Source organism: Euphorbia lathyris, chromosome 1, assembly GCF_963576675.1.
Source record: "Euphorbia lathyris chromosome 1, ddEupLath1.1, whole genome shotgun sequence".
Taxonomy (NCBI): domain Eukaryota; kingdom Viridiplantae; phylum Streptophyta; class Magnoliopsida; order Malpighiales; family Euphorbiaceae; genus Euphorbia; species Euphorbia lathyris.
This window is the reverse complement of record NC_088910.1, coordinates 89,854,192-89,926,280: the sequence shown is the minus strand read 5'-3', so window position 1 is coordinate 89,926,280 and position 72,089 is coordinate 89,854,192. Positions and strand designations below refer to the sequence as shown.

The following is a 72,089-nucleotide window of genomic DNA, read 5'->3' as shown; positions in this document are numbered from 1 at the left end:
TCAAGGTTATTGTTGGACACGTTTAAGTACACCAAGCTACCAATTTGAGTAAGGTTGGAAGGAATCTCCCCACTCAAGTTGTTAGTGGAGAGATCAAGAGATGTTAGGTTGGATAAATTGGACAAGGAATCTGGAATGCTGCCTGAAAGATGATTATGATCAAGCAACAATGACATTAAGGACTCACATTTAGAGATTTCCTCAGGGATTTCTCCTGATAAATTATTCCTACTAAGATCAAGCACTTTCAAATGTGAAAGGCGAGACAAATCAGCTGGAATTTGACCACTCAATGAATTTGAATATAACTCAAGAATTTCAAGATCAGAGCAATTAGCAATCTCTGGTGGAATAAGCCCAGATATATGATTATCTGATAGTGAAAGAACAAGTAATGAACGAAGAAAGCCATAAGTTAATGGAATCTGACCAGATAAAGAATTGGAACTTAGGTTCAAGTAGCGCAAACCCATCAAACTACTAAACCCTTCATGAACATTCCCGGACAACTTATTTTCCTGCAAAGCAATAACTTGAAGATTAGGCAAACCAGAAAGCTCAGACGGCAACTGGCCGGATAGATTCTGTTTACTCAAGTCGAGAGTTGTAAGCCTCAATAGATTTCCCAAACTAGCAGGAATCTTCCCAGAGAAGCCATTTCTGCTTAAATTCAGTGACATAATCTGACTCAAATTCCCAATATTTGCAGGAATTTCACCAGAAAATCTGTTTCCACTGAGGTCCAATGTAGTCAAATTGCTCAACCTGATAAGCTCCTCAGGTAAGCTTCCGTTCAAAACATTATCATGTAAACTCAATGTGTCAAGTTCAGTGAGATTTCGAAAACTCGCCGGAACTGAACCGGAGAATTGATTTCCGCCTAGGTACAGCTCTTTTAAACCTCTCATATCACTCAAGAATGCAGGAATTTCACCAGAAATATGATTCCCTTCAACATTAAGAACACGCAATGACCTACATTGCTTTATCTCCACAGGAACTACTCCACTGAAAGAATTTTCAGCCATTCCTAGCTGCTCTAAGCTCGACATATTTCCAATCTCTGGCGGAATCACACCAGTTAACAAGTTCCCAGAAACATCCAGTATTGTCAATGTAACCACTTTCGTTAGCCACAAAGGAAACACACCATGTATCCGATTATGCTGAACATCAAGAACCTGCAACACACTATAACAATCCCCTGACTCAGGGCTTTTAACCTCCGTGAATGCATTGAATCCAAGCTGCACGATCCGCAGGGACGGCGGATAAACCGATACATTGCAGAAAATGGACAAGGGAACCGAACCAGAAAGGTTATTCTGCGAAAGAGAAATGACCTGTAGCTTAGGCAGAGCTCCTATGGCAGCGGGGACCACACCACCAAGCGCATTGCCATTAGCGCTCAAATGCACAAGAGAAGAGCAATTTGCAACGGCGGACGGCAGAGTCCCTTCTAAAACATTGTAATCCAGCCAGAGGTACTGGAGATACTGAAGCTGACCAAAACTGGCCGGAATTGAACCAGAGAACTGATTATATGAAAGATTGATGAGTTGAAGCTGAGAGAGATTAGCAATAGAAGGCGGGATTGAACCAGAGAATGTGTTGGACGAAAGATCCACATACACAAGGTTTACAGGGAGATTATCAGGGATTTCACCAGAGAGATGATTTTGAGCAACATTTAAGACTTGCAAACGGGTTAAGTTAGCGATTTCCGCCGGAAGATTACCGGAGAATGAGTTATACTGCAAGAAAACAGCCCGAAGCAGGGTACATTTTGTGAGGGAAGAAGGAATAGTTCCATTAAAGGAGTTAGACCTGAGACTCAACTTCCGTAGCATGTGTAAATTAGCTAACTGGTCACTGAGTCTACCAGCGAGTTGAAGACGAGGAAGACGAACCTCACTGACTCGGTTGCTTATACAACCAACACCATGCCAGTCGCATGGAGCCGCCGGAGTAGAAGAATCCCAACCGATCAAACCTCCAAGCGGATCATGAAGAGTAAGTTTAAAAGACATTAAAGCTTGAATCTCAGCGAGATTTTCAGGGCTGCGCTGTGCACATGCACAGAGAAACAGAAAGAAAATGAAGCAAAAATGGGTAACGGCGGCCATGGAAAAAATGATAGAGAAGAGAAATGGAAATTCCTGAAAGTAAAGAATCAAAGAATGAAGTAATGATCAAGCGAAGCATAAAATACATGAAAGAGGAAGAAATACGAAGAAGAAGAAGAGAGCAAGTCCATGTGTAAAGAAGCAGAACCGGAGAGAGAGAGAGAGAGTGGGTAGTGAAAAAACTGCAGAGAAACAGAAACAGAGAGACCCACACGCATTCAGAAGACGAACAACAACAAAATACAAACACATAATAAATTAAATTGCAGAGATTCTTTCAAAAATTAAATTATTTAACTATCTTGAGGGTAGTTTGGGGATTACGCTAAAGCCTTTGAACAACAACTTTTTCAAAACGGCAAATGGTGGACCTTTTTAACCTCATATGATGTAATGTGGGTTGAATCATTGAGCCCTGTGTGCTATCTTTGCTCCGTTGTCGTTTTGCTTTTTTTTTTTTTCTTTTTAGTTTTATTTATTTGTGACTATAATAATGTTATAGTACCTTAAAAAAACAACAAATAATATTGTCTTCATAGATATCATTATTTATTTCATTTTAATTGAAGTTTAAAGTTTAGCTCATACTAGTATATTAGAAAAGATTAATTCAAACAAATAAAATGAATGTGGAAATAAGTAAAAACAATAAAACTTGAATAATAGAAATTAAGTGAAAGTATATGAAAGTGAAAAATCTTAAGCATCTCTATGTTATCACCATTTTAGGTAGGATTTTAGAGTATATGTTTGTCTATATTTTTAAGCTTTAATGTATGTTTTTTCCTGATTATGCGTGACCATTTTTATTTTAAGGCCTGTTTGTTTACCTACTGTTTGTTGTTGGTGTTTACTGTTACGGTTTGCTGTTTGCTGTTACGGTTTGCTGTTGCTGTTTGTTGTTGCTGTTGCGGTTTGTTGTTTCCTGTTTGCTGTTGGAAAAAGCTGTTTTTCCAAAAAGCATAGATTCTCTACTTTTGTAAAAGGCTGCTTTTCGGGTCTAAAAGGCAAACAGCAGATCACTAACCAAACACATAATGGTGCTTTTCATATGTAAAAGGCAAACAGGAGATCACTAACCAAACACCTAAAACTTTCTCTTTTGAAGTGAAAAGGTAAAAATGAACATGAAAAGTAGCAACCAACCACCCCCTTATTTTGGTCTTAATTAGAGTTTTGAGTGATTTCAGGTAGTTTTAGGCTTTAAACAAAGAAAAAGGTTGAAAATCAATAGATAGCCCGTCGAGCTACTATTTTTGAGTCAACGGAAGAAAATAGAAAGTCAAGATACAGAACTCGAACTCAAATGGTTGCTCGGCGAGCTGGACACAGCAACTCGATAAGCTACGACAGAAAGCAGTGGTTAACTTCAATCAAAACTCTTGAAAGGGTTCGGTTTTATCCAACTTCTCCAACTTTAATCCGGTCAGAGAAAGGCTAGAAGACATATTAAAGATAAAGGGACGACCTATGGCTTGGAGGAGTTGATTAATCCCTATAAATAAAGTTTTTTCATTGTAATTGGATCATTAGTTAGATTAATTAATGCCCAGTCGTAACTTAGTTTTACTTTCCGTTTTCACATACTTTAGTTTATATTTCGTTTTTCCTTAGTTTAGTTTACAGTTTTCATTCCATTATTAGTTTCATAGTTTTCATTCCATTATTAGTTTCATTAAGCAAGCTTTGACATTAGTTTGTTAATTTCCTTTTTGTTTTCAAGTTAAGTTTAACTAATTAAAAGTTTATCTTCATCTCCACTCTTTTCCATCCTGGCTTTGAATTGATAATCCAAACTTGTTAAACATGAGTTCATCTTCTGTCCATCTCATCATACCTTTGTGTCTTATCTTATAACATGAGTTAAAACATTATAGGATAAGATGACAGTGAACTCTGCTTAATGAGTACGGATCTTTAATAGGCATTTATGTCGTGTTGTATGACTTAGCTAGAGAATTAACTAAAGTATTGTTTAGCTCTATCTAAGAAATCTAACTAAGTAATTAGGTAGAGAAGTTGAATTATAAAACCTAACCAAGTAAACGAGTCAAATTAGCTTAGGGACTTTAATCCAAATCAACTCTCTCAACTCGATAAGACAAAATTTGTTTGCTAGTAATTGCAAAGGTTAATTGATATGTATTTAGTAGAGTTTTGGTTTGGTCATCCTACTTCTCTAAGTTTTAGCTTTGATTTCATAATTTTGACAGACATACTTATGCTTGTTCTTCATAAGTTTCTCAATTCTAATTCTTTTTTTTGGTGCATGCCTAAAGAAAGCATTTTTCTTTTCTTGGTACAATAATTAATAATTGTATAAATAGTAATATATGAATGCTTTGGAAGAAGATAATAAGAGTGAATGATTAAGAAACTTTTGTTTTTATCTTTTTGGATGACTCTTTTAAATACGAGTTAATATTTGGATAAGACATTTTATCAACATCCAACAAAGGATCAACCACTGTGTATATCCCATTGAGATTTTTTGAGAACCAATATCATTTGTCAATTAATGGTTAATCTTTTTGGTTTCAATATCATTTGTAACATATGTTGTGGTTTTATTATAAAATGAATTGTAATGTGATGATACGTTTATTTTACAGAGGATGGGGATTCCTTTTTGAAGTTAGGTGTTCATCATAGAGGGAAGTTTGAAATTAATAAAGATACTAAAAAAGAAAGCGGAGTATCTCAATGGGATATACACAGTGCTTGATCCTCTTATATATGTTGATAAAATGTCTTATCCAAATATTAAATCGTACTTAAAGGGGTCATCCAAAAAGATAAAAATAAAAGGTTCTTGATCATTCAATTTTGTTGTCTTCTTTCAAAGCATTCATATATTACTATTTATACAATTATTAATTATTGTATCAGGAAAAAGAAAATGTTTTTTTTAGGCATGCAACAAAAAAAAAAGAATTAGAATTGGAAAACTTATGAAGAACAAGCATAAGTATGCCTGTCAAACTTATGACATCAAAGCTAAAACTTAGAGAAGTAGGATGACCAAACCAAAACTCTACTAAATACATATCAACTAACCTTTGCAATTACTAGCAAACAAACTTTGTCGTATCTAGTTGAAATAGTTGATTTGGATGAAAGGGAGGATGGTAGAGCGAACGAGTTTGAAAGAATTATATTATGGTATAGGCAAAGGAGATGATCAGACAAAGAGAAGAATGTTGAATTCTCATCTTTGCGATTTTGATGCTTAGAAATCGGTTAGGGTTTCAATTGGGTTGAAGGAGAAGGTCGAATATGGTACAAGTAAAGGAGATTATCGATTTCCAGATTCTAATTCTTAAAAATCGATTTGGAGAAGAAAGGTTTCAAAGTTGGAAGATTAGACTTAAAGAACTAGAAGATCGATTTTCGTACTGAGGGAAGAGCATCGATTCTAATTGTTGAAAATTGATTTGGGGAAGACGCAAATGGAAATCACATTTTGCAAAAAAAAAAAAAAACAAAAAAAAAAACTCAATAGTCCCTTTTTAATATTTCTCTTTCCTAGTCAACCAACATATATTCAGAAATTGTGCACGTAGAAAAAAATTGTCCATGTCAGCATGTCGACTCTCCTTTAACGGAGAGTGTCGTCCACTCTCGACAAATGTGTTAAAAAAAGTCTGGATCCATAACGAAATCAATGATCAAGAGCTTAATTTGGAAAAATAAATGATTAGGGGCCTAATCTTAAAACTGGTAAAGTTCAGGGCTTAATTATGCTTTTTGCCAACAAAAATATTTAGGTAATTAATTTATTAGTCTCATATTTTGACAAAACATACTGTTTAATCCCTGTATTTAAAAAAATACACGGTATGGTCCCTAACCTTTTTCTCAATGAACTGTTTAGTCCCTAACGTTTTTCTCGATGAACTGTTTAGTCTCTACCGTTAGACTCTCATGAAGATTCTGTTAATCAATTTGGATTTGAGTCAAAATCTATGTAAAAGAAAAATGTAATGTCTTAACTACCCTTTACCACAAAATCAAATATATAAGATTATCTATAGTCAATCTGACAGTGAAGTTTACACCAATAATAAAATTAATAGAAACATCTTTCGTCATCACTGAAGCAGTTGGCAGTAAACATGAGTTGAGAATATGGAGGAAATTAAACTCACCATTAAGAGTAAGAGGATTTCTACCTTCAATTCGAACAGGAAGAGTAAGTCAGAGAGACTTGAGTCGATTTCTACTTTCAATTCAAGCAGGAAGAGCGAGCATGAGTATTCGATTATGGATTACGGATTCAATCTTTTCTCCATTTATTTTGTGAACGCGAGTTGTGAGAGAAAGACATAGATGTGTGAATTGCTTTTGACTGATAAATAGTAAAGGGTAATTTAGTAATTTCAACGGTAAAAAATCTAACAAACAGACAAAAGAACTAAATAGTTTATAGAGAAAAAGGTTAGGGACCTTACCGTGATTAATTACCCAAAATATTTATAGCAGAGGGCAGCATAAGGTTTATAAAAATAACAAAAATAAAAAAGTAGAACTAAGAACTAATTTGAAATTTGAGAAAAATATAACTCGTTTTATAATTTCTCTCGTTTTTTCAATATTCTGTAAATTAGACTTTTATTTTCCTAACTTTAAAATCTCTTCAAAGCAAAATAAAAAAATTAATTATATATAGACAATCAAATTTTGAAAACTGTTAAACCGATTTGTCATATCTTAATGTAACGGTTTATTAAAACTGTTTTTCACTTGTTATTATTATTATTAAAATTTTATTCATTGAACCTCTGCTTGACAGGTTTGAGGTTCGATTCTCCACTCCGTCAAAATTTAGCCCTCATTGGTAGGTGATCTGTAAATTCCACTGTAAACCCTCATCGAGATCTGTGGTTTGTCCTGACCTTGGGAGTGAGTAGACCTACCCTTACCTAAACTTTAGCTCACCAAAAAAACACAATATTTATATTTAGAGAGAAGCAAAAGAATAAGGCATAAATACAAAAAGACTCGATAGAACTCGGTTCGAGTTTGGGATCGGTTTGTGATAACTTGCTGGATCCGCTTTGATATTCTTTGCCGGAGTTACCTGCAAAACAAAACCGGAGACAGGATCTCCGGGAAAACTCTCCGACGATCAAGTTAGTTTTTGTAAGAATGAGTCTATGGTTTAGCAATAGCTTTGTGGGAAAAAATGTGAACGTACCTCCCCCCTTATTCTTAAGGCCTTTTATAGGTGTTTTTTGGGTAACCGCCGAGGGCGGTTACTCCTTAGTGGGCCACGTTCTGAGGGCGGTTACCCCTTTTTAGGCCATGTCCCTTTCGTGGCGAACGTGGTTTTGAGTGGGAGCCTTGACGCTCCGTTTAGAAATTCGGGGCGGTTTACTCGCTGCGCCCGCTTCCTTCATTCGGGTCCCGTCCAATCTTAGCCCATGGGGCTTTAATATGGGCTGGGCTTGCGAAATGAATATAACCCGTTTTGGGCTTCGCGGGTTATCAGTTTGAGATATTCATGAATCAAGCTGAGCTTTTTTAGATTCGATTTGAAAGTTCGTGAATGGACTGGATTAATATTTTAATTGCTATATAGATAATAGATATATTAATATTTAATTTATAATGAAATAAATAATGATAAAAAATTTATCTTAAATTGACCCTAAAAAAATATAAAGACATTCAATTTATATATGGTAAAAGAAGGTACTTAAATTACATTGGACCTAAATTAATATATTTTTTTTAGTTAAAGCCCATCAACTTTTTAGATTTTTACCAATCAAATCATGTAGACCGTAACGTTTTATTTAATTTAGGAGTAAAAAAGATTTAGGAATAAAAAAGAAAGAAAGAACTTTAGGGTTTTATTTAATTTAGGAGTAAAAAAGATTTAGGAATAAAAAAGAAAGAAAGAACTTTAGGTTAATTTAATCTAACACAATTTCTCTTTTCATTTAACTGACTCACTCTTCTCGTTCTCTCTAAAGCCTCCAACTGTCCCGAAGTTTTTCTCTCTCTATCGGCGATCTAAGGTGGAAGAATATGGTTGTCGGTCATCTGCACCTCTCACACTTTCTACCACCTCTAAGTTCTCCCTCATTCTCTGTCATTACAGGTTTTTTTTTACTTGATTTTAATCTTAACCGTTCTTCCTCTCTCGACCCACTCACTCTTCTTGTTCTCTCTCAAACTTGGAGTGGCTAATAAAGTTTGGAGGGGTTAATAGACAATTTATTTTGGACCAATTTAATTATGCTAGTCAAATTTAAGTATTTTTTTTTTACTACAAGGATTATATCCTCAAAAAAGAAAAAAAAAAGTCAACGATTTTCTTGGATTCAACTTTTGTTTTTTTTTTTTTCTTTTGTGACTTGAGGCTTTAATTGCAAAGTGAAGTATAGAATATTTAATAGAATTCTACGAAATGCATAGTGGGGGAAAAAATAAATAGTATTTTCGTGAACCTCGTTACTTCAGACACTTTTTGTGAAGTGAACAATATTATTCATTGCATGATGAGGTATGTAGTGTAGTCATATTATACAATCAATCATGTTACACATGATTTACTGAGTTTTCTATGTGCGAAAATCCAATTTTCAAGATTTATTATTTCAATCCAATTTTAGAAACCCAAACTTCAATTCAATATTAGAGATTCATAAATTCACGGATTACATCGGAATGTTCCTAACTCTAAAATTGGTTTGCTTGTGAATTCCTGATGATTCGAAGAAGAATGGATATGGATATTGTATGACTTTTCACCGAATAACGTAGAAGTACTTGTTGATAAACCATTTTAGCTTTCAGAACTCAATTTTTTTTTTCAAATCGAAGAAGAAGTTTTAAGAAAAAAAATGATGAAACATAAACTAAGAATTATAAAGAAACTACGTTAAATGGAGGTTATCGAAGACTCTAAAGATGTTGATATAAGTTGATTTTATCAATAAAGGGTCATTAGGAGTAATTATTCTTGTACCAAGTGAACACTACTTATAGAGAAAATTGGTGGTTGAGACTCCTCATCTAACCATGGAACACGTGTTGCTTATCCCATGGAGAAGAATCTTCTCGATTTTAGGGATTTTTTTTAATAACTCACATTTCTCCTAACCTTAAAAGGATATTTATGGTTTTATAAGGAGAACTTTTGATAACATGCTAAATGTTATAATTTGATTTGTCTTGATTGTCTGCGTCCAATCTTTTTAATTGGGCCGAATAAGTGAGACTTTATAAGTTTATTTTTGACCTATTAAGAATACCTCAATCATTTTTTTTTTTTGGGTAGAAAAGGAAAAGAAAAACGAATAACAACAAACTACCCAGGAATTAGCCTAGGGAAGCTAACCCCAATCCTATCTTCTAAGAGAAGATGAGAGATGAAACTAGGGGAAACAGGAAGGGTAGTAGCGCCTAACGTCCCTTCATGGCCCGCCGCCGCCAAGCGATCAGCAACACGATTCTGCTCTCTAAAAATGTGTCTGAACTCTACGAACTCAAAGGAGGAGCAAAGCCTTATAATAGCTTTGATGAGGTTGCGACTGTTAAGACCCATAGAATGATTCTCAGAAATCATTTTGATTGCTTCCAAATTATCAGACTCCACAGAGAGCCTCTTAACACCCAGCCTTTTAGCAAGATTGATTCCAGTAAGAATAGCCCAGAGCTCCGCAGAAAAGGAAGAACCCAACCCTAAATTCTGGGAGAACCCAGAAAGTCAGACGCCCCCTACATCTCTAAGCACACCTCCAGCCGCAATCTTACCGTTACTGAGGCAGGAACCATCAGTATTCAGCTTCACAACCCCCTCTCTTGGCCTGCTCCATCCCACGAGATGGACATCACAACACTGAGAGGCTCTGGCAAGGGACTCTCCTTTGAAACTATCGATAATAGAGAAAAGTTTTTTCGAGAAGAAATCAGCTAAGTTTGTCATAAAAACAGTTTTATCTCCAAAAATCTCCTCGTTTCTCCATTTCCAAACTTGGTGACAGATAATAGCAAAGAAAATGTCACCATGCTCCATGTATGGAAGCAACTTTCCTCTAACACCATTAGAGAACCAGTCGACCTCAGAATGTGCCATGAAGGAAGAGAAAATATGGTGTGGGAGAATTTTCCTCCAAACCTCTTTACTATTAGAGCAATCTCTAAGAGCATGGCACAAAGTCTCAACATGGCCTCTGCATCTACTGCAAGCTCCAGAATCAGCCAAGTGCCTTCTGTGCCTATCCGAATTAGTAAGAAGCCTGTCCTTAACGCCCAGCCACAGGAAACTCCTAATACGGAAAGGAACTTTAAGGGTCCAAATCGACTTCCACACATCCGAGGGAGGATCAGATCTAAAGAGAGAGAAAGCTTCAAAGGCCGATTTGCAAGAATAAACTCCATTGTTAGTCAGCGCCCAACAGTGCCTATCCAAGTCTTCCTCTTGATTACTCACTTTCACTCCCCGCATTCTAAGGAGAGTCTCAAGGCTAAAGAAAGTATCAAACTTTGACCAGATCCAGTCCCCTTCCGAGTCAACCACATCGGCAATCCTCCAGTTGCGTATATCACTAGGCGGGGGGGAAGAACACACCTCAATTAACGGTTCATCCCCAATCCAGTTATCAAACCAGAAACTAATGGACTTACCATTCCCTACCTCCAGGCCAACTCCCAAGCAGAACTCATCAAACACAGCACTAAGTCCTTTCCAGAGGAAGGAACAATTAGCAACTCTCTCTTTCGGGCCCCCGAAGATTTTGTCTTTCCGATACTTACCACAAAGGAGGCGAACCCAAAGAGAGGAGGGGTTTTGCCACATACGCCAAAGGAGTTTCATTAATAAAACTTTATTATTGTCCTTTGCTTTCCTAATACCCAGACCCCCAGAATCTTTAGGCTGGCAAACCTCACTCCAAGGCACAAGATGGATCTTCCTGCCCTCCGCAGCTTCCCCCCACAGGAACCTACGGTTAATCTTGTCAAGATCATTAAGCACAGGATCCGGAAGCTTACAAGCCTGCATGATGTGATTGGGAGCAGCACAATTAACAGATTGAATTAACGTGAGGCGGCCAGCGAGAGACAGAGTCTTGGCTTTCCAAGTGGCACACTTCGAATTAGCTTTATCCAAAGTCTCTTTGAAGGAGCCTTTAGACACACGCTCACTATGGAGGGGAACGCCCAGATACTTCCCAAGAGAATCAGTAAGAGGAATACCTGAGAGATCACTTAATCTCTTACAGACTCTCTGATTCATATTCTTAGAGCACATCATCCTAGATTTCTGGATATTAAGCTTCTGCCCAGAGGCCGAACAAAAACAATCCAGAATATCCATAATGACTCTCAACTGCTCCTCATTACCCTCAAGAAAGATAAGGACATCATCTGCAAAGAATAAGTGAGTCACCTGGGGGCAGAAGCTGTTGATCGCCACAGGGTGGAAACTCCCATTATCAATCGCATCCTGAATCAGGTGAGAGAGCCTCTCCATAGCAATAACAAAAAGGAAAGGGCTCATAGGATCCCCCTGACGGATTCCTCTGCCCGGGGAAAATTCCTCCGACATATCCCCATTGACCATAACTTGAAACACAGGAGAAGAAATACATACCTTAATTAAACTTCTCCAGCTGTCCGGGATTCTAGCTCTCTCAAGGCTCTCCATCAAGAAATCCCAATTAATTCGATCATAGGCCTTCTCTAAATCCAGCTTCAGAGCCACAATGCCTTTCCTCCCCTTCCTAATCTTCATCGTGTGGACCATCTCTTGGGTGATCACCACATTATCCATCATTTGTCTACCAGGCACAAAGCTACCCTGATTCTGACAAATGATCGCAGGAAGAATGCCACGGATTCTATTAGCCACAATCTTTGTAACAGTTTTGTAAAGAACATTACAAAGACTGATAGGTCTCATATGCAAAAAGGAAGAAGGCTTATCAATCTTAGGAATCAGAACCAGGAGGGTTCTATTAACCAGCTCAATATCCTTCGAACCACTGAACACCCCCAAGACAAAATTATAGATGCCTTCCTTCACTACATCCCAATGCTTATGGTAAAAGCCCGCCGGAAGACCATCAATCCCAGGAGCTTTAGAAGCCCCAATGCTGAAGATAGCTTGGTCAATCTCTTTTCGGGAAATAGGTTGAAAGGCCTCCTGACTACAATCCTCACTGATTAAAGGAAATGTAGCAATAGAGTGAGCCCTCTCCAAAAGAACAGGTTCCTCTTTGAACAGCTCTCTGTAGAAATCCAGGGCTAAGTTTCGAATAACCTCTTCTTCATAAACCCAATCACCATTAGAATCCTTAATGGCCTCAATTCTATTTCTCTGCCTTCTGATCAGGGTAGAGAGATGGAAGTATTTGGTATTACGATCCCCATCTCTAATCCAGGACTTCCGAGACTTCTGGAACCAAAGGAACTCCTCCTGCCTAAGCACAGCCTCCAGCTCCTTCTGAAGGGTTCTGAGGAGGCCCTCAAGGCTATGATCAAACCTCCCCTCCAACCTGCATTGAATGCCCTCCATCCTCTTTAATAACTTGTTCTTCCTTCTGATAATATGCCCAAACACATTCCTATTCCACCCCTGCACCTTATTCCTGAACCCTTCAGCAGCTTGCAGTACATACGAATGAGGTCTCCAACTCTCATGAACGAACTCTTTAAACTTAGGATGGGACTCCCAAGCCAACTGATACCGGAACGGTCTCTTACCCCTAGGATGCTTACCTCTCAAAAGTCTAAACAAAATAGGACAATGATCCGAATGACGGAACGGGAGGTTCAACACAGAGCACTCGGGGAAGGAAGTTAGAGCTAAAACATTAGCGTAGACTTTGTCCAATCGAACAAAAGTATTATTACGCTTCCAAGTGAATTTATGACCAGAAGCCCCCAGATCGGAAAGCCCACATAAATCCATACTATTCTTGTGATGCAGACAGCGATTAACATAATGATTGGATCCCCCTCTCTGATCACTCATAAAGGCGATATCATTGAAGTCACCCGCCACAAACCAGGGCTCCGAAATGCTGACACTCATAGAATAGAGAACCTCCCAGAGCCGTTTTCGATTAGACAAGATAGGGTCAACATACACAAGGGTAATAAAAAAGGGAGTATTGCCGGAAATACTCACTTTACAATGAATGAACTGCTTATCCATGCTAAGAATATCAAAATGAATCCGATCTGGCCTCCAAAAAAGCCAAATCCCCCCAGCCCGGCCAGTTGCCTCCGATCTAACACAGTGCCAGTTCTTAAACTTCTTAACCACCTCATCTGCTTTCTCACCACTAATCTTAGTTTCCAAAAGAGCAAAACAAGATGGATTAAATTGCTTAATAAGATCATTAATATGGATACGGGTAGCCTTGCTAGCCGCACCCCTAACATTCCAAAATAACAAATCCATAGAAAGGAGGACAACTGACCACACCCCTACCCTAAGCTAGGTATTTACTAGGGGCTCCTGAGAGCCTTACCGAGGTACCCCCGGGCCCCCTCTTATCTGGAAACGCCAAAGTGTTAAGGCCACTTTTTTGTTTTCCTTTAAGCTTTTTCATATTAGTTTTGTTAACTCCCATAGATTTCCCAATCCCAGGATCAATACCAGGAACAGGAATACTAACCTCATTTGAATTCTTCATCCTTCTAGCTGCAAGGGTCAGGGTCCCCCCCTGGGCTTCATCCTTAGAGACAAAAAGTGGGTTCACAGATTCAACCACCTTCTCAACTGGATCTACAGACTCTAATCCTGGAATACTCTCATCCATATGATTCTCATCTTGGTCTGACTCTTGAACTTCCTCAATCATCAGGGCCCCAAATCTGGACCCAGGCAAGGCTACTGAAGAAACCCCAGCCTCCTTTCTAGCTTTGAGGACAGGCTTCTCCTTGACATTTGGAATAACAGTAGCTTTAGGAGAAAGGGACTTAGAATTTGTGTTGATATCAGGAGGACGATTGTGAACCACTGCAGGTTGATTCCTACGTCTAGCGTGCCTCTTTGCCACCATCCAGGGACCAAAGTTCCCTTCATACCCCTGGTTCCCTCCAGTAATCCGCACACTACTCTCAACCCTCTCTATAACAACCCTCTCCCTTTTAGGGCAACCCTCCTAAGAATGACCATACATGCCACAATCATAACAGATGTTATGTAAACCTTCATACTCAATAAAGAACACTTTATCCTGAACACAGAACTTAGAAAGTAAAGGTTTAGCCAGATCAACATCTATACATACCCTAGCAAACTTACCCCTAATGGCCCCAATTGTAGTCTTGTCCACATGGTGGACCTTACCAACCAAACCTCCTATTTTACTCAGAAAGTTTTCACTGTAGTACTCAATGGGAAGGCCCGGGAATCTTATCCAAGTCAAGATCCTGTTAACCGAACAGTCGTGAGGATTAAAATTAGGAACCCAAGGACTTAAGGCCAAAACATGATTGGAAATGATATATGGGCCTCCCTTGATAACCGAATTATAATCCTCAACCCTAGTAAATTTAATGACATAGTAGTCATTTTCCAGGTCAGTAATACTGACTTTACCTTTCCTTGCCCACTGCGCTTGTATTCTTTGGGCAAAATAGTTAAAACTAATTCGCTTACCCAGGACAGTAACAATCAAAGACACCTTTCACTTCTCTCTAAGCTCACGCTTCTCTGCAGCGGAAAGTCTAATGACCGGACAGAGAGGATCCTCCTGGCCATTATCTTCCTCATCAGAATCTGAGAACATATCATCAGAATCTCCCACCATTAAAACTTCCTCTAAAACCGGCTCTTCCTCAGCCACCCCCATGACCGTGTCCTTCCAAGAGTTTTTACCAATCTCGCTCATCTGAACCCTAGGTCTGGGGGAGACCGTCTTCCCATGAGCTACTCCTACAACACCCACCCTTCCCGAATTATTAGAAACATCCAGACCCGAGGCAGCCTGCCTCCCCGTCGTAGCCCCTGCCTGCCCCTCACAGCCCGGAGGAGAGGATCCCGTGCAAGGCACTGCACCGACAGCCCCAGCCCACTGCCCGACCGAGGAGCCGGCAGCGCCTGGGCAGTGCCCGGCACTATCGGCGCATAGCCCTGCGCCAGGCACCCCCGGCCCCACTTCTCCCCTCGAGATTGGGGGAGCCTTACCCCCGGCATCAGAAAACCCAGCCGCCCGTATCTCCCATTGATCCGCACCCAGCCGCGACAACCTTGTCGAATCTGCCGCCTGTGGATCGCAAAGATCCGTCCCCAGTCGCACGGGCGGCGCCCGCGAGAACCCTGCCGACGCACCATCCATGCCCACGAGATCCCTACCGACGCCCCTGGATTCCCCTGCCTCCACCCCGCCAAGCGCCCCGCCCCGATCTACACCAGGTGCACGCTCGCCGCCAACAAAACTTGCCTCACCCTTCTCGCCCCAAACCACCAGGCCACCGCCCCCTTCCTTGCTGCAAATCCCCTCCAGATCCGACCCCCCCTCGCCGGCCACAGCCCCCCTCTCCCTAGATCTATCCCTAACACGCTTTACCATGAACCCTAGCCGAGAGAGAGAGAGAGAGAGGAGATAGATCTAAAAGAGAGAAAAAGATCTAAAAGAGAGAAAAAGATATAAAAGAGAGAAATAGATCTGAGAGAGAGAGGATAGATCTAAAAGAGAGAAAAAAGATCTAAAAGAGAGAAATAGATCTGAGGGAGAGAAGATAGATCTCAAAATTCTCCATCTTCATAAAAATTCTTCACCATGACAACAGATCTGAGAGAGAGAAGCCATACCTCAATCATTTTTAATCAAGAATTTAGAGTCTATGATTTATTTTTAAATTAAAAGATTATATCATATTCAATATTCTTTCTTAAACATATAACAACAAGATCAATTTTATCATTATTAGAAATACTTTTTTCCCTATATAAAAAACATTTAGTGCCTTCAAGATGTTTTTACATTACATTACTCTTTTACTTTTTTTTTTGAACCAACATTACTCTTTTACTTTCTATTCTTAAATACCAATTATTATTTTAAGCAAATTACTAACTTAAATATCAAACTTTTCATGATTGGATAAACATTTTCCTTATAGTAGGATTTTCCAAATATAACATTTGGTTAACTAGACAAAAATTTCACAACTTTATCGGATTACTTTTTATAAGATTATTTTTAATAGGAAAATTCTTTTTGACTTAATTGTTAGTATTATTTTTATTTTAGAATGAGTTTACAAACTAATGGATATGGTCAAGCGGCAGGGGCTCTTTCACCCTTAATAATAGTAGGGGTTCAAACCTCACTTTGAGCATGACCCAATATTAAATTTTTGGACCAATTCATCCAATGTCATGTAGACATAAGTTAAAGGTATGTGATGTGGATCCCAAGATTACTTTGTAGATTTGACCAAAAAAGAGTCTAGCTCATTTTAGGTATACAATCAAATCCCTCTATGAATAAAAGATACACAATATCTTAAAAGGTAATTTTTTTTTTCTTATTTCAGCTACATACTGTTCAGTATCATTCTCCTTCGGTTCGATTGACAGAATCAGAGTGGAGTCGCGGTCCACAACCTCTACATATTACTCTAGAGTTCGATCTGCGCATAGAGACCTATTTGGGTTCTTTGGATCTGGAGCAGTGAAAGTTCATGGACGAAATCACTAAACAACTCATTTGCAGCGTGGGCTCCATCCAGAAACCAATGAACATTCTCAAAGCATGTTGGAAATATATTCGAGTTTGGATTGAATGTATAAGTTTGCTCATTAATGAACTGGATCTTACTGTATATATATAGTTAGAGTTTTATGTAAGCCCCAACCAAGCTTCATTAAGCTAACTTGAAACCTTAATCAAGCCTCATTGGAGAAAAGACAAAAAGTTATCTCTTCTCCCTTGCTTCCCCTACCGCCCCATTTATCTCTTAGTGCTCTTTGCTCTTAGTTCGTGGATCGATCATTTCTTCTTCCATTGATCGGCATAGGAATCCTAATTTGAGCTTCATAGAGCATTTACAACCCAATTCCCCTTAATTTCCTTCTCTATCTCTAGTTCTCCATGTTTTCTTCCCCATCCCTATTTTTTTTCCAACACACTAATCAAATTTCTCCTCTAAAAAAATATTCTATTATTTATTCAATTTCACATACAACATTTACTAGTATTATAATACCTTTTACATTTAATAAAAAAACTAACAAAAAAATATATTAAAATAATGGTTCCCGCCACCCCCTTTATCTCTTAGTGCTCTTTGCTCTTAGTTCGTGGATCGATCATTTCTTATCCCATTGATCGGTATAGTTATCCTAATTTGAGCTTCATAGAGTATCTCCAACCCAATTCCCCTTAATTTCATTCTCTATCCCTAATTCTCCATTTTTTCTTCCACAATCCCTATTTTTTTCCAACCCACTAATCAAATGTCTCCCCTAAAAAGAATATTATATTATTTATTCAATTTCACATACAACATTTTATTAGTATTATAATACCTTTTATATTTAATAAAAAAATATTAAAATAATGGTTCTACATAAAATGGAAGACCATTTTCCCTCCCTTCTTTTAGGAAAGAATATAAGCATCTCCAATACTGCTTATGGGGAGCGTTGGAGATGCTCTTGTAATCCAACTGATTAAATAGCTCGAAAAACAAACGTTAAAAAACAAATACTAGTACTTTGGATAGACATGGATTAAATAATACTAACTCTAAGGACCATACAGTGTGTTCTCCAAAATTTGACAAGAAATTTAAATTTATAGTAATTACTAATTATAATATGAAATTCGTTTTCAATGTTTTTTTTTAAATAATATGTAAAGAGGTACCAAACTTTAACCCACCTTTTATCCGGTTGTTAAGATAGAATCAATTATCACTTTTTAATATTCTATCTGTAGAATTTACCCTTGTTTTTATGCTTTGAATATTTATTATATTGTCTCTACTTTTCCTCATTTTTCTGACTTTTATCACTTCTTTTTCTCTTTAATTCATTCAATGGTCAAAATTTTAAATAAGAAACTAAGTTCAAAAGGGTAAATCATTACAATATTCTTTCAAGGTTGATTAGCTTTACTAAGAGAAAGTACATGATATCTTCTTTAGTTTTTATTAATTTGTAAGAAAATAATAATATTAATAAAAAGAAGACTTATAGCTTAATTGGTCACTTCTAAATTTTCTAATCCATTAATTGCATGTTTATCTTAAATAAAATGTATTACCATTTTAGTTTTATGTGCTTTCCCTTTTTACTCTAGACTTCCTTTTTCTGGATAAAACTATAATTTATTTCCTAAATTTATGTACAATTGAAAATTTAATTTAAAGATGAATTTTTTAGTTTTAATAATACATTATAATATGGTTTCAAAAGTTAATAATAATATATATGTTTTTTTTTTGAAAGAAATATATATGTTTTCTATATCCGGAAAACCTGCAAAATATAAAGATAAAAACAAAATTGAAAGCAAGGTCCAGGATATAAAAAGTCAATTAATTAGATGGGCAGAAATAATTAGGTGGATAGATAGTGGGCTCATAACATAACCTTTGGATAATATTGCAAAAATAAAAGAATAGGCAATTAAAAATACAAAAATATAATAATTAAATGGTGGGAAATTCAAATTGATATAAGTTAGCGGGAGTTGAAGAGAAATATTTATATTAATAAATTGAGATAATAATTGATGCAATGCAAAGCATGCAGCCATTATGAGATGTGCACTACTTTATTGCAGCATGCTATAAGATATGTTTTCCAACAACTCTTTTACTGATTGCTACTCTTTCCTTATAAAGTATAAGAATTTACCATACTCATTAAAAAAAATCATTAAATTATTTTTCATTATAATTAGTCTTAGTGGGGAAGGCTATGACGCGAACTTCGTATCTACATTCTCCCTTTTCGGGGGCTCCCGGGAAGTAACTACTCGAAAGCGGAGACCCACTATCTCATCAGGGAACTGCGTGAAATCAATTAGGATATAATCTTCACTTCGCAAGAAAAGAAAGATTTCCTTTAGTCCCCCTCATTGTGTAGAACATAAATATGCCCACCGCCTTCGACAAGAATTTCCTGAGCACGCAAGTCAGTTTGACAGTCTTCAGTTTTGAAGCCACCTACACATTGGGCATTTTCAGCAGATTTTTCCCGCCCCAATGAACTACAAATTTAGGGTGTTGTTAAACCCAGCCCCAAATTCCCACCCCAAGCCTCATGAAAGGACGAAAATGCCCTTTCATGGGTTTTGGGGAGGGAAATTTATATTTTTTTTGCCAATCCGACACGCGGGCGTGTGGCCATCACGCCTCACTGCGCGGTCGGGCGTATAGATATCACGCCTCACCGTGTGGTAGGGCGTGATAGCCCCACGCCTCACCGCAAGGTCGGGCAGTTGGCTATCACGTCCGACCACGCGGTGAGGCGTGATATCTATACGCCCGACCGCGCGGTGAGGCGTGATGGCCACACGCCTGCGTGTCGGATTGGCAAAAAAATAGCTTTTTAACCCCGTAAATAGTTCGTTAAACCCGTAAATAGGCCGTTAAACCCGTAACTACAGAATTGTACTTAAAACCTAAAAATACCATACAATTTAGTCTTAAAATCAGTAAAAATAATATAAGTTAATTAATAAATATTATTAATCACAACATATAAAACTAATATAATCTAGTCCAAGCCTCTCTCCTTTTAGCGTATAGATTCTCCAAGTGACGAACACTCGGATGACAATATAAACGCCATTGGGTGGCAATGGGCGGCACTGGAAACGTAGGATGTAAATAAAGACGTATGTAGTGATGATAACTCCCCAAATGACAAATCACAATCTCTCGCTCTGGTGGTCTTCCATCGTCCGAACGCATCGGCAGTATAGTGCAACATCCTAACTGTTGTGTAGTAAAGAGGAATATTACTGCGTTCAATACAGATGTAGAAGCATATAAGTCATCCGGACTCACCATCCAGTGGGACTCACCACAACCCGCTCCTGCCCATTTAATACGTGTGAGGGCAGCATCAAATCTGTTCCCGTACACTGTCGCATACAGATCACGATTTGCCCGCATCTCAATCTCTATGAGCACTCTCATCAGCTTCCACTCCTCTTGGTTATAGGTGATGGCATCGGCTAAAACACGAAATCCACAGTTACCATCTGCTACAACATCATGGAATCCAGTAATAAATGGTACGATGAGACCTTGAACCCGATGTAAATGGTGGTAACCGACGATATCCGCATCAAATCCGACTGAAAATATTAATATATGAAATTCATCAATAAAAATATATTTACTTTAACTTCAACATATATATTAATGAAATAAAATATACCCAGCATCTGGCTGTTATGCACAGATGAGGATGAGGAACGGCCTCGACTACGACTACTCCTCGAACCTGATGACCGTGCTCGACCTCGTTGACTGTACTCCCATGCACTCGGATTTCGTTTCATCGATGAATTTCCCTTTGGTCTACCCCTAACAGTGTCTTTGACCTCAGGTTCTTTGAAGCCACTCTGTTCCGGGTTTATCTGATCATGAATGTACATCGATATACTGGAGAAGTAAATGGTATGTCACTCAACCCTTCAAACGCAAGAGATCTCCAAAAAGGATGGATGCGGTCAACACAGACCGATTCATCTGTGTCAATATATGTCTTAAGCTCACATGCACATGGAATTCTATGAGTCATGGGCAACACGCATCCGCATTCACTTACCACATCCATACTCAATCCGTGCATCCGCTTGAGCTCAGCATTTAGTACAACCAAGCAGTAATGTGAAACGTGTAAGTCGAGATACATGAAAGGTGCTCCACAGTGATTCACCGCAGATCTTCTTCTTGAGTCCTCGAGTGAGTATCTGATTATATACAGTGAAGGATTACAAAACTAATGTATTAAATTTTAAAAGATTAAAGCAAATAACAGAATAAATGTCTTACTTGATCGTCTCGATCTGAGCCTCAATGTCCTTGTGCACCTTCGCCCACACTGTATCGAGTGCACCAGTAGATGAATTCAACCACTGTTTCAACTATGCATGTGAACTCTCCACTCGACAGGTTGTGGTGTTTCCTAAGTGCAACACCTTGTTCGTCCATGCTCGACAAAACTTCTCTTTATGCACTAGCCATGTGGTCTCCACGTACTCTATCACATGAGGCTAGTTGGCAGTAGTATTCTTCATGGCTACCACTGCCGCCTCATATTCGGCTATTGTCGGGGCTTCAATTATACGTTTCTATTTGGAATTCTTAAAAATTTCACCAAACCTCTTCATTCCACTCAACTTGCCCACTCTATCCTCCACATCTTTATTAATATGCCATGTGCACAATAAATGATGACTATGAGGAAATACCTCACGAACCGGCCGCATCAGTCCTAACTCTCGGTCTGTAGCAATGGTTGTCGGATGCACATCAGGTTGGAGCAAAAGCTTCAATTTTTGTAACACCCACATATAACTACCCTCAGTTTCATCCTTCATGATTGCATAGGCGATCAAGAAGTTTTTGTTTGAAGGCGTCATTCCAATGATTTCAAAGAATGGCATCTTATACTTGTTTGTTTTATATGTTGAATCCATACCAACAAACAAGTAATAAGATCGGAACAGTGTGATCGATGTTGGATGTGCCATAAATAAGTGAGTCACAACATTGCTGCCCAGCACCGCTTGCATCCAATATATGTACTCCTTATCTATAGCAAGCCGATAAAACTGACCGATTACATCCTGACCCTCAAAGCTCTCAGTCCTAATTTTTTCCCTGTAATTATAGATATGTCTTTGTGTCGGGCAATCCTCCGGATGTTTTTCTTTGATTGCAGCAAAAATAGCACAAGGCTTAGCTTGAGCTGAACTCATTTCACGAACAAGTTTTTTGGAAGCCGGGCTTAGTCCGCTCATCTGTTTGTAGCCCTGACGATATACAGCCAACTGATGACAGTGCTGTCCTCTATCTCCAGGAATCCCATTCACCACCCAACCGCCCAATTCAGCGATTTCCATAACCTTTATCTCGAATTTGCAACCACAGTACTTTGTTTTTGTATTCTTCCGTAGTATAACATCCATATCCATATCCTTTTTCCTTTTATAATTCTTAACACCACGAGCACACGTAACCAATATCCACTTTGACTTGCGCCCCATCTTGTGCGATGTTGTGGTTAACTCGAACCCGATCCCAATTGCCGTCTGTTTTGCCCAGTTAACAGCTTCATGATATGTTTGAAACGTTTGTTTGGGAAAAAACTGCGAACTGTAATCTATGCCATTTTCGTCAAATTCTTCCCACGAAACCTCCTGAAAATGATAAATAACGAACATTACATTCCAAAACGTGACATTTCTACAGCGTTTCGGTGTATAAACCCAAAAAACAGCCACAAATATGCTCGGACGTGTGAGCATCACGCCTCACCATGTGGTGGGGCGTATGAGTATCACGCCCGACCATGCGGTGGGGCGTGTGAGCATCACGCCTCACCATGTGGTGGGGCGTATGAACATCACGTCCGACCTCATGGTGGGGCGTGTGGCTATCACGCCTCACCATGTGGTGGGGCGTGATACTCATACGCCCCACCACATGGTGAGGCGTGATGCTCATATGCCCGAGTGTCGAACCAGATTTTTTTTAATTCAAATTACAGAAATGAAATGAAGTTCAATCGGGAAAATACCTCGACTTCAGACACAGCATCACTCCCGTCTCCTCCCGGTGATAACGGATTGCCTTCCATCAAATGTGTTATCTTTGATTCAGATGAAAATGTATTTGGGAGACTTTGAGAGAGTTTGGGAGGGATTGGAATTTTCAGTTTTTGGTTAAAGGGCGGCTACGTCTTTTTCCGGGGCTGGAAGTGTGAAATTGGGGCTGGGTTTAGTAACCCACCAAATTTAGTAGGTGTTTTTAATCGTAGGTGATTGCACCTATCTATCCTATTGGTCACCAACCCAAATTTACGTAAGAGCTCAAATTATAACACACACACACACACACACACACACACACACACACACACATATATATATATAATTTAACTGAGTAAAATATTAAATTAATAAGTAAGACTATATAAATGGCTTTTAGAAACCTTTCTTTCTAAACCCTAAAATTATCTTTCCACGATTACAGAAGAGATTACTTTGCATAGACAAAACTCTCACTTTTATCATCATCGGTGTCGGTTTCCATCATCACCGGCGCTGCTTCGGTCGGTCTCATTACCCCTATTTCCACTGTTGTTTCATCTTTGTCGGTCTCTACTCTCTAGCTGGTATGATTCTGAACTTTGAACTTGTTTCTTTGTTCTTCTTCAAGAACTCCTCTAAGCAATATTCATGTTTCATCTCTGTGGTTCTACTCTCTAACTAGTTTGTTATTATTGTTATACTTGCTTTTGTTAGTTTTGGTAAAAATGTATTCCTGCTTAATGTTAAAAGTTTTGGGTTATTTGCATGTTTGGTGTGCTAGTGTCCTAGATTTGTTGGGATTGCTTCTATGAGGAAGAATGATTCTATGGTTTATGTAACTACACACAGTGTGCTAAAATTGAAGCACAACTCTCCTTGATTTATACATGAAATTAGGTTATGTAAAATGTGCACACAAAGTGTTTTGATTGTATGCATGATGGAGATATGGTTTCTTGGGTGATAGGCATTCTATTTTTTTAGGTGTTTCCTAACTGTTTCTTTAATTATTTCAGCTAGCTTTCATGTTTCATCATCTTTTTGAGTTAATAGTTATGGCATGCATCTTTAGTTTCACTCAGAGAGGAATAATAAGGTTACAAAGAACATTCTTGCTTGTATCTAGAGAGTGATCAAACTTGTCTGAGGTAAAGTTTGTGGAGAGAAATCAAAGAACCTTGAAAAATCAGAAACAAAATCTGAGATTTTGATTGAGTAACCTTTTTCTCTTGGTTTTCAGCTTCATCAGAGCTCATTTTCCAGTGCCCTTAACAACTTTTGATATCCAATGTTTTCTCAGATTTATTTCTTTAGTTCTCTTCATTTCCCTTTATAAAAAAAAAAAACCTTCAGCAGTTGTTTGTATTATAGCATACTTGCTGTGAATATAGGGCAGGTTCTAAGTTCTAGTCAACTCATAATTTTTGAACCTAGGTCAAAGTGTTTAGTAAACTATTTTAATTTAACAGTGGAAAGAAATCAAGGTTTTAAGAAACTCCACCTTGGTTTTTTCTCTCATTAATTGGTAATAACTTAATTAGTCCTTTCCTAATGACCATATAGTTCCTTTTAAAAATTAATTAGTTGTTTATGTATACCCACACACGCCGACATGACAGTAGAACATGGATTGATCAGCATTCCCAACCAGTTGAGATATAGTTCCTTTTAAAAATTAATTAGTTGTTTATGTATACCCACACACGCCGACATGACAGTAGAACATGGATTGATCAGCATTCCCAACCAGTTGAGATAACCAACTACTCAAAATGGTTGTTAATTCTAGTTTGGTTGTCAATCTCAGTTGAGTTGTTGTTGATGTGGTGCAGAACTCTATACTTGTAAATTGTTACATTTGATTTGAACACACAATCCTGATTAATTTTGAAGCTTTTAGGTCAGTGGATTTGTATTTTGTTTAGTTGTTGTTTCTATTATTTAAATATGTGTGGGTTAGGCAGGGACTTTTTTTCTTTAATTTTTAAGCCTTGCCTAGGCTAGGAAATCATATAATGTTCATATACTCTTGTGCAATTTCAATTTGTAGGATCTCTCAACCTGTATTAAGAGGGTCTTAAACTTGAATTCTTTTTATTTAAACCTAATTAAAGGTGAATTACCTTTTTTTTTTTTAAAAATTTTGCGCAATGCGCTTACATTAAAGAAGAAAGAAAAATCCCCACCAGACCCGGATGTGATTCGAACCCATGACCTCCCAAGGCATAGGTAAGCTCTCAACCACTAGGCTAAGAGCTTCACCACAAAAGTGAATTAACTTATTTTGCTTTTCCTGTCTATATTTTTAAGAATGTTTAATAACAGATAAAACATAGGCTCTATGTTTTTTTGCAATCATTTCTTTCTTCTTTCTTTTGCTATGTTTATTCAATTTTCCCTAATGTGTAGAATACTAATGAAGACAATGTTTCGTGTTCTGATTTTATGTTGAATACTAATGAATCTGTTTTCTAAATTTTATTTAAGCATCTGAATAATTAAATAAGATTTGATGTTCAATACCAAGATTTAATGTTCAATTCTAATAATTCTAAGATTTGAAGTTCTGTTTTCTAATGGGGTAAACTACACCAATGGTACCTGAACTTTACATAGTTTATACTTTGGTACCTAGATTACATTTTGTTCCAAAAATATATCTAAAGTAACGATGACCGGATAATTTAGTATATTTTTACCGGTTATGACCGGTCAATGCGAGTTTCATGAGTTAATTACATTAATGGTACCCGAACTTTACCATAATTCACACTTCGGTACCTGGATTTTATTTTATTCTAAAAACATAACACAATAAAGGTGACTAAAAGGTTTAGTTCATTTGATCGGGTAGTGACTGGGTAACATGAACTAAATATTGGGATTCACCATACACTCAATTAACATAAAATTATAATATTGTCATTTATGAGCTAAATGACAGTATTATAATTTTATGTTAATTGAGTGTATGATTGGTCTCAATTTTTAATTTAAAATAGTCAAACTCGGGTTGATCAATCACTGATCGGTCAAATATACTAAAATATTGAGTCATCTTTACTTGAAGTGTATTTTTTGGATAAAATGAAATCTAGGTACCAAAATGTGAATTCAGGTAAAGTTCAGGTACCATCAGTGTAATTTACTCGTCAAAATCGCATTGACCGACCATTAACCGGTAAAATATACTTAATTTTTCGGTCATCGTTACTTCAGGTATATTTTTGAGACAAAATGTAATCTAGGTACCAAAGTGTGAATTAGGGTAAAGTTCAGGTACCATTGGTGTAATTTACTCTTTTCTAATGTGCAGAAGCTGTTTGTTAGAATTTGTTTTCTAATGTGTATAATAATTGATTGGTTAACTTGAATATATTAAATATCTATGTTCTGTTTTCAAAATGGAATGCATCAAAATGCATTATTGCTCCTGTATTTTGTATTATTAATAAATATATTGCTCCTTTGTTTTTGCTCCTATTTGATTGCTTTTGTAAGTGTTTTAAAATGGTGTGCTTATCTTTTAGGAGGAGTATACACGTATAATGGCGGAAATAGACAATGAGCAGAACCGTGCAGAGAATTTGCATGCCTTTTTATAGGTCGTTGGAGGTGCAAATAATATAAACAGAATTTATGGTTTGGGTTCTGCTGGACATAGGTATTTCAGTTCAGGTACTTCATCTACTTCGGGGACACCGGGAGTATCTTCATCTACAGCATCATCAGATCCGCACTCACATATGCAGTCTCAGCTCGATAGATTACAATCAACTGTTGATGAACTTGTGGCTTTTCAACATCGAAATAGTCAAGAGTAGCAGCATAATCATGTAGATCGGCTAAATCTCGGTACGTCTTCATAACAAATTGATGATGTTCAACTAAGGTTTGAAGAGTTTGAAGTTCAAATGAAAGATCAAATTGGAGCTTTACAAGATATCATTGGTAGAATGCAACAACAAATTAATAGGCTGCAACTTCCTACTAATGAAAATTAGGTGGATGGATTTTTAGCATTGCGTGCAAACTCATTAATCGGATGAGATGATACAATTTTTAGCATTTCTTATAATTTTTTGATGGGAAATAGTTTTATAGATCAATAGATCATTTTGTATATCCTAGTAGTATTTTGTATCAAGTAATCACTTGACTTTAATTTTTATAATATAATTATTATTTCCAATATATTTGTTTGGTGTATATATATTAATTAATTTATGTATTGAATATAAAAATATTTAATATTTATAAATTATTAACAATAATATTAAAATGGGTCTGAATTTTAAAATATCAATACCGACACATTTTTCCAACATATTTCTGTCGGTAAGCAAATAATCTTATTTACAAAAAATAGTATACCGATACAAATTCGCTCGGTAATTGTGTCGGATTTTCCTACACAAAATACTCGGTAATTATGGTCGGAATTTCCTATAAATATTGTGTCGGTAAGACCTACACAAATCACCAACTAAACATGGGACGGAAACATCTACATATAACACCAACACCGTTTTGTTGGTGATATCACCGATCCAACAAAAAAAAACTATCGTAAAGGGTTACCTAGGAGGTCAACGTCGACACATTGTTTTCCATCGGTGATGATGATCACCGACACATTTTGGCTTATCATCGATGGATATTTCCGTCGGTGATAACGTTTTTTTCTTGTAGTGTTTTTAAATTTATTTAAACCGAAATCTAAAGAGGAAAAAGAGTGCTAACAATGCATTAAACGAGACACAAAAATATAGTCACTACACAAGGTCACCAACAAAAATAGGTGTTTCGTTCCAAACAGTGAGAGTAACGTTGAACCTAGCTGGTCTATCAAAAGAATGAGCGACTCGGTTCACTTGTCTCCTTGCAAAACAAATTCTAAAAGAACTATCATTAGAAATTAAAGACATAATTGTATATTAACGAACAAAACTCAGAGTAATCAAAGGACATAGATGTAATAACATCAACATATATTTTAGAGTCTGATTCAACAATCACATTATTGAAGTGCATGTTTTTTAACCAAGAAAGAGCCTCATGAATGCCTAAAGTCTCCTTCACCTCCATGATTCATAGGAAAGTAAATAATTTCCATGCAACAAATTGCTATATCATTGGAACAATGAAGCCAAAACCAGTGAGATTAACATCAGAAAATAAAGCAACATCTGTGTTGCACTTCAGAAAGCCATATGGGAGGCATAACGAGAAAGCTTAGACTGAGTTGGAACTGGCTGCTGCGATGGAGCAACACAGGGATTTTACCGAACAGAGACCCAATTGCAAAGGAAAGAAACACCAGGGTGAAGTATTTCATTAACAATCACTTGGGATCCATTCCACAGTTTATCATTTCGCATTTTCCAGATTGTGGCAAATAATTGCATAAAACCTCCCACAATCAAAGTATTGGGGCCAAACAAATAACAGTACCCAAAGAAATAATAGAGAATAGATAAAAAGGCACATAAGAATTTTAGCGTGAAAAACCTCCTCAATAAGAGTAAAAACCATAGAACCCTTAGGTCACTTAAATCTCCACTATAAAACGCTTATAATTTTTTAACGGATAAAACTGTAAAAACTCTCTCACACTCACAAACTAAAAGCGCAAGTTCAACCCTCTCTAGTTAATTAACATTGAGATTGCTACAAATTCAATTAAAGGCCTAAAGCCCATTTATAAAGGAACACCCCTCTGAGAATCCCACTTTTTTCTAATGTGGGATTTAGGGAGATATCCCAACAAATCCTCTCTCGACCCAAATGCCCACATATCTTGATAGTTTCAGAAAATAGAACTCTTTTTGCAGTCTTCATTTTCTTCATTCTGCTAAGGGAACATCCATTTAGATAATAGATATTTTCCCCTTTCTCTAGACTTTGCATTATTAAGCTTCATCATTAAACACCTTACATAAGTTGTCGGTACCAACATACTTATACCCACGAGAAGTCAAATCACCCAATGAAATTATGTTGGCTTGAACACTAGATACGAACTTCACATCAGCAAGTGTTTTGACAATATCTTTATGGAGCTTTAGTCAACCTCTTCCAACGCCTTCAATCTTCATCTTTGAATTGCTCCCATCACGGATATAGCCAAAATCTCCATCTACTTGTAAAGTGGTAAAACAAGCTCGATCTCTACAAATATGAACTTTTACATCAGATTCCATCACCCAACCAAAACGATCTTCAACAAGATCATTTGCAATAGTCAACAGTAAATCACAATCTTCAACCATATTATCGGAGGACTTACCAACATTTCCCTTACCCTTCATCATTCCTTGTAGACTCTTCAATTCCTCCTTAAATTGTAGGCAATAAGATTGCATGTGACCAGTGTTTCCATAATAAAAGCATTCAACAGTACTCATATCCCTTTGTCTAGATATGGATCTTCCACCATAGTCACACTTTATTTGGTTCCTCCCCCTTTCTCAATCATCTGCAAATATAAGTATTTTAGGACCATTAACATCTTCTCTCATTATCATCATCATCATCTCATTCTCCTTTAAGGCCTTCCTCAAATCATTCAACTGAAGCGGAGGAGTTGGAGAGCTGCGAGCTATTGCAGTAGAGAAAGAAATCAAAGTGCAGAAACTTCACGAGGAGGGTGATAAGATGGCCTATGATCTAGGGCCTCCCATAATGCGGAGGCAATATTGCATAAAAATCTAGAGGAGAGTGCTCTGCAGATGGTGGTGTCCACTTTGCTATGTGAAAAACTATGGGCGACATCCATTAAGAGAGAGGGGTCGCTAACCTTTACGATGTGGTGGGCTCGAGCGAATAAGGATATGAGAGTATGGATGGAAAAAGAGTTGCCACAGTTGTGTGTAGATGATGATTATGAGAAGGAAGTCTTAGAGAAGTTGCTTACTGAGGCTCGTCTTTAGGTGAATGCAACGGAAGGGAAGTTAGAGTCTATATGGCAGGCCTATGAAACTGTAAGAAAGAAAGTACATAGTTGAAGGCTTTTGTTGCTGATCGAGAGAAGAAGTTGATGCAAGTGGATCAACATGAATAGTCAAAGTGGCCCATAGTGTTAGATTCGCAGTTTCGAAGCAGGTGGCGTTGAATCACAATCCATATGAGCTAGACCCTGTAGTAGAGCGATAGGTTTTGTCAAGAATGGTTTGTATGTGTAGGATTGACACGTTAGGAACTAGTTTGATGGTGTTTGCAACTGCGGATATGAGTGGTCTACCTAGGATGGCATTATATGCGAGTAAGATATCTACTCATTCTTCCAGAAGCTCAACTTCTTTGGCTCCTTCAGAAAAAATGACCGACAAAGAGATGAGTCTGAGGATTGGTACTTCGATGTTGGAGAGCCCGATCAGAGGGAATGTACCCTCATAGATCCTGCTTTTGCTTCACTTCATTGCTTCTAGGGCCTTCCAAGTCAAAAGTTTGACCGGGCTCCCCGTGTCTACCAAAATTCTATGCACATTAAAGTTTCCAATTGCCAATGTGATTACTGAGGCTTCTGAATGAAAGGTGCGGAGTGGTGGTTGGACAATGAGGGTCTCATTGGTTGTGCCTTTCCTTCTTTTTTTGACGAGTTGATATGACCTGGTGGTCCTTCCTGAATCACCTGAATTTCATCTTGGTAGCGGGATCTTTTAGGGTCCTTGTTGAGCGATTTCCGCAAGTGCACGGTATACGCTTGTAGTAATAAAAGATATCGATCCCACAGGGAACGTTTTTTTAACAAAAACTTATTTTGAATTGGTTAAATTTACTTTTAAGGTTTATAATATGGAAAATCGTTAAATCGGATTTGGTTTTGAAATTGCTAGAATAAGAATTAGAATAGAGTATAACAAATGTTAGAAAATACTTCTGATTTAGGGATAAATTTACAAAACAGAAACGTTTAGTTCTTTAGAAAAGTGAATAAATATATTCGTTTGCATCAAGCAAAGAAAACAACTTTAAACTTTGCATAAATTAAAACAATGAAATAAACGTCGATTCCTCTAATTTTAGGGCTTTGAACTGCAGTCAATCCTCCTACGGTCGGGTTAGATCACTACCTTAACCAAATTGATAATCTACTGATGATATCAATTTGCCTAAGTGTTCAACAAAGTTTCCTTGTAAAGATTTTGAATTTAACTACGTTTTAATGAAAACACCAACATCCACTTCGGATCCTTTACCAAAGTGCTGCATAAATATCTATCGAATAAAATGAACTTTATTAGATGAAATATGAATTTGATACAAGTTTATAGAGAACAAGAAGCATGAAAACATTTGACGACTTGCAAGTGAACGGGTTGTCAATCCTTTCCTTGGGTTTCGTTAGAGTTTGTCAGACTCAGGGCGGATCCTCTACTCAATCTTCTCGTTGTAACTTCGTAATAGAGATACGATCGGCTACTACCAAAATGTAAACTAATATGAACAAATCTAAACGCTAATGTGTTTGTAATTATTGAATAAACAATGTGTGTACATCATATTGCTTTTACATAATCGAACTTCTAATCTTTGACTCATTTCTGAGTCAGAGTTTCTGCATAACTCATGCACTTAATCTTAAAATCTAACTCTCTTCTTATTTTTCAACTCTCAATCAACTCTTTATTTATAGATATTGAAGAGTCGTGATTGAAGTGTCGTGTCTGTTGTGAAGGGTCGTATCCTCTGCGAAGAGACATTTCTATCCACCCGAACGAACGCGTTTCTTGGAATTTAAACATGTGTATGTTGTGCTGCAAAGGCTGCTGATCTTACCGAGAATGGAAATTCTCGGCCGAGAATGGGGAAGTGATTTTTTGGTCTTCGGAACAAAAGAAGAAGATCTGGACGACGCGTGTCGCGACCGAGAATTTGGGATTCTCGATCGCGGCCCACAAATTCTCTACCGAGAATTTGGATTCTCAACCGAGAATTTGGATTTTTCTTCCGTTTCTGACTTCGTTCTTGTCTTCGTTTTGGCGTGTTTGATCTTTGTCGTCTTCGACTCCTTTTGCAGGGTTTTTATTCTGTTTTTAACCTCTTTTCGTTCCTATTTGGATTTTACCAAATATTTAGGTACCTTGCATGAAAGAAATATATTCGAATGTAAAAGTACTCTAAATAGATATAAATAGCACAAATTCGTAGCAAAACTGATGTAAATACTAATGATATTTTAGGTATATTTTGGGCTTAACAAATCTCCATACTTAATCTTTTGCTAGTCCCGAGCAAAATTTCACTGAATTTATTCTTTAACTAATCTCTTTATGAACATAGAACATATATCTTGGTATTACCTTTTAAATTAGTTAAGCCAAAAAGACTAACTTTGCATGGCAAATTTATACGCAAAATATCAAACTAACTTAGTATAAAGGCGATATATCATTCGTCTTGTATTTCTAATTTTAAAACTGAAGTATTCGGGACGAAATAAGCACGCATGTTATTGAGTCTTTCGTCTCAATGCATTTCAAAGCACAAAATTTCCTTTCCCAAAACTAAACTAATATACGAAATATATTAATATGAATAAGTACTTAATTTTAATTTATTTGCTTAGTTACGCCCGAGATAAGGGTGGTCTTGATCGTAACTTTATACGTATTTTATTGCTTAGTGTTCGCTTAAGAGATACCGACCATGTCATGGGTGGATGCAATCGTTACTTTAAACTTAAACACGCTTATTTTTTTCTTTTAACGTTCCTTCCATACCTCGATTATGATAAGGGTGGTCGCAATCGTGGCCAAAAGTAAACGGTACTTAATTTTCTTCCCTTTCATACCTCGATTGTGATAAGGTTGGTCTCAATCGTGGCCAAAAGTTAAGAATTCAACTAATTGATTAATTAATATGAACTATAAAATTTAAATTGTAAATCTGGGAAAAAGAAAGATAGCACATTCATCCTATATTGACTTAAAATTCAACATGTATTATGGCTAAAGTTTCCTTAAAAACTTCAATTGGTGTTAATGTAAGACGAAATCAAACCGAGCAAAAATTGTTAGTTCAATTTAATGCCTATAAACCTAATTGAAAATTTAAAATAAGATTTATTGTATCATGAATTGCATGATATAAAATAGAGATAGAATAAAGAATTTATTAACTTAAATACATTCATTCGAGACGTTTTTACTTAAAATCGTATCGGAGATTTGTGAAATTTTTTAAAAATTATTACCCATATAGAAATATTATTTCTAACAATAATGATAACCTAAAAATAATCATAAGTTAAAATATTTTAAACATATAAAAATGTAAAGTTATGAAAAATAATGTTAAATAAATTGTGTTGCAATATATGTTGCATTTGCATAAATAAGTGTTGCATTTATAAATTATTCTTATTCGTTGCATAAAAATTATTCGTTGCATTTATTCGTACTAAAAATAAAAATGATATATGAAATATCTCCTCCCACACTTAAATTGGACCATGTCCTCATTGGTGCAAATATGGATATAACACGAAAAATTGTACGAAATAAAGCATACGAAAAGAAATTAGATAAATATGAAATGGATTTTATCCAACATAAATAGAATTTGAAATTGTACCAAACTTAATCAAAAATAACATAAAAGATAAATGAGTTGAGAAAAGATAAGATAAAACCTATTCTTGTGAAGGTGAACCCGGTGGAGAAGGCGTAGGCACGACTCCCGGACGACGAAAAAATGATAATAACCGGCATCAGGTGAACGGGTGCTCGTTCCTCAAAGTATGTATATTTGCATCCACCGCGGTAATTACTAATATGTTGATTTGCATTCATCAATAGCAGCCAACCGCAAATTCATTTGACGGTTGTGTGCATTCATTTGGTTCAAAATTCTTGGCAAATTAACTTGATCATTGTGCTCGTTACCAACATGTCCTTGTGCTTGTGTGTAGGTATCAACATGCTCCGCCTCCGCACCTTCTTCATCCTTTTCATCGTCATGCATATCGTCATCCATACCAAAATGTGTCTGCGCATTACCATCCTCTTTAATACCATTACAATGTGAACTCGGAATACCAACATTGAACTTGCAAAACTAGCTAACAGTGGCTAACCACTAAATGAATGTGGAAAATTGCGGCATAATCCAACATCAGATAATAAGTAGGAGTAAGTGATTGAAAACTACTCCATAATACTCGAAGCATCCAAAACAATACCCGTTATCAAAGTACGCATAGTAACGTGCTTATTGGTTGAAACGGAAACATGGACTCAATTGTCAAAAAGTAATCCACTGCTATCTACCACGAAAACCAACGATCTTTAATGAGCGTACTAGTAGCATTCTTGGGATTAAATCCATCCAAACTAGGCAAATTATGTCCAAACCGGTTTGGTTGGAAAATTGATGGCTTAACAATAAATTAGTTTGTATGATATCCAAACTAAATACGCATCTCGTCATCCCCAACTTCATAAATTGGAACCTAATTCCTAAATGTAATCCTCTCATTCCTTTTTAGCATGGGAAAGAGTAATCTTCTTATGTCTAGGCATTTGGAGGGTTAGGCTATGGAGGTTGTGGTTGGGAAAGAAGTATATTGGGTAGGTAGATATTGGGTTTGTGTAAGGGATATGTATATATAGATATGAATTTAGGTGTTTAGGAGTTTAGCGTAGGAATAGGAAAAAGGGTAATTTGTGTGCAAAATTCGAATCTCCCCCTGTCTACAGGTCGCGACACATCATGTTCAGAGAGAAAATCTCACTGAAAAATTACATGTCTTCGCTGAAGTTGCCAAGAATTATCAATTCTCGGTCGAGAATCTGCACCTGGCAGCGACAAAATGTGCGTAAAAACTCCGTTTGTGCAATTTTCTGGGTAAATATGTCCTATAATGAAGTAAAGGTATACCTGAAACTTAAAAACACAAATTAAAACATTAAATACAAGGGAAACCAAAGATTTATCCTTATTAAATTGGAGTAATGAAACAAATAAATGTATTTAAACAGAGTCAATGTAGAATCAATGTTCATTAATTCACACAAGTTAAATGAATAAGCATTTGAAATGGAAATTAATCTTCTAAGAGGTAAAAATAAATGTACATTAACGAAATTTCAATTAGTCACCAATTCATGGTAAAACTTAAACATTAAAATTTAAACAGATTAATTAAATTTCATACAGATTCATATGAAAAGATATATGTACTGGTACATGTTAATAATTAGCAATGTTAACATAAATGAATCAAAAACTAAAAAGTAAACTTGATGATTTAATTTAAAATGAAAATTCACTATCATGTTTAATAGTTAATAATGATTATAACTTATTAGCATTTAAGATATATATGTACAGATTCATTCGCTAATGGTGTATAAATTTTAACAGACATAAACCAGAACAATGATTTTGAATTCTTATTGCAGGAACACATATTTACATAAATCAACAAGAACATATATACAAGGAAAATAAAAAAACAAACCTATATACAGAAAAACAAATAGATTAAAAGTAATCAAAACAAATTATTAATCACTTATTCATATTAAATCTGAAACATTGAAACTTATGCAGATTAATGAAATGATATACAGAGTCATTTTAACATTATATACACATTTATGTTTGAAGTTTATACTGATATATTTTAATATTATATACAGATTCATTCTAATAACTTGCATAGTTAACATATACTAATAAAAAAGAATAACCAAAGAATCAAAGTTGATATGCTATCAAAATTGAAAAATATATGTACAGAACAAAACTTAGAATTATCATAAAAAATGTATGTTCATGAACTTGTTTCAATAGTTATTAATGATTATACCGTATTAGTATGTAATATATATGAAAAGTCAGATGTTCAGAAACATTTCTGAAATGAATACAAATTCATGAAAAATAATTACAGATTCATGTTAAAAGTTATACTGTTTCATTTTAACTTAGATTCAGATGTATTCGTATAACTTGTATGGTTAACGTATATTTAAGCAAAAAGAATCAAAGAATCAAACTTGATAGTTTTATTAAAATTAGAAGACATATATACAAATTACATAAATAACAAACACAAAAACAAATCTATATACAAACTATATAAAACAAATAGTTTTATAATATCTTCGTTCTTCATTATGTGTGTGAATGGGAAACGGTGCACCGTAGCATTCTGATAAATCAGGACGCTTGTTGTGTGCAGCAGTAATCTTCTTGGAAGATTTATGCTTGGATATCATGCTTTTGAGAAAAGGACAAAAAAATCTCTGGAACTTTTTTGAAAGGTATGAATAATTGGAGAAGAATATCAGATTTTATCTGAAAGAGATGAAAAGTATGGAAATCTGATATTCTCTAATTATTTATAATGATGTTAGGATTAATTAATGTGTCTATTGGTGGCGAAAATGTGCAAATTCACACCATTTGAACATGAAGAATCCTAATTTTTTTTTAAATATTCAGCAATGGTGCATGAACTGAAGAAGAAAAGAAAGAATACATGTCTGATACTGCCCGTGTCGCGACCGTGAATGGCGATTCTCGGTCGCAACAAGTCATTTTCAGAGATAAAATCTCTCTGAAAATTTCTTGATTTCGCTGAAGTTACCGAGAATTTCGATTCTCGGTAAGTTCAGAATTTTTTTTTTCCTTTCCCTTGAAATTTTGGAATCCTGAATTCTCAACTGAGAATTCATATTCTCGGTAAGTTCAGAAATTTTTTAAGGCAGAGAAAGTAAAAATCTCAGTGGAGAATCAAAAATCTCAGTTGAGAATCAAAATTCTCAATTCTCAGTTCGCTGAAGTTACCGAGAATTATCAATTATCGGCCGAGAATTTCGATTCTCAGTAAGTTCAGAAATTCCTACAAGGCTGAAAAATTAAAAATCTCAGTTGAGAATTACAATTCTCAGTAAGTTCAGAAATTTTCAAAACATCACTGTAGAGATTTTAATAATCTCTATACAAACATAAATTTAAATTTTGTGTAACTTTTAATTCAATTGAGATTTTTTTAAATCTAAAGATACTTTCCTCATTAATTACAAATATTTAAGATACATAGCATATTTTTCAATATCATTCAATGATCACAAAAAAATTTATTTCTAATCTCACCATTATTACTAATGTATAAACTAAACTAAAATGAGATGTAAGAATCTAAAATATGAAAAACTAAAAACTAAAAATGTGATAATCCTTAAGAATTCTCAAGGAGAATCAAAATTATGGACATAATAAATTACCTAGACCGGTTTTAAATAATGATCCTATCCATTTAACTTACCTGGGAATAATTTCAAGAGGGGATAAAAGAAAGTAGAACTGTACCCCCAACTTGAAATTATTATATATTTTTTTTCTCTTTTTTTTCTTTCTTCTTTTTTTAGCATTTTTTTAAACGCTTTCTTTTTTAGCGTTTTTTCAATTTAAGGATCCAGTGATTTTGGTTGAATGTCCGAACTTCTGGTTCTAGCCTCGAACAAAAACTACGCACATGAACCGAAACTTTCAAAACTATATTAAAAGTATACAATTCCTTCCTGGCGGATAAGATAATTTCATCCTACTTACTCATCTGTCTGAGAAGATTTTCCATGGTGATTTCTTAGAGAAATAGATGTAGGTGTTTTAAGGATGTGATAAATAGGGAAATTATTTGGGTTTAGTGTAGGAATTGAATAAATTTCTTAACAACGAGATATGATGTTTTGGTGAAGGACTAAGTGTATAGAAAAGATGTAAAGGTTTCTGGGAAGATTTTTTTCCTGGGAAAAATTATCTGTCTTGTTCCTTATACTGTAGTTGCGGAACTCGATATGCAATTTTCTTGAAAAATTTCCATTCCCTTCTGATGTATCTGTATACTGGATTTCTTTTCTGTAGACTCCTTCTGTGAATTTATATTGATGATCAAATCTCCAGTTTATCTTTGAAAAAACTTGGATTTTTTTTTATCTGCAAACATCTAATTGCAAACGTTAAATAACAACGAGAATTTAGTCCTAGTGACCATCCTCAAAAATAAAAAAATAAATACTATAAAATAAATAAATACATATATTATAAACCAAGGTTCGAAATAAAACACGAAAAACATAAATTTTTGTTAAAAATTTTGGCGTTCCCCGGCAACGGCGCCAAAAACTTATTGAGCGATTTCCACAAGTGCACGGTATACGCTTGTAGTAATAAAAGATATCGATCCCACAGGGAACGTTTTTTAACAAAAACTTATTTTGAATTGGTTAAATTTACTTTTAAGGTTTATAATATGGAAAATCGTTAAATCGGATTTGGTTTTGAAATTGCTAGAATAAGAATTAGAATAGAGTATAACAAATTTTAGAAAATACTTCTGATTTAGGGATAAATTTACAAAACAGAAACGTTTAGTTCTTTAGAAAAGTGAATAAATATATTCGTTTGCATTAAGCAAAGAAAACAACTTTAAACTTTGCATAAATTAAAACAATGAAATAAACGTCGATTCCTCTAATTTTAGGGCTTTGAACTGCAGTCAATCCTCCTACGGTCGGGTTAGATCGCTACCTTAACCAAATTGATACTCTACTGATGATATCAATTTGCCTAAGTGTTCAACAAAGTTTCCTTGTAAAGATTTTGAATTTAACTACGTTTTAATGAAAACACCAGCATCCACTTCGGATCCTTTACCAAAGTGTTGCATAAAGATCTATCGAATAAAATGAACTTTATTAGATGAAATATGAATTTGATACAAGTTTACAGAGAACAAGAAGCATGAAAACATTTGACGACTTGCAAGTGAACGGGTTGTCAATCCTTTCCTTGGGTTTCGTTAGAGTTGTCAGACTCAGGGCGGATCCTCTACTCAATCTTCTCGTTGTAACTTCGTAATAGAGATACGGTCGGCTACTACCAAAATATAAACTAATATGAACAAATCTAAACGCTACTGTGTTTGTAATTATTGAATAAACAATGTGTGTACATCATATTGATTTTACAGAATCGAACTTCTAATCTCTGACTCATTTCTGAGTCAGAGTTTCTGCATAACTCATGCACTTAATCTTAAAATCTAACTGTCTCCTTATTTTTCAACTCTCAATCAACTCTTTATTTATAGATGTTGAAAAGTCGTGATTGAAGTGTCGTGTCCGTTGTGAAGGGTCGTATCCTCTGCGAAGAGACATTTCTATCCACCCGAACGAACGCGTTTCTTGGAATTTAAACATGTGTATGTTGTGCTGCAAAGGCTGCTGATCTTACCGAGAATGGAAATTCTCGGCCGAGAATGGGGAAGTGATTTTTTGGTCTTCAGAACAAAGGAAGAAGATCTGGACGACGCGTGTCGCGATCGAGAATTTGGGATTCTCGGTCACGGCCCACAAATTCTCTACCGAGAATTTGGATTCTCAACCGAGAATTGGGATTTTTCTTCCGTTTCTGACTTCGTTCTTGTCTTCGTTTTGGCGTGTTTGATCTTCGTCGTCTTCGACTCCTTTTGCAGGGTTTTTATTCTGTTTTTAACCTCTTTTCGTTCTTATTTGGATTTTACCAAATATTTAGGTACCTTGCATGAAAGAAATATATTCGAATGTAAAAGTACTCTAAATAGATATAAATAGCACAAATTCGTAGCAAAACTGATGTATATACTAATGATATTTTAGGTATATTTTGGGCTTAACAGTCCTCCTGCCTTGGTGGATGGTCCCGAGGTCTAGGATGATTGTTCATTTGGCGAGCGAATCTGGGCAGGACCCCTTAGTCAAAGAGCTTGTCAATCTCTTTCTACAACTTGTTGTAGTTCTCAAAGTGCCCGGAGGACTTATGATACTTGCAATAGAGCTCTTTGTCAATTCGAGGCTTTGGAGGCCTATTTGGGGAGGACAAGTTGTGTGATTGTCCACACTTGCGAGGTGGTTGAGGGGTCCCCTTATTAGAGAAATGCACTTCTCGACCATTTGAGTGGTTCGTCTTGGGAATGGCTCGGGAGTCTTCCTAATCTTGTTCTCGCTGTGGGCGGTAGGGTAATGGAGCATCGTCTCTTTTGGCTCTTCATACGTCTTTTGGATCGAAAGATTGCATAGCCCTTCTTCCCGTTTGCCATTGCCTTTGGATCTGTCTTTTTTGGACTCCTCGTAACTCGATAGTCTGCCGTAGTCATCGTATCGTATGAACGTCTATGCCATGTCCATAAGTTCATCGAATGAGTGGGGGAGCTTGCCGAAACACTTTTGTTTTAAGGGCTCACAATACATTCCCTTGGCTAGAACGTCATGGGTGACCTCCAGTTTGAGGCATTTGACTTTGGAGTCCAGATGATGAAACCTAGAGAGGAAATTTCTATGGGGCTCCATCGACCTTTACCGTAGGCTGTTTAGGTCTGAACTGATTTTCATGACCTTAGTCGCGACCGTGAAACGGGAGAGAACAAAATCTTTGAGTAGGTCGAAAGAGTCGATGGATTCTAGGGCCAAACCCAAGTACCATTCTTGCACGCTTGGGAACAGAGTGGTCAGAAAAACTTTACACATGATATCCTTGTCTTTAGAATATAAGTTTATGGTGCTTATGAACGAAGCTACAGGGTCGTTGGGATCTTCGGTGCCAGAGTAAAAAGTTAGCCTGGGGTTTTCCAATCTTTTGGGAAATCGCGTGTCAATGATGCGATGTACAAATGAGGTTTTGCTTAACGTTATGTTTTCCCCCATTACTTCATGCAACACTCGCTTATCGAGGAACCTCTAAATTTTGGATTCTAAAAGGTCTTCGCCCTCCGACAGGGCTATGGTTATCATTTTGGGGTAGATTGTGCTAGTGCCGGTTGCTGGATGGGTCCCAAAGGCTACGATGTTGCTGGGGTATAAGATGGTCCACATGTGGAGTGATTCCGATAATGAGTGGGATCGGTTGGTACTTAGGAGGTTGACGTTGTAGGCAATTGTTATGGACTTTCTTATGCCTTTACGAATTCCCAAATATTAGCGTTTTCATATCGTAGGGCTTGCTGCTGCTCAATGATTTTCATATGTTCTACTATTTGGGCTGTTTGGGTAGCCTGAAAACTCATGATTACATTAATGAGATGTGCGGAGGGTCCGGAAGCCTCCTCATCGGAATCGACCTTCGTGAGCAACATGGTAAGATTTTGAGGCATCCCGATCGGGCTCAACATGGCTTCTTCCTGCATGGAGCTGGTTGCGTCGATAGGAGTGCTTAACATTCGTTTTATTGGAGTGGGCGCTGCTTGCTTATCAATCATGGTGTTTTGCCGAGGAGAGTTCATAATAGATAATGATGAGAATCACTTGTTACTCCATGCTCACCGTACTAAATAATGGAGAAGTGGGATATCCTGGGTCACTCCGGCGGTGGAAGCTCCTCATGTTCTAGGATGAGTCACTATCCAAATCCGAAATCTCAAAAAGAGCATTAAATGTAATAGAGAGAAAAAGTAAAAGAGAGGGAGAGATATAGATCCTCTGTCAATTATGTTGGTTTGCCCATATATATATAAGGCTTTTTTATGGGCCTGGTAGACTATGGGCCTGATTTGGAGAAAGAGATTACTTGGTAAGTGGGTTTTGCCCCGTTGTTTATGGGCTCAGCCCACATACCTCATCATCGGATATCCGTACGTTATCATCCCTGCCTAAATGCAACCAAAATAACCGATTCAAAAATAAAAAAAGAATTGTAACATAAAATTTGATTTATTGATTTTGTTGCTGTCTTGTTTGTCTTTGTTTGAGTAATTTTGTTATGTTAGTTACGTGTAGTGTTCATTCCTAGCATGAGTTCCTCAATGACAACCTAAGCTTGTCTCATTCCTGAAATTTATTACCTCAATTCGGTGGAATTTCAATCAGGAAAAAAACAAAAGAACCATCTATATTATATTTCCTCCTCGTTATTTCCAATAGCTAGCTACTACTTAAGTCTATAATGATTCTTTAATTGATTCAAATCCCTATTACAGATCACAGAAAGAAAAAAAAAACAAGAAAGAAAAGAAGATGAAGGATGAGTATTATTGTTTAGGTATGGAAAAGTTAATTGGATCAAAAGTATTCTGGATAATGATGGGATTACAAGCAGCAGGGACAGGAGGATTTGTATTAGCAGCAGTAACAATGGATATCAAATATATAAAAGAAGAAGACAGTCCTGGAACTACTTTTGTTTCTTTCTTCACTGTTTTTGCTATCCCTATTGTTTGCTTCTCTTTTCTTTTTGCTGGTGCTGCTTTCTTCAATGCTTTTCATATTTGTTCTTCCAACAAATCCATTTCTTCTCAGGATCTTCAATCTTTGGTTTAGCTTAGCTTAATTAACTTCTTTGTAACCATTTCCTATTACTATATTTCTTGGGATCTCAATTCATATATTTAATTCTTAATTTTGTACCTATGAAGTATTGTCATGTGTCCCAGTTTCTTGCATGAATTTTCCTTTTAGATTTTCTGTCTAGTTCTGAAATTTGGATGGATTGATCAGATATATAACAAAATCATGGAACTTGTATATAATGTTCATAAAAATTACAGAACCATTTTACATATTAATGCTCTCTCATTTTACATAATTTTCTTCTTCTTTACACCAAAAAGGAGGAAAAAAATCATACCAGCCTCAGCCTGAGCCTGAGCCTGGCAAAAAACTGAAATAAAAAATTTGAGAAGTGTAGTGTTGTATATTAGTATTAGTATTATTATATAGGAATATTATATTACAAACGAAACAATACGGAGCGTTTCCAAATAGAAGATTTCCTCCTTCGTTGTTGTGGTGTAAAATTGAGAAGTCCAAACATATTTTTCAAAGTTTGCTCTTGCCCTTCAAAACCAACCAGTTTTGCAATTAGAGTTGCACTTTCTATTATATGGTCCATGTCTGTTGTCTTTGTCCACAACCTGTGTACTACTTGCATCCTTCTATTGCTTGCATTCAACTGTACTCCCCATTTTAGGAATAGGTTCTCTTTTTCTTCTCTTGATAGCCTCTTCTCTATTTGTCTACATAACATCTGTCTCTCTTCATTCAATGCTTTCTTGCTGTCAAACAAATTAAAAACTTACTTAATTGCTGTCACACAAGTACCATAGATAAATGTAAATTGTATTAGTATTAGTATTGATATTACCTTGAAGCGAGACTTAGAATCCTTCCATCTACCATAGTTTCATTACCCTTGAAGAATGTGTCTCTGAGGAAAGTTAGCTTCCTGACCTCAACTTCCATGTAGAATGAATCAGATGGATCACCATTGAACAGCAGGAAGAAGTAGGTCCTGTGTATCAGTGACACGCAACAAGACTGCCAAAGTTCGATAATATGCTGTTGGAGCCTCTTAAATTCTGTGGGCCAGTTGTTACTACTACTCTCCAAATCAACTTCAATTGGATCCAATCCTACATTTTTCATGTTCTTTGTAGCTTCAATGGCCTTTGATCTTGTTTCTTGTTCCTATCGAACATGAGAACCAAGTAAAAAAAGAGTAAAACACATGGCTTACCAAAGGAACTGATACTTTGGGGAAAGAATAAACAAAGACTCACCAAATGAACATCTACCATGTGCTTCATTCCTGCATCCAAGTCACTAACACTAGCATTGCTGTTGAAGTCAATGGGACTCGAAATGCTGTGCATTTGATAATCATCACTACATATAGAAGTTGAAGTGCTGTGTCTTGCTGATTTGTCAATATCAATAGCTTCCTTGGTTGTTGTAGAGCCTTCAAAGTCCCTTGTGAAATCTTTCTTCAACCCGATTGGTGGGAGGCCTTTGTTCCTTTCTACCATCTCAAACCTTGAAGGACTATCTATAAGTCTTGCCCTACAACTTCTACTCCTGATCATGTTGAAGCTTCTAGACCTAGATACGACATCTGGCACCCATGGAGTTGGTTTTTCAGGAGATGGTACTATAAAATCATAATTCAAGAGACTCAACTCTGTTTGCTCCTCTAATGGGGGTGTCCTTAATTCTTTAGTTCCAGTGTCATCATTTTCAGCCTCACTCAAACCTGACTTGCATGTGTCCGTATTACGAGATGAGTCATTAGAGTCTGCATATCTTTGAGAGCCAGTCTCCAAAATTTGTGAATTTGAACTACTATTCGTATTTGATCCTGTCTCTGTGATGCATTGCACTTCCTTGCAAGCATCATCCTCAGTTTGTTCTTTACTATCTGACTCATGTAGATTGTTTCCATCAAGGTTAGGGTTAGCAATAGAATTTGGTAGTTCTTGAGAGAAATTTGTTGGAACAAAATTCTCATCAAAGTCAGCAAGATGGACAGAATTCCCTGAAATACTACTAGTGTCTCCGGTTGAGAATTGCGATGTATTAAAAGATCTCATGCTATAATCTAGGAACCGAGGATCTTCCACAGTGGGTGAATATGAAATTGAATTTTCAGATCTAAATGAGCTTCGAACTCGCAGTTGAGGGTAATGATGATCTGGTTCTGCCTGGAGAAAGAATTCAGCACATATGATGAAAATGGATATACTTATATTGAAAGCTTCAGCTAGAAAAAACGTTAGTGAGCAGAGAAGCGGAAAGTGTGCATACTGATATTATTGATGATCTATCATCCTCAGCTTCTCTCAGTATGTGTTCAATCTGAGCATGAGCGATATCTAGTTGTTGATTCAGATCTGCAACTTCTTTCAGTAGCTGCATGATGGGAGAAAAACAAAATTTAAAGGTTTAGCCAAAAAAGAAAAGGAAAAAAAGAGAGTATCATGCATACATAAACTGGACAATTACTTTTATTCTAAGTTCCACTTGTAGGCATATGCACTTGCAGGCATATAATAAAATTATGAATCAGTATTTGAATAAGTCAACTAAGGAAGTTCTATAAAATAGCTATAGAGGACTCATTCATGGTGGTAGTTGATGGGGAGATTCTTGAAGATGCCACCCTTTTCTCTATTTTAGTTGAGTTCTAATCATGTAGTGCTCACAAAAATTTCAAAGAAAATTCTTAAGATTCCGAGGATATTCAGTTGAGATAATACATGGACCATCTAAGTTCAGAGTGAAGTCCGTGATGTACTCTTTTAGCCCATCGCTGGCAACTTCACAAAAGGAATTTTCGATCAATTGGGCTTGACCCTAGCACCTTGGTTTCATCATCATGCAGCATTACAACGTATGTGTGCACATATGCTTCGATGTAAACTACAAAATATGTTCACTTTCCAGATAAAAACATCCAAAGGATGGTTTCAACTTACACTGCTTTCCAAAGATGATGGACATATATTGAAAGCATAAATACATTAAGGAAATTAAGTTTTGAAGCTCAAAGAGATCCTTTTCCTGTTATGGCTAGTCTCAATGGGGCACATATGCCTCATGCGTTCAATATCTTTATTTAACTCCATTTTCCTTAGTTCAAGTCTGCTAATAATTTCAAAATGTAGTAAACTTATGGTACTTAAGAGGATGCAAGGGAACTCAAATATGACACGGCAAGCCTAAAACATCACCTTTTCAATCTGAAGGTCTTTTTCTCTCAGTAATGCTGTGGAATCTGAAGCGACAGAATTTGATCCAGTAGTTCGCCTATCGCTCTCTAATCTAGCCAATTCTCTTTGCAGTTGCTTTACCAATGCTTTATCAGACACAACCACATTAACACGAGCATTGGTTGCCACGTCTTTAGCACAGCTTGCAAACAGAAGGGTGTTTCTAGACTGCTCAACATGGCTCCGTGCAGGGCTTATAGTACATATGATGGCAGTCTTTGCATTGCCTCCCAAGGAAGACTGCAGAATGCGGGTCAGTTTTGAGTCTCTAAAAGGAACATGCCCGTTTCTTCCTTTGCTGCACTCAGTCAAAAAGTGCACACATTAGCAGCAGATTCATATTCAATTAATTGGATTTGATTTTGGCATAGCTGAAGGGATAGAAAACAGAAGAAATATGAAGCTTAAAAAAAAAGATGCAGAGACTGTGACAACTTTTTTCCAGAGACTGTTTATAATAATTAGAGAAAGTTGCATGTATATTGTTATGCTAACAACACATACACATCTGGACTATCATATGGTACAGTTAAAAGATAAAGTAAGTAGTTGGTAATATAATGAATTTGCAAGGTAATACAAGCCAAAGTTTTTTCAGGTTTATTAGTGAACATAATCGCAAGATAATACGAGCCATAGTTTTTCAGGTTTGTTAGTGAACATAATCTGTGTGTTTCTGGTTAGCAGAAAGATTTATCCATACTCAATAAACCGAAAAACTAATAACTCAAAGCTTTAACTGTTCGAATGAGTTGGTTGTGCATCATTAAGTTTTTGAGGAGATATTGTGAATGTGAGTTTTTTCAATTATTACCACTCAGTAAGAGGGAGCAGAAAGAGGAAAGCTGTTTTTGTAATATATTGAAACAGAGCAATTACAGGAGAAAAGCTCAGGTAGTCTTTTCCAGGTACCAATCCATCTCCTGTTGGATCATCTTACTTATATCACGGAAAATAATACTACATATAAAAAGACTATCAACCTTATCCTGTCATAAGATAGTGAATGATGAAATTTTCTTCTCCAAGGTCAGTGGGGCTCTGTTTTTTTTTTTTCCCCTATGAATTTCATGATCTAAAAAGCCTGATTCTGCACAAATGATCAGATGCTCTGTAGAATTCGTTAAAGGACAATTAGTTCATCTATCACGCTTTCAGATTAGAAAAGGATAACACGTGGGCTCAATTTAATTTCCTCTGTTCTATTTCCTTCAAATGCTATAAGTTATGAAGTATCAACACTATTTCTTAAGCATTACAGATACGCCAAAATTGAAAAAAGCAAAAGAGTCTGACCTTAGCTTACGGATAACAGTTCCTAATGTCAGTAAACTGCGATTTATGTGGCACCCTTCTTTCAACCTCATGCCAGCTGACATAGACTGTGATGCACGCTCACTTCCTGCGAGATCAACAAAATTCTGTGTGGAGAAAATGATAATTAGACATGCTATTATCTGTGTTTCTGGACGAACCAATGATACAAAAATAAATCGTACTAACCACAGTTGCTGCAAGGGTGCTTGACTTGTCATTGCCTAAAAACTCGCGTGCAGAACTTTCAATTGTCTGTCATGAATTCATAGTGAGGGAAACAACTCAACAAACAATCATCAAGTAGCACTAACTTCAAAATTTTATTGTGAAATAACAATTGAGTAATACCAGTCTCAGGATCTGATGAGATCTAGAGCTTGCTTCATTCATGGAAGTCTCCCCTATTTGTCTTTGAGCTGCAGAAATGCACCAGAAAATTGATAAATATTCACTTACCAATCTTTTAGTGGAAGCAAAAATTAGTCAAAGGTAGTGATTTGCCTTCACACACAAATAGAAGTTCTTTAAAATGATTCCAGTCCCTTAGAGTTTCCTCTGTGAGCCTCTCAACAACAGTCCCTTTCTGTAAACATTGACAACTGTTATTCCAATTGACAATGCACATTGCCGTTTATAACAATACATAAAATAAGAATTACCTCTGGATCATCTAGCAGCCGAAGAGGAGTTGCGTCCGTACTAAGAAGATCTCTGACAGATTCATTGTAAATTTCCATGGCAGAGAATTTCAATATAAATTCTCTTTCCTTGTGCTGTAGAAAAGGGACAAAGAGAAGAATGCTTTCATCAAATCAAAGGTAAATCTGGGGAACATAATAAACACCAGATTAAGAGAAAAGAAAGCCAAAAACCTATTTTTCTGTTATTACCTTGTCTAAATAGTCATATATATCTTCTACAGTGTACTCAGTTATACCACTCATGGTGTAGGTCTTTCCACTACTTGTTTGCCCATATGCAAATATGCTTGCTGAAAATAATTGGCATTAGAAGGGGAAGAAAGGAAAAGAGTAGCAGAAAACACAAGATGAAGTTTATTGTAAAGTTTAAGTGGGGAAATCACTTACAGTTTATACCGTTGACAACTGATAGTGCAACCTCTTTAGCCCCTGACTCGTACACCTGCCTTGTGGCACAATCAGGCCTAAATACTTGGTCTATAACCAAAAACACACGAAACAAACAAACAAACAAAAAAAGAAAAGATAAATGAAAGGTACAAAGCCAAATATGTATCAAGTGAGATAAATTGCAAAGGAGACCATCCAATTTTCCATTAATAAGAAGGCTTAAAGCACTTTTTGGTCCCTGACCTATCCAAAATTTGTGCATTTGACCCCTAACCTATTATTTGGTCATATTTGGCTCCTGACCTATCAAATTAGATAAAATCCAACCCATATTGAATGAAAAATTAACTCTGTTGGAAAATTAACGGCAGTAACCAATACAAAAATGACACCTGACACATAAATAAAATTAATTTTCACTCTATCGGAACACTAGAAAAAGTTTTTAGGATTTTTTTACTGTGTAAAATAGTTACTGTTGCCATCTCCAGTTGAAAATTAAGTTTATTTATGTGTCATGTGTCGTTTTTGTATTGGTGACTGTTGTTAATTTTCCAACAGAGTTAATTTTCCATTCAACATGGGTTGAATTTTATCTAATTTGATAGGTCAGGGGCCAAATATGACCAAATAATAGATCAGGGGCCAAATACATAAATTTTGGATAGGTCAGGGACCAAAAAGTGCTTTAAACCTAATAAGAATAACATCACCGACCCTCAACTTCAAAGCAACTGACTTGATAAATAGCAGTACAATAGAAACGTTGCTCAAAGTCTTTAAAGTTCGGGTAATTCGCAGTCTTGGATACCATATCATTTTGGATCAATATGGTATCCAGGTTCTAGAGGGCGAGCCTTGGCGCAACGGTAAACGTTGTTGTCGTGTGACCAAGAGGTCACGGGTTCGAGTCTTAGGAGCGGTCTCTTGCCAAATAAATTGGCAGGGGAAGGCTTTGCCCTCAGTACACCCTTGTGGTGGGACCCTTCCCCGAACCCTCGTTCAGCGGGGACGCGTAATGCGACCGGGCCGCTTTTTTTTTTTTTTTATGGTATCCAGGTTCCCAACATTAAAATAGATTCAAGCAACTCTTCTTGAATAATTATAGCAGAATTATCTTTACATCCACAAATCGACTGTTCATGTGCAAAAGTTTCCATCCAACTTAGTAATGAATGCATTTTCAATTAAAGATGCTAATGAAACGGTAATCTGAGAATCTTTCTTACCAAAGACATAGGCAGTTGGGTACATGGATCTCTCTGAAACTGAAAGATTATTCCGATAAATGACAGTGTTCTCATTGATACACTCCCAATCCGGTACGTCATTTCTTGCAAGTTCCTTCTCATTCAAAGGCCGCAACCGAACTGAAACAAGAATTTTGTCCTCACCACTCTGCTGTGCCATATTCTCTTCATCAGCTGCCCCCATCTCTCAGCTTCAGCTATAAGATGGAAAACTATTCCCCGTGAAGACATGCCAATACAACCAAACCAACCCATTTAAATGCCTCATTTTGCCAAGTATTTTTATTTCCCATATTTTCTTGTTATTCACTTAAATATATTATGATAGGAATATGTAAAATAAAATAAAATTGGAGTCTTACTGAACATAAGGACCAGATTACTTTAACAGCCACAATCATATGCATTATCAGCAACTAATCATAGGTTAGCGCTAAAAATTCACCGACACTTTTCGTCATTTCGTTGTCTCTCAAGCAAGAAAACCATTTTTTTTTTCTAATAGAAATAAATAAATAAACGCCAGGAAATACATAAGCCCATTCATCAGCTATTATTCTTAAAGTCAAACACATGGTAGTTGTCTAATTTAATTAACAAATTTGGATCTTTCTCAACTGGTCCCATTAACAGACTGTCAAAACACCTATACCTTCTCTTATTACATTAAACCCCTGTGGATGTGCAATATAATTCGGAATCTATTAAATAAAAAATAAATGATAGAAATTAGAAAAACAATTATTTTATTCCAAACCTTGAACAGTGAGAATTCAGAGTCCCTTTCGAAGAATGTTTGAGCCTTCCGGAAGAATCTCCAGTTACTCCATGTGCAGATTACCTGTATGGCTACCAAACGCCCCAACTTTGAAGGGCTTTTTGGATTCTTCTGAACTTTACCGTTAAAATGCAACCCTGTAACAAACAGAAAAAAGCTCAATCGCAGATTAACTAAGAATCTAAGAAACAAATTGGAAAAAGCAAAACGGTTTGAATTTTGAACAATGTAAACATATCCAACATTTTCCAGGGGATTATATAAAACGAATTGTTATGTAACTGCAAAATTGAAAATATATATGTAAAGAGAGCGTGATTGATTCTGTTACCTGATGCAGGTGTGATCTTGTAGGGAAAAATGGAAGTGGGAGGAAAAAGAGCGAACAGAGAAAGGGAGAAAACGGAATTGGAGGTGTTTTCTCCTTCTCTGCCGATAGAAAAGTTAAACGAATTTGAATTTAAATGGAGAAATGAGAAACGGAAAAAGGGAAATATTTAAAAGGTTAGTTGGTTGCTTTCATGGCTGCTCTGTATGGGTATTTAATGGCCTTTGATTCAAAACTACCGCGCTATGCTAAACATCTCCTTAATTTGATATTCCAACTAATTTTGCTTACTATTGAAGCTTAATTAAAATTACTTTGATTAATTCTATCTTATCTTATGTTAGTTCAAATTTATTATCATATAGTTTATTCCACATCATTCCTTTTTTCTTGCTTTTCCTACAAGCCTTTTACTTTCTTTTTGGCTGCTCAAATATCCATATGGACAACTTATTTTCAAAAAATATTAATTCAATTTTTTGAATTTTGAATTTTTTAATGTTTCACAATTATTTTTAAAAATTTATTGGTTAGTCTTAAGCAAAAACAAAATATTTGATTATTGACCTTTTTTTTTGTTTTGAAACTGATTATTGACTTTTTAAGAATTAGGAACTAATTTAACCTTACCAAATGTTAATTTATAAATTTCCAAGAATTGAAATTTGACAGTGCACATATTATTTAATAATCTTTTTTAGCATAGACTAAAATGATTGTTAATCTTAACAAAACTTTGAGTATTTATTATTAGTAAGATTAATTCAAATTCTCAAATTCTATATTTAGTTGAAATCTCCTTATCAAGTTATAACTACAATTTAATTAGTTAGGACAAAATGTTTGGAAAAGTTGAAAAGAGATTCAAATATATGTATTACTCATTAGTAATGTTATCAAAATCAGATAGGACATCAAATCGAATTTATAACTGGGTCGTGGATCACTTGGTCGGACCGGATAACGTTATAAATAAATACAATTTATATATATTAAATATATATAATTAATTTAAAATTATTTTTATAAATTATATATATCCAAAACAAATTATAAATAATTTTGGTTTGTTTTTTTTTTTTTTTATCAACTTGAGGCTTAAATATATAATGGATAAATGAAGTTTACAATAACTTGAAATATGCCAACGTATTTTATGTCATGAGATTTTTTAACAGTATATTATAAACTCAAAACGGATAAGTAAAGAATGAGAAATTGATGTTCAAAGTGAACCACTTGAAAAAGTTTAGAAGAATATAAAAGAAAATTAAACATTCTCATTCCACATACGAAGGAAATGAGAATCTTAACTAGTTTATAAGTAAATAGTATTTACAAGTCTTTAACCAATTATTAGGGAAAAAACTCTCTCATGCACATGGATGTATTCAAAGCACCATCGGGTTAAGGGTGCACCAGCACGACATGGGCGACGTGAATGCCACACCGAAATGAGCCCAATGGAAATAAATTTGACGACAAACCGGGGTTGCACCGGTTCCCGATTCAACATTCAACCCCAGTTCATGCTGGTCTGTTGAAGGACTCTTCGCCGTTTTCCAATCGGTCGTGTCGGTCTGTTGAAGGACTCTTTGCGGTTTTCCAGTGAGTTGAGCCTGATAACATTGTTGATTAGTGTAATATTAAAATTTTAATTTTATTTTTTATTTGGAAATGGAAATGACAAATGAAAGTGAACAAGTGAAAATTAATTCTAATTGTAGAAAGATATGTGAAAGAAGTAGGGAAGATGTGGTTTCAATTTGTTTTTAGTAAAGTTGAAGAAAATGATTTAATACTTAATTGGGTCAAAGTCAATCTATTTTTATAATAAAATGATGTCAAATGGATGTATTTGTTTCCTTCAATCAATAAAAATAGACATAACATCGTACCCATTTACAACTCCAAGGGCTGATTTTACTTTAAGCCACTTATTATGTTATTTCATTAATATTCTATTATTTTTATATACCTTTCAATTATCTTTACATGCCTTTCCAATAATGTTATAATTTAGACATTTAAGCTTTAAAAAAGATCATCGAGTCTTGTCTTCTTCTCACAAGTTTCATTTGTTTTATCACTTGACAAGTTTGTTTTACTGCATTTGTCTTTTTGTTGTGATTTTTCTGCATTTGATTTTTGTTCTTTGTGGGTTTCTCGATGACTTCTTCTATAGTATCGATATTTTGTTTGGTAATATATCCATTAAGAATGAGAAGAATGGGGTATCACGATTTGTGAAGATGAAATGAGAAGCAACAATCTAAATCTTCACAGGTGTTTGGTGGGACGTTTTCTGACTGACAAAATAGTAGATTGTCAGACAATGAATGATCTTTTGGCGGCTCTTTGAAAGCGAGGTAAAGGTGTGTGTATATTCGATCTCTAAATAGAACTCTCTTCTTTTCAATTGTTTCATGAGCCTCATCTTCATCATCTTTATAAGTGACCCAATTTTAGTTCCATTCAATATTCTGATGCTCATTCTCATCATGGTAGAACCCATCTTCATCGTCTTCATAGGTTACCTTTGTTGGTCCCATCCAACATTCTGAAACTTGTCTTCATCATTTGCATTATGATAAAATTCACCATCCTCACATAGCTCATCCTCAGAATCGTTCTCTCTCTCTCTTCAAACCCATCCTCGAACTCACTCTCATAATAGCCAAGTTCATCATTTCTTTCTAGCTCATTCTCGGATTGGTTCTCCTCTTCTAGCTCATCTTTTTCATGATCATATTCAATTCATTTCCCTCTTCGTCAACAATCCATTCTTTCCCATGACCTCTCATTTCCTTCTGCTCTTCCGCATAATTCAACCCGATTAATCCACTTGCCAAGTTGCCCAACTCAAATGGCATGCTACATCCCAACGTGGTTGAACCACCAACATCTTTTCCATCACCATAGCCATCAACCTCCACACATAATGTTATTTCATTGCTCTCCTTAATGAGTTTATCAAGCCCAACATCACTTTCCCCCTCTTCAATGTAAATACCCTCATTTTTCTTAAGCAAACAAATGTAGCTATACTTAAGGGGCATTTTATCGAACACATGGGGAGTACCCTTCTCAACATGAGTTCCCCAATGTTCTCACATATACACACTTCTTCCTCCTCATTCATACATGAATTCAAATTCTCATTTACCATTCCATTATCAACAAACCCACATTGAAAATCTAAATCACTATCAAAGTCACAATTACCCAACTCCTCACTAATAATAGGATTACCCATAACTTCCACATTAGGAATTGAAAGTTTAGGATTTACTTTTTCAATGTCTGGTGGAGGACATATTTGGGATGACTCTTTAGGAAACATGGGGGGTTTCTTCATCTCTTCTTCGTTGGGCTTGATGGTGTCGTCGTCAGCTTCTTCGGGTTCCTCTTTGTAATCTTTCTATGTTTTCTTGTTCCATGTGTTTTCTGGTCTTTCTCATTGTTTTCGCAAGCTCGAGCTCCATCTCCCTTACTTTGGCTTGCCATTCTTCAAGGCTCTTGGCTGCAAACTCCATTAATGCTTGTGAAAAACTCGATTGAATCATTATCGAAGAAGTCTCCATTAGGAAAACGATCGGCTCTAATACCAACTGATATAAATTAATATTGAACAAGTTGATTTTAATCTTAAATCAACAAAGAGGTTTCTTCTTTAGCTAAACTAGAAGGAGTTAATCTTGGTATTCATGGACTAAATCTGTAGGAAAAATGAAATCTCCATTGTTGAAGGGAAAAACCCTTAACAAAAGCTTCAAATAGAAGATTATAATTTTGATTAATGAAAAGTTAAGTTGATTACAAAAAAATGGATGAATTTATAGCATAATGGGCTTTCCGTTGCCTTAGTGTGTTGCCTTTTTAATGCGGCTTCTTCCACCACTCATCCCATTTCGTCTAATCGACTAGATGTCCGCATCATATTAGAAGAATCATATACAATAGCACATAGTCTTTTGATAATAAAATACTCATTATAAGTGTCTGGGACATGTTGATATTCCCGTGGAAGTTCCTTTATTCCATATTGATATTTGGGTCCAGGCTCATAATCTTCCAATTGGATTTATGTCGAAGAGAGTAGCAGTTATTATTGATAGTCATATGGTAATCTTTGTCTCATCTAATCCAAACAATTTCCAAGGTGTTTGGCTGGAGTATATATGTATACGAGTTTCCATTGATTCAAGGAAATCGTAAATGAGAAGAATAAATTTGAAAAGTCCTCTAGGGATTGGTTCTGGGTTGAATTCAAATATGAACGAATTAAGAGGTTCTGCTTCATCTGTGCCTTCTTGGTCATTATGATTTTTCTTATCCAAAGGTGTACGAGTTTGGTGAAGGGGAAATTGTATAGCCTTATGGCCCAGCGATGCTAGCACAGATTGGTCGGAAGCTTCATAGTAGAGGAGCGAGATGGTTACTTACAAAATAGATATCCGTAACGGCGGTGGTAATTGTTTGATGTCAGTTGAGTCACCAGGAGAACAAAGTAATGGAAATGCAGAGGGGTGACGAAAAGTTAGGAGGTAAATGTTAATCCATGGGAGCAGTTAAGGGCAGTGTTTTGAAAACCGGACCGGACCGGCCGGTCGAACCGCGAACCAGTCAAGTGTCCGGTCCGGTTTTAGCTATACAGGTTCAACTATATTAAACCGCATCAAACCGGAGTTGAACTGCGAACCGGTGTTGAACCAGTGAACCGGATTGACCCTGGTTTTTTGCCATTTTTTGAAAAACATATTGAATTAAGGAAAAAATTTAAAAATTAGGTAGAGAACAACCTCTTTAATAATTGGTGTTAATTAATTTAATTTTAATCTTAATATTGTGTTAAACTATGGGTTTGATTTTAGATGTGTGAATTTTTAATTAATGTGTTAAATTAAGGATTGGTTACCGATGTGTGAATTTTTATATTATCTGTATGAATTTTTATATTATCTGTATGAATTTTTAATTTTTAATTAATATGTTAACTTAAGAGTTGTTTATTATATGTATGAAATTTTTAATTTTATGTTCAATGAAACGTCATTTTATTTTATATATATATATTTATTTATTTTTTATCCGGTTGAACCATTCCGGTTGAACCGGTTGAACCTATTGAACCTTGAACCAGTTGTCTCACCGGTTCAACGTCCGGTCCGGTTTTCAAAACATTGGTTAAGGGGAAGTTTAATTCAGTTACATAAATTATTAATGGGGCCAGCAATAATTATGGTCAAAAGTTTAATTCAATTACAAAAAAAATTAATAATATTTCTAGTCAAAAAGTCACTATTCCAGAAAAAGTATTCCAGAAAAAGTTTGTGTTATTATTATAGATCCTAAAAGGCGTATAAAAGAGGAGGTTGTTAGTGGAGAGGTAAGTTTGGAATTTTCAAATAATGACAATACTGGTAAAAAAAAACGAGGATATAGCCTGGAAACACCATGGGTTGGGAAATCCACAGGTAGTTCAAGTTTTATTGGATCTTATTTATAATTATAAACCAAGTTTGAATTTCATTTTTGAAACTCGTATTGGTGAAGCAAGGCTTGATGTTTTCTATAGAAGGTTGGGCTATGAGGTTTGTAAATGTGTTAGTAAAATACTTGGCTATAAGGTTTTTATTTCTTAACTAGTCTCATATTTTATCATTATTATTTTAAAAAATTCCAATTAAAAAATAAATATAAAAACATATATATTAAAAAATTACTAAAAAATACAAATCATTGGCTTTTATAAAAATAAATAAATCATTCACCTTTAATTAAAATTTTATAAAAGAAAATAATCATTTTTTATTTTTAAAATTAATTTGATTTGATTTGAATTATAAATATATATATATATATATATATATATATATTAATTTAATTTGAAATATACATAATATAAACATATTCAAAAGTAAAATTCAATTTAGATGCTAATATTAACTTTTTATTAGTCATGCTCATTAGGTTTATCTCAAAATCAAGATTGTCCCTAGTCTTTGTATTAACAAATTGCATGTAAACTAAGCATGGTAACGATTAGGATACTTACGAGTAATGATACGAAGCATTTCCAGCACGAGCCGTTGAAAGGAGCCCATTGCGCCGAAACCAACGATACGCCCCAAGCTAGCGCATGGGATGGTAATTATATTGCGGGCCTCGAGCCGACTAGACGAGAGGTGGAAGAAGTCGGGTCAAAGGGGACACACACGGGAGCAAAGAGAAGACTCTTTATGTGAAAAACAGAGTTGACACACTGTGTCGCATTCCGACCCGCCGTGTCGATCTGACGGAAAGCTTCTGATCTTTCTTTTGGTCAATTGACACACCGTGACGGGTTTCTTTTTTTAAAAGAGCCTTGCCATTAGACTTTCCCCTCACTCTAGCTCCTCCCTAATTACAACTTTACCACCTCTTAATTACCATCCATGTCATCCCTTTTACTCTGACCCATTTTACTCCTTTAAGTTTATAGGTTTAATTATATGTCTTTACCCTTTAATATAATTTGTCAATTAGGTTTTAGGATGCTATAAATGCATCTCTTTCTTTTTGTAATGTTTAACTTTTAATCAATGTAATTTTATCTTCTTCTTCGTGAAGTTTTGTTAAGGTTTTCAACCTTCAACAATGGGGAATCTTGATTTTCTACGGATTTAGACCGTAAATCTGAGATTAACTCCTTTTAGTTTAGTTAGAAAAGAACATATTTGTTAGTTTATGATTAAAACTAATACGTCCCGAAACTGATATGTATCAAGTAATGTCATGCTCGTATCATTATCATTCTATATTTTGAATTATTTATCTCGTCTTATAAGCTTAATAAGTAAATAATTAAATAACTATGTTACCATTATGTTTTTTTTCGAAAGATTACCATTATTAATTACTTGAAATTTATTCTTCTTAATCAAACTTAATCTGTCAAAGATTCACATCATTTGAGAAAATTAATTGAAACATTTTTTAAGTTTATAAAAATGCTTATATCTTCATTAGATGAAAAAACAATAAGTACATAAAAAAACAGTATGAAATAAAACATTACAAGATCAACATTACAAGATCAACGATGAGACTAAAATGACTATAAAAAGAAAAAAATTATGAAAGGTATAAAAAATACAAAAAAAAAAACCATAAAACATATATTTCTCGTAAATTGAAATCCGCAGAAAAACACATGCAATCTAATCTTCAATATTTATGTCATTCCGAACATTCTGATCTTATTCTTTTTCTTTTGATGCAACCGCATAAATCTATTGATCTACGAACAAAATAAATTGTTTCCGCTCTTGCTAAATCCGAAAAAGGTATAAATAAAAGAATAATAGAGAATAGTTACAATTCAGATATATAAAAGGCTTAATACATACGTAGCCCCCTGAACTTGTCCCTTTTTTTATTTTACCCCCTAAACTTAAGGGGCAACCTATTGACCCCCTAAACTTCAAAAAAAAAAAAACTCAATTTACCCATTTTCTCCGGCGTGGCGCTGACTTAGCAAAATACAAAGCTGCAATAATCCAAGCGCCACGTCGGAGAGGATGGGTAAATAGGATGGTTTTTTGGAAGTTTATGATGTCAATAGGTTGACCCTTAAGTTTATGGGGTAAAATGAAAAAAAGGACAAGTTTAGGGGGTTGCGTATGTATTAAACTTATATAAAAAGATCCGATAAAATATATGAATACCGACTAAAACAATAAATAAAATCTAATCTAATAGGAGGAGGATTTTATTTAAAGTAGATCAATAAAAGTGGAAAGTTTCTAAGTTGGATATAGATTGTGAAATTTGAATAGAAAAGAGAAAAGGGAAAAATAACAGAATAAAGAGCAGAGAAGGGAAGGGAAGGGAAAATAATTGAAACTTAACAGTAAAAAGATTCACATGCTTGGTTCCATAAAAAGGAAAGAAAAATTTAATAAAGTGGGGGGGCTGTTTTGACTCCAACAAAAATTGGCAAATATGTAAAACAACCCATGTGATGCACCAGACCTAAATTATAATAATTATAAACTTTTTTATTATCATTATTCTCACAATAATATTATTATTCTTCCCTCCTCCTTTTTTTCTGCATATGGTATATGTATGAACATAAATAAAAAGATGTCTTAAATCTACTTTTCTATATCTAAATTATTGATTATATATATAATATATGCTCATCAATCATTATATTCTGGACATTTCATTTTCTCTTTTTTATATTTATTTTTTTTGCCTCATGAAATTCAGATTCCTTCTTTTAATTCAATATATACGAAAGTATTTGATAATAATTGAATATTAGGGTCTGTTTCTGTTTGAGTCATAAGCTTCCAACTATAAAAACAAAACAAAATAAAATGTGAAATAATATAAAAGGTGTTAAAAAATGAATATGTGCAGACATGGACACACAAAATTGGTTGTTCCCTTTTAAAAAACATATATATGTATATAGATTTTCTTTTCCAAGAAACTCGATGCTTTTAATAATGCAGGAAACATTACTTAAAAAGATCTGCTCCATTGGCACTCAAATAACAAGTTTATAGTTATTTAGAAAAAAAAAATAATATTTAAAATAATTTACTTTGTTACATGGCAAAAATTATACCCCTAATCATTCTTATTTTGGTTTATTAAGTTTATAATCTTTCATTTCAATATATTAAATTCTTCCTCATTTATTTGTTGTTACATTAATCTCCTTATAATATAAAACTTGATTAACAGATTGTTATTTATTTTATTTGCATTCTAAATTTATATTTTAAAAGGTTAGGAAGCAAAAAAAAAAAAATTATGCGTCAAATGTGATTATAAAGATTGTAAATTTTTTATTCCGAACTGGAAAACATACAATTTCAGATAAAAATAAAACAAAAAATATTTTATTAACCGAATTTTATGTTCACAACTAACTAAATTAATGTGACAAATTTTTTTTATCAATTACCTAACCTGTTTAAATGAAAGATATGTATTCAATACACCAAAATATTTTTTGCCTAAAAAATAAAAAATGAATACTAATCAGTAATTAAGATAAACTAAAATAAAATCTAAGTTGTAATTTTTTGCCTCAAATTTGTAATATTTCCAAGTTGTAATTTTTCTGCTTTATTTCCAAAATTTGTAACCCGGAAACAATTGAAAAAGAATTACAAAAGTAAAAATAAAATAAAATTCATGAGCTCAAACGAGGCTCTTATAAAAAAATCAGCAAAAAAAAAAGGTTCAGATTACCAAATCAAGCAGTCAAGAAAAATACAGAAGTCCAACTTTAGAAATGTGGCCCATGACTCACGACGCCTTGCTTATGGTGCTCACTACATCGGGTCTAATCTCTTCATTAACTTGTCCCATTTCGTATGAAAGTGAGGAAGCATGATGTTTTTTCTTGCTCGTAAAAAACTGATAAGTTTTCCAATGGAGGACCAAGGCACAACCGCCTTTCAAAGAAATGGGGACAGCGATATTCGGTGAATTTTAACAGATCCATGCATTGTTCAATTTACCTCTTGCAAGTCTAAGATCACCCCCAAATTGGAGTCAGCTCGGACGGTATCAGAATACGATCAAGCAATTGCAGATTTATGCACAAAATTCAGCAGCAAAACTATAGCTCAAACATGTATTTTCAGCTTCAAGTCATTCAACTGTTTAGTCTATCTAAATTCAAATCATTGATTTTGTTCATTCAAATCTTTATGGTATAGCGCTCAATGTAAATGCAATTAAACAATCATCTTGAAGAAAAAATATAATAGCATGATCAATAAAAACAAGAAAACAAAAATATTTCTAACGCGACTAAAGAATCACCATGACAATTAATCTACAAGTTGAAGGCTTATCATTGAATTCATAGTTAAAATTTTCAAGTTTTCAAACGTCAGCATGCAAATTCAAAAAGAAAAGAAACAGAGGAACAGAATCCGTATACCCACGTTCGATCAAAAAGTAAACTTGATATTGATTGTGTTCTTAAGTCTTGAGAAGGAAAAAGTAGAAAAACATGGATGTGAAAAAGAAAAATAAAAAGGAATAAGAAGAAAAATGAGTTTAAGCTGCAACAGATATTTAAAAATTAAAAGAGCAGAAGTTAAGGGATTCGGAAATCACCCTTTTTGAACACACACAGCGTGTGGGTCATACAAAAATTAGAAAAAAAATAGAAATCAGATGAAGAAAGAAGCTATAATAGAAATTAGACTCCCTCCATTTTTTTTCCTTAAAAACCAAATGAGCATATCTGAATTGTTACACCTCTCAACTCAAATCTGCTCACATAATACCAAGTCAATAACATATGGTATTACCAGTACCAAGTCATTACCATCAGAAAGTATTTCTCATCTTCAATTGTAATAACAGAAACACAAACCACCATAGGATAGGTGCATGTACTACTTTCCAAAACACTTATAGACATGTACTCATAAAGGCATTAACCGTTCAAATTTGTCAAACAAAGCGTCTTTAAAAACTACAGTCACACACAACACATCTGCTTATACTACTGGAAAGAAATGGCATTCTTCAATTCCATGCTCCATATTCTCATTGTGCATCTCATATCCCCTCAACGTGCCTCGTACTGGACAACTGTAAAACAGTAACTTATTTGTCTTAAACCATATTCTTTACAGCACCCATAACAGTCAGATCAGAAGACGCGACTGCATCATCTCATTAAAACAATCTATAAACATTAATTGAAAAATCACACCTCCCTTGTGTATTAAACATGCATTAACCAAACAAACATTAAGCTTGAATTGAATGCATTATCAGGCATTCAACTAATAGACTTCTGCAAACTGGACACTTGGAAATTATTTCGTTGAATTGGTTTCTCAACTTTTATTTTTATATAATTTAGGCTCAATCTGTTAAGAGTCCCACATTAGATAGACATTGATTGCACCTACTTGATTCAAGTGCCATCTTCCCCTGTATCATTCACTCTATAATGTTCCAACTTAATCACCTTCGCACTATTCAGTTTCTAAACATATAATGGAATTGTCCGAAAGAGAATATGCTAAAAGCTATGAAGCACCAACTTGGGTGTGGACACGGTGCGGGTGTGGCAACTGGAATTTTTAAATAAATATGAGACACGGGTGCAGCGGGACACGACAAATTTCTATATAATTAATTATACACATGTTACATATAGAAATACATAAAAAAATAAATAAATAAGATTTAAAAGTTACAAAAGTACACAAATTAAAGTCCAATTATTTAGAAGGTAAATGTGTCATTTTTCAGTCCAATTATTTCAGTGCATGATCATATTTGTTTAAGCAAGACTATTTTGGAGACTAACTTTAGGAATATCTATAAGTGTAAATGTGTCATTTTTAAGCATATAAATTCTGCTTGGCTCCTTATTCGAGAGGGATAACCTCTTGTTTTTTTCTTTTTTAGAAAATCGGACACCGCATGGACACGGCGGGACACGTTTTTGCGGTGTCAGGTGCAAGTCCGGCCATGTCCCCGGCGAGTCCGACATCGCCACTCCGACCCCTGGAAGAGTCGGTGCTTCATAGGCTAAAAGGCATAAAGGGTAATAGGTAATGAAGGGAAATGTGATTTGAGGCATACAGAAATAAGATATTAGGAAGCATTAAACACATTTTGTGTCGTGGTGAAGCTCTTAGCCTAGTGGTTGAGAGCTTACCTATGCCTTGGGAGGTCATGGGTTCAAATCACATCCGGGTCTGGTGGGAATTTTCCTTTCTTCTTTAATGTAAGCGCATTGTGCGCAATTTTTTTTTTTTAAAAAAAAAACACATTTTGTGTGTTTGGCTCTGTTCTTTGAGCAAAGAGGGAATTTATTTCCTGTGGGAGCTTGAGGTCTTTCTCAGCTCATTCCATCTTTGTATTTTTGTCAATTTCATACAAGTTCATCAATACAATTCTCTATTTCTTTGTTTGTTCTGTTTTTCTGTTTCTGATTCTATCATTGTCCATCTAAATTATAAGTGGTAACTCCATACCATTCTCCTCAATTTCTCTTTAAATTTTTTCTTCCTTGATACAGATAACCATATTCATATCCATACACAGATGGTAGATATTTGACATAACAGTAAAAACTTAGAGACTGCACCCCACTAATTAGTTTCTAAACATTTTGGAGATTGCCGATCTAAGACGTAGAGGATGGAAAGCATAACATATGGTACAAAAAGGGTTAAGATAAGGACTGAAATGGAAAGGGTAGGCGTGAATTGAGATTCAGGAAGCACAGAAAAGATGGCAGGAGCAATAAAAAAAAAGGGTAACAAGATGGAATTCTACTTTGTTTTCCTTGTGAAAAACTTTGCAGAAATGAACAAAAGGTTAAATTCAATGTCCTTAACAACAGTTTAATCACATCTTTATGGGTTTTGAAATTTATTTTTCATATTAATTGTCTTCACCTGTGAATTGTGATTTACCATGAGAGAAAGGGTACTTGCAATTTGAATTTTTGGTGATGGACTAGGTTCATATGACTTAACATTATTATTATTTTTTTAATCCACATCAACTTTTCGAGGAGGGATAAGGTACCGTAGCATCCCCTAAAGTGGGGATTTGAAATGAATTAGGTGTCTAGTTGCATGATATTAACATCAATATAGACCAGTAATCAGATTTAGTCCAATTGTTCTGAAACACAAGTTAATATTCCAAATAATAAACAAATCAATATTTGCAAGTACAAACAGTCATCAGAAGTTGAGAGATCTGCTAAAGCATTTAACCAATGAAGCACCGATACTTCTAAGAGGTTGACGTACACGTATCGAATACTCCAGGGATACGGATATGCGGGGATACGGCAAAACAAGTATCCCCTTTATTCTTTTAATTATGGGCATACGTGGGGATACTTCGAGGATACGTTTCAGAGTTAATTAGGTAAATTTTAGGGGTTTTTTAAACAACTTTAGAAAAAAAAGGGGTTAATATAAAAAAAAAAAAAAATTAATATATAAATCTCTAATATAAATAATTAATCAAACCAGTCCGCACCCACCCTTTTATTTGCAAAAAAATAAATTAATAACTAAAAGCTAATCATTATTAAATGCTTGTAAAAGAAGATCATGAAAATGTCTTAGAATAGTCTTTAGACTTCGTAGTTTAAATAGTTTGAAGTATTAAATGTTCTATTTTATGAATTAATGACTCATTAGTTATTATGAGTATTATTTATGGTTTTATAATGACTTATGAATGTGATTTATGTTATATATATTTGGCGTATCCCCACCGTACCCGTGTCTCATATTTTTCAAAAATATCATTTGCCGTACCCATATGCGCACAGTGCTTCATAGCATTTAACCAATATGGCCTAGATTTCATTTTCATTTAAATGTCTTACAACAAACAAACGAAGAAACGAGATGAAACCAATTAAGGTTTGTTTGAGTGGTTAAGGGCCTCAAGTCGCTTACACTATATCTCGAGTTCGAGTCCTAATGTACACAGAAAGCTTTAATTGGGAAAGCAAGCCTCGAACCGAGAAATCAGATAAATTATATAAAAAAAATGAAGAAGCATGAACACAAATAATGAGCAAACCACAGAAAGAAAACACCTTAAGTTATAAGCTAGATATTGAACCTATTCTAATCAATAGTAGTTATCAGGAACTTCTAAACATGTGTTCACTTCAACCAACGAAAAACTAAATATACTCTGAAAGACAGACACACAATCCATGAGGACTTATGCAGACAGAACGTTATTCAATCCAAATCAAGAAGAATCACAGCATATAAACATGGTAAAGGGCCAAAAGAAGAGAATAAAGAGAACCTACTTCGACGGGTACGCTTCTTGTATAGGATACGGTAACCACACTCACGGCATTGAATGACATCACCGGTCTTCAAAGTATTTTCCATCCCACAATCTACCAACAGGGAATCCAAAAATTAAAATTAATAGCAAAACAAAAACCCTAAATGAAAAAAGAATATTGAGTTCCATAATCTTCAAAATACATGATAAATCCTATACCTCCACAGATGTAGCTGACTGGCTCAGGTTGAGAATCCATGAATTCGGCCCGGGTTTTTTTTCCTTCAGCCGCTACTTATGGAACAACATGGATGTTAGACTTTCGTGTGTACAAAGCCAAAACAATAGAAAGGTACAATCATTCAGTACACCAAATCGGTGGGATATCCTTGTCTAATTTTCATATTCTACAAATTATCCTCATCTTATATTTAACTATAAAGACCATCGTTTTACTCTCTCCCTAAACCTCTCTTCTAGTTTCTGGTTGTGTATACGGTTTCGCCATTCAGATGGAAAGGTAAAATCATTCAGCACAAAGCTTAACAGAGAAAGAAACGGGAGAGGGCAGAAAGAGTACCTGTCTGGTTGGTGTGTAGTTCGGCGGCAAAGAGGGCAAAGTCAGGAAGAGAAAAACCTGTTCTTAGAATTGCATCAATTTATACTGATTTAATAAAAAAGAATTGGGTTAACTATAAAAGTGGTTACACTATTAGGGTTGAGCATCGGTTCAGTTCGGTTATAACCGAACCGAATCTATACTATATATAATTACGGAAGCAGAGAGAAAAGAGAAGAAGTGTTTTAGAGGCCTTTTCGATGAGTTGTCAACGTAGTAAAAAATCAGATTAAAAATATTTAATTAATTAAAAATAACAAATTTATATTTATAATATATTAAATAATTATTAGCCTATTAATTAAAATAATAAAAGAAAGCAAGAGTTACGGGAAGATGAAAAAACACAAAACAAAGAAAATCCAAAAGTCACAAATAAACTTCTATATAAAGCATGTTAGATAGTATTCCACCATTATATTCATTGGTCGCGATAGATAGTATTATATTTTTGAAGGTAAATATTCGATTTTTTCCATATGTTTGTAGTTATTTTGTTCTCAATTATATTGTTGTTTTATTTTTATTAAACAATAGTTGTTATAGTTTCATCTTTCAGATTCATTTCTGTTGTTACCCAGGTTCTATACCTCTCGCTATCTTATCTATGTTTTCTTTTTTATTTGTCTTTTTTTTCCCAAACTGATAGCTTCAATTGAAGAAATCCGACAGAAATAGAAGATGCATGAACAACTAAAACCGGAAAACACAAAAGTGTCAAAAATTACAAGAAATTCTTATGTTTCTCAAGGTAATTATTCGATTTTTTTTCATATGTTGTAGTTATTTTTGTTCTCAATTGTGTTGTTGTTTTCTTTTTATTAAACAATGGTTGTTATAGTTTCATTTTTCAGAGATGAAATTTCATTTTTGTTGTTACCCAGGTTCCATACCTCTCGCTAGGGATGGGCACGGTTCGGTTAACCGGTCCATTAGGCAAAAAAATTAACCGAACTGTTATCAACGGTTTTTTAACCATCCAAACCGAAACCGGTCCATATCAATCGGTTAACCATCAACCGGTTAACCATTAATTTCGGTTAGGTTTTTCAGTTAACAGTTTTTAACCAATTCTCACTAGTTAACAAAAAATCAACGGTTAAATTTTTACCCAAACCTAAATTTGTAAACAATATTAAAATACACATAATTTCAAAAATTCAAACGAAACGAATTCATATAAAAGTTTAGAATTCAAACATAAGTACCGAACTAAAAAACAATCCATCAAGTTTACATTTAAAACATAAAGAAATGTAAATAATATTTCGTCAAAGTACTTATTACAATATATAATCTATGTTATATATTTATATTAATCTATATTATAATCTATGTATTTATATTTATATTTGCGTTGCCTTTGTCGTCAAATGGCCTATATTTTTTTTTTAAATTTATATTTATTAAATGATTCGGTTAACCGTTAACCGCAGTTTTTGAACACTCTAACCCTAAACCGAAACCGAAAACCGGTACCTATCTATTTTTTAACCATTAAGAAAACCACCGGTTCGGTTAACCACTTTTTCCGGTTCGAATTATCGGTTTTCGGTTCGAATTGCCGGTTTGACCGATTTTTTTGCCCACCCCTACCTCTCGCTACCTTATCCATGTTTTCTTTTTTATTTGTCTTTTTTTTACAAAATGACTAAAATAAAGATTTTGTAAATTTATATTCTTTTTAGTATATGTTGCTAGGTGTTATCGTTTCGATTGCTAACTCTTAACTAAAATTTAGAGTTTCGGCTTTATATGAACTCAATTTTTGGCTTTCTCAATTGTGAAATGAGAAGAAGTGTTTTAGAGGTCTTTTTGATGAGTTGTCAACGTAGTAAAAAATCAGATTAAAAATATTTAATTAATTAAAAATAACAAATTTATATTTATAATATATTAAATAATTACTAGCCTATTAATTAAAATAATAAAAGAAAGCAAGAGTTACGGGAAGATGAAAAAACACAAAGCAAAAGAAATCCAAAATTCACAAATAAACTTCTATATAAAGCATGATAGATAGTATTCCACCATTATATTCATTGGTCACGACGATAGATAGTATTATATTTTTGAAGGTAAATGTTCGATTTTGTTCATATGTTGTAGTTATTTCGTTCTCAATTATGTTGTTGTTTTATTTTTATTAAACAATAGTTGTTATTTTATTTTTATTTTTATTAATCTGTAAATTTAAATTATTTTAAAATAAAATGTTAATATCACTGCATGTGAATGATATAAAATCTAAAAAATATTAAAATATTGTACAAAGAAATTATCCACCCGCGCAACGCGCGGGCACAATACTAGTTTTGTATAATTTTAAAAACCTTACCGTACCAAATAATTAAAATAATTGAAGTTGATTGAACCGAATTTTTTGGTTCGGTTACCAACCAAATAACCGAAATTTTATATTTTTAATTTAAATATTTAAAATGTTATAAATTATGAAATTTGGGCTTTATTAATTTAAAATTTACAATTTTAAATTGAATTAACCAAATACCTTATATTACAAATTAATTCAATAATGTTTAAAACTAAAATTTTGGGATTTTTTTTGTACAAATTAAAGTATGAAAAACAAATAAATAAGTAAAATTATATTATGTTTATTTAAATATATATTTCGATTAAACCAATATTTTTTCCGGAATAACCGAACCGATAATCGAATACCAAACAAGGAAAATTTAACAACCGAACCTAACCAAATTATTAAAATAACCAAACCAAATAAGAATTTCGGTTCGATTATTGATTTGATCATCGGTTATTGAACTTTTTGTTCACCCCTAAGCTTGCACTTGCACATTGAGGATTCATTTTTGTCAAAACAAAAAAAATGTGATTGTCAGATATTTGATTATATTGTAAAATTTAACAGTTAAAGATATAGGTTGAATAATTAAATTGTTTAATAACAGATTTTTTATAAAATGTATTTTTATTTTTATTTTTCAAAATCATCAAATTTTTTTATATTTTTTCTCTCTAAATCCTAAATTTTTCTTTTCCACCAAATAACACTCAAATGACTTTAAAATTAAAAAATTAAAGAATTAAATATTATTAAATTCTTAAAAAAAATATTTTGAGGTGATTAACGGTTAAATTTTACAATGCTAATCCATAAGTCCTCGATTTGTAAATGTTGACAAGCATTTTTTGACAAAAAAAAAGTATTACGGTCCTCCATTGATAAATAATGTCCTCCATCGATAAACAATATAATCATAAGGATTTCTTTTAAAACTAACCTTAAAAATGTTTAAATAATACTCCATCCGTTTCATATTACATGACTTTTTAGAGAGCTATACAGAAATTAAGAATATTAGAAAAAGATATTGTTGTCCCTTATTTATTGATTCCAATATTTATTTATTCTATAATAAGTCTATTATGCTAATTAATTTTCATAAACCCGCGTTTTATAGCTGGAAAAATGACGACTTAACGTGTACTGGTCATATAAAATGACATGTAATATGAAACAAAAAAGAATCTCTAAAAAGACATCTAATATGAAACAAAGGTAGTAACAATTTTTTTTTTTGAAGTAAACAATTAAGTTTGGCTGGAATAAGTTCTCACAAAAAAAATGGTAAATTCCAAAAAAATCTCATGTGGTTTCATGTGTTAAAAAAAAACTCATATGGTTTGTTTTTACAAAAAAAAAAAAGAACTGATTTATACGCTGTTACCCGAAAAATGAAAAATGACTTAACGGTGTTAAAATAGAAGGGTAAAATTGGAAATTCCGGATTTTTTTATTTTCTTTTATTTTCTTCTTATTCTTCTTCTCCTCCTCCTTCTTATTTTCTTCTTCTTCCTCTCTCTCTTCTCTTCTCATTCATCTCTTTCTTCTATTTTTTTAAGTTCCGAAATCTGGAAATTTCTAGAAATTTAGAATTTCCAGATTCCTGGAAATTTCCAGGAATCTGAAAATTTCTAGAAATTTTCCGATTTCCGATTTCGAAAATCTGGAATCGAAACTAAAAAAAAAAGAAGAAAAGAAGAAGAAGAAGAAGAGAGAGAGAAAAATAAAAAAAATTAAAAAATAGGTTTTTCCCGTTTTACCCCTTGCCACATCATCAAAACTAACGGTGTTAACCCATTTTCCGTTTTTCGGATAACGGCGTATAACACAGTCCTTTTTTTTTGTAAAAACAAACCACATGGGTTTTTTTTTAACAACATGAAACCACATGGGATTTTTTTGGAATTTACCCAAAAAAATAGCTTGAATAATTAAAGTTTTTTATTAAAAAAGAAAAAGTTGAGTTTTAGCCTTTGTTTGGAAGGAAGTTAATGGAAGTAAATGAGAATAATGGAATGTTAAATATCACATTAACTTTATATTGGAGTTGTTTTTTTAAAAAGTAAAAGAAAGTTAATTGAAGTTAAATATTGGGATAAGGTACCAAAATAGGCCTGACGTCTTTACGGAAGTACCAATTTAGGTTCAACGTTCAAAATAACACCAATATAGGCTTAACGTTTATAACATAATATCAATTTACAGCACCAATATAGGCTCAACGTTCAAAATAACACCAATATAGGCTTAACGTTTACAATATAGCATCAATTTAGGCCTCACGTACAAAATAGCACAAATATAGGCTTAACGTTTATAAAATAATACCAATTTAAGCTTAACGTTTACAAAATATATCCAATTTAAGCTAAACGTCACAATTAAATTAACCATATTATATTCTTTTCCTATTAATTTCAAATAAAACCCTTGTGGTTTTACTAATTTTCAGATAAAGGACTGTGGTTTACTTTTTGTCAAAACGAGGATTGAGGTTTCACACTTTTAATAAAACAATGACTTTTTGAATTAATGCTATTAAAACCATATTTAACGACCTGAAAATGAAAATTTTCAAAAATTAAAGTTGTTCAATGTCATATTTGCTATGGAACTACATTTTTGATTTTCGAAAATCATCTTTTTTAGAATTTTCTCTCTCTAAACATTAACTTTCTCTCTCTTTACCAAACATCATTTAAATAATCTCAAAATAAAAAAGTTGAAGAATTAAAGTTGCTTAGAATATTAGTAGTTCTTAAAATATGTCATTTTTGAAGTTGCCGAGGATGATTTTAATAGTATCAATCGAAAAAGTCCTTATTTTGCTGAAGTTGGAAACCTCAATCCTCGTTTTGACAAAAAGTAAATCACAGTCCTTTATCTAAAAATTAGTGAAACCACAAGGGTTTTATTTGAAATTTATGACATGGGTTCCCTGCGATCAGCTGTTCGGATTACTCGGATATGGAGCAACCGTTTACTATGGATGATGTGAAGGAAGCCCTCCGTAGCATGTCTCCTTGGAAAGCGCCAGGTCCGGATGGGTTTCAAGCGGGATTCTATCAGCGGTTTTGGGATACTGTGGGAGCCAGGACTAGGGACTGTGTTCTTCGGGGTCTCAACTTGGGGGAGTTGGAGGAGGGAATGAACGACACCCTCATTTCCCTCATCCCAAAAGTAAAGGATCCTGAGAGCCTCACGCAGTTTAGGCCGATTAGCCTATGCAATGTCAGTTACAAGCTCATCACTAAATATATTACAAATAGGCTCAAAACTATTCTCCCTGATGTAGTTGGTCCTATGCAGAGTAGCTTTGTGCCAGGTAGACAGATATCGGACAATGTGATTCTAATGCAGGAAACTATCTTCTCTTTCCAACGCATTAAGAATAAAAAGAAGCGAATGCTCCTAAAGCTTGACCTGGAAAAAGGCGTATGATCGGATCAATTGGAATTTTCTTCAGGATACTTTGACCTTGCTCGGCCTTCCCCCGGGTCTCATCTCGGTCATCATGAATTGTGTCACTACACCGGTTATGCATATCCTATGGAATGGGGAGAAAGGGACTGGTTTCAAACCGACCCGGGGTCTCAGGCAGGGGGACCCGCTGTCACCTTATCTGTTTGTCCTTTGTCTCAAGCGCCTGAACCATCTCATACAGGATGCGGTGGAAGCAGGGGAATGGATTCCAGTTACTCTCTCTAAGAATGGGCCCAAAATATCCCATTGCTTCTTTGCTGACGACATTGTTCTAATGACTGAGGCTTCTGAAAAACAAGCGGAAACGATTCAAAAGATTTTGGGGGCCTTCTGTGATGGGTCTGGGTAGAAGGTTAGCCTTGAAAAATCCTGCTGCTTCTTTTCTTCTTGCGTCCAGACTCAGCTCCAGAACCAGATAATAGGGATTTTGGGGATAAAGAGCACCAGGAACCTTGGGAAGTATTTGGGAACTTACCTTGCTCATGAGAAAATAAACAAGCACTCTTTTGACTATGTGATTGACAGGGTTAGGAACCGCCTAGCGGGTTGGAAGGAGAAGAGCCTATCCCTTGCAGGGCTAGTAACGCTGGTTAAGTCGGTCCTCTTGGCATTGCCTATCTACACTATGCAGACGTCGACACTTCTGGTAAGTGTTAGTAAGCGTCTGGACAGCATGAACAGGAGCTTCATCTGGGGCAGTGAGAACAGTAGAAGGAAAATGCACCTTGTAAAGTGGGAAACTATGTGTAAACCGAAGGAGCTTGGAGGCCTTGGCATTCGTCAGACCAGGAAAGCAAACCTCGCTAATATTGCCAAGCTAGGCTGGAGACTCCTCACAGAGCAGGATTGCATTTGGGCTAAGGTGCTAAAGAGTTTATATGGGGGGAACAGGACTGGCTTGGATGTGTTCAGGAAAAAGAACCCGCAAAGCCCTGTGTGGAAAAGCATCATTCTGGGGGTGGATTTACTGAAACAGGGCATCAGCAGATTAGTTAAGAATGGAGAAGATACGAATTTCTGGATGGATAGGTGGCTACAGGCTGGTCAGTTGAGTGAGGAAGCACTTACACCCTTGACGGAGGAAGAGAAGGGGAAGAGAGTGGCGGACTTATGGATTGACGGCCGTGGTTGGGACTGGGATAATCTTCATCTCCTGCTCCCTCGAAATGTCTTGTATAAGCTAGCAGCTACTGTTCTATTCCGGAATGATGAAAATAGGGATGGCTGGAATTGGGAACCGAGCAGAACGGGTTGCTTCTCAACAAAGACGGCCTATTTATTACAAACGCAAGCAAATGACGCTGTCTTAGATGGGAGGGCTGCTGATTGGAAAATCATCTGGGGTATTAAAGTGATGAAAAGGATTAGGCTCTTCCTCTGGACCGTTGGGCATGAAGCGGTGCTTACTAACGCGGAACGGGTGAGGCGTCACATAGGTAACGAGGACAGGTGCGGAGGCTGCGGGCTAAGTGAAGACCTGATCCATGTTCTTCGTGATTGCGTTGAGGCACGCAGAATTTGGACTTTTTTCATCCCTGTGAATAAACAGGCTGTGTTTTTTTCAGGTGACGTGAAAACTTGGTTGTTCGGTAATTTGAAGGCTAAGGAGGAATGGAATGGGATTTCTTGGGCGGTTGTTTTTGGGAATTACTGCTGGTTAATA

General features: G+C 35.2%; 3 protein-coding genes across 6 annotated transcripts in view; all 3 read right to left on the bottom strand.

Annotated features, from left to right (window-relative positions):
• LOC136206020 (probable LRR receptor-like serine/threonine-protein kinase At4g36180) overlaps window positions 1-2,362 on the bottom strand; it is a 3,783-nt gene extending 1,421 nt beyond the window's left edge. The window contains exon 1 of the mRNA XM_065996919.1: window positions 1-2,362. This exon is cut by the window's left edge and continues 1,421 nt beyond it. Within this exon, the coding sequence (XP_065852991.1) occupies window positions 1-2,126 (2,126 nt within the window). The 5' untranslated portion in view covers window positions 2,127-2,362.
• A 40,004-nt stretch (window positions 2,363-42,366) lies between these two features.
• On the bottom strand, window positions 42,367-50,377 carry LOC136206001 (kinesin-like protein KIN-7H). Of its 3 annotated transcripts, none has more exons than XM_065996902.1 (15): window positions 50,178-50,377; window positions 49,826-49,983; window positions 49,048-49,280; window positions 47,816-47,905; window positions 47,618-47,718; window positions 47,387-47,500; window positions 47,229-47,310; window positions 47,076-47,143; window positions 46,914-46,979; window positions 46,707-46,831; window positions 45,372-45,708; window positions 44,446-44,550; window positions 43,425-44,342; window positions 43,010-43,332; window positions 42,367-42,920 (listed from the first exon to the last, which is right to left on the bottom strand). In XM_065996902.1, the coding sequence occupies exons 3-15, from the start codon at window positions 49,250-49,252 to the stop codon at window positions 42,596-42,598; spliced, it is 2,859 nt and encodes a 952-aa protein (XP_065852974.1). In that variant the 5' UTR covers window positions 49,253-49,280; window positions 49,826-49,983; window positions 50,178-50,377; the 3' UTR covers window positions 42,367-42,595. The 3 variants fall into 3 exon arrangements, with proteins under 3 accessions (XP_065852974.1, XP_065852967.1, XP_065852982.1); XM_065996895.1 differs by having other exon boundaries at window positions 49,048-49,265; window positions 50,178-50,376; XM_065996910.1 differs by lacking the exons at window positions 49,826-49,983; window positions 50,178-50,377 and having other exon boundaries at window positions 47,816-47,870; window positions 49,048-49,184.
• A 10,101-nt stretch (window positions 50,378-60,478) lies between these two features.
• LOC136205991 (DNA-directed RNA polymerases II, IV and V subunit 12) lies at window positions 60,479-64,716 on the bottom strand. Of its 2 annotated transcripts, none has more exons than XM_065996876.1 (4): window positions 64,576-64,716; window positions 64,215-64,286; window positions 64,015-64,107; window positions 60,479-60,791 (listed from the first exon to the last, which is right to left on the bottom strand). In XM_065996876.1, the coding sequence occupies exons 2-4, from the start codon at window positions 64,252-64,254 to the stop codon at window positions 60,769-60,771; spliced, it is 156 nt and encodes a 51-aa protein (XP_065852948.1). In that variant the 5' UTR covers window positions 64,255-64,286; window positions 64,576-64,716; the 3' UTR covers window positions 60,479-60,768. The 2 variants fall into 2 exon arrangements, with proteins under 2 accessions (XP_065852948.1, XP_065852956.1); XM_065996884.1 differs by having other exon boundaries at window positions 64,215-64,289; window positions 64,576-64,653.
• Between the last annotated feature and the right edge of the window lie 7,373 nt (window positions 64,717-72,089).

Excerpts from the sequence above, each read along its gene's own strand:
- LOC136206001 (XM_065996902.1), bottom strand. The coding sequence starts at position 49,252 with ATGGGGGCAGCTGATGAAGAGAATATGGCACAGCAGAGTGGTGAGGAC. Across the intron at positions 46,832-46,913 it reads GCACCCTTGCAGCAACTGTG|AATTTTGTTGATCTCGCAGG; the intron begins GTTAGTACGATT and ends TTCTCCACACAG. Across the intron at positions 42,921-43,009 it reads ATTCTAAGTCTCGCTTCAAG|CAAGAAAGCATTGAATGAAG; the intron begins GTAATATCAATA and ends TTTGTTTGACAG.
- LOC136205991 (XM_065996876.1), bottom strand. The coding sequence starts at position 64,254 with ATGGATTCTCAACCTGAGCCAGTCAGCTACATCTGTGGAG. Across the intron at positions 64,108-64,214 it reads AGTCAGCTACATCTGTGGAG|ATTGTGGGATGGAAAATACT; the intron begins GTATAGGATTTA and ends CCCTGTTGGTAG. Across the intron at positions 60,792-64,014 it reads CAAGAAGCGTACCCGTCGAA|TTGTCCAGTACGAGGCACGT; the intron begins GTAGGTTCTCTT and ends ACTGTTTTACAG.